At 34.7% G+C, this 53187-nt stretch overlaps 12 protein-coding genes and 1 pseudogene across 15 annotated transcripts; 9 read left to right on the top strand and 4 right to left on the bottom strand.

The window, feature by feature from the left end:
- Positions 1 to 2536: 2536 nt before the first annotated feature.
- Positions 2537 to 5857, bottom strand: LOC105783410 (uncharacterized). The gene is made up of 8 exons (XM_012608851.2): positions 5327 to 5857; positions 4362 to 4509; positions 4107 to 4257; positions 3849 to 3974; positions 3669 to 3749; positions 3373 to 3565; positions 3029 to 3299; positions 2537 to 2953 (listed from the first exon to the last, which is right to left on the bottom strand). The coding sequence occupies exons 1-8, from the start codon at positions 5522 to 5524 to the stop codon at positions 2697 to 2699; spliced, it is 1425 nt and encodes a 474-aa protein (XP_012464305.1). The 5' UTR covers positions 5525 to 5857; the 3' UTR covers positions 2537 to 2696.
- A 1229-nt stretch (positions 5858 to 7086) lies between these two features.
- LOC105782314 (uncharacterized) lies at positions 7087 to 10081 on the bottom strand. 2 transcript variants are annotated; one of them, XM_052626442.1, is made up of 7 exons: positions 9936 to 10081; positions 9348 to 9659; positions 8528 to 9005; positions 8138 to 8450; positions 7955 to 8053; positions 7720 to 7840; positions 7087 to 7609 (listed from the first exon to the last, which is right to left on the bottom strand). In XM_052626442.1, the coding sequence occupies exons 2-7, from the start codon at positions 9535 to 9537 to the stop codon at positions 7395 to 7397; spliced, it is 1416 nt and encodes a 471-aa protein (XP_052482402.1). In that variant the 5' UTR covers positions 9538 to 9659; positions 9936 to 10081; the 3' UTR covers positions 7087 to 7394. The 2 variants fall into 2 exon arrangements, with proteins under 2 accessions (XP_052482402.1, XP_012462440.1); XM_012606986.2 differs by lacking the exon at positions 9936 to 10081 and having other exon boundaries at positions 9348 to 9761.
- On the top strand, positions 9917 to 13003 carry LOC105781279 (uncharacterized; annotated as a pseudogene).
- Positions 13004 to 14787: 1784 nt separating this feature from the next.
- LOC105782315 (uncharacterized) lies at positions 14788 to 17340 on the top strand. Its single transcript, XM_012606987.2, has 6 exons — positions 14788 to 15122; positions 15198 to 15306; positions 15544 to 15635; positions 15909 to 16167; positions 16540 to 16683; positions 17165 to 17340. Exons 1-6 carry the CDS (start codon positions 14788 to 14790, stop codon positions 17258 to 17260), a joined length of 1035 nt encoding a protein of 344 aa, XP_012462441.1. The 3' UTR covers positions 17261 to 17340.
- A 1290-nt stretch (positions 17341 to 18630) lies between these two features.
- LOC105782316 (uncharacterized) lies at positions 18631 to 19459 on the top strand. Its single transcript, XM_012606988.2, has 2 exons — positions 18631 to 18816; positions 18903 to 19459. The coding sequence occupies exons 1-2, from the start codon at positions 18673 to 18675 to the stop codon at positions 19344 to 19346; spliced, it is 588 nt and encodes a 195-aa protein (XP_012462442.1). The 5' UTR covers positions 18631 to 18672; the 3' UTR covers positions 19347 to 19459.
- Positions 19362 to 22041, bottom strand: LOC105782313 (G-type lectin S-receptor-like serine/threonine-protein kinase SD2-5). Its single transcript, XM_012606985.2, has one exon. The coding sequence runs from the start codon at positions 21902 to 21904 to the stop codon at positions 19472 to 19474; it is 2433 nt and encodes an 810-aa protein (XP_012462439.1). The 5' UTR covers positions 21905 to 22041; the 3' UTR covers positions 19362 to 19471.
- A 1226-nt stretch (positions 22042 to 23267) lies between these two features.
- LOC105782317 (cytochrome b-c1 complex subunit 8) lies at positions 23268 to 25174 on the top strand. Its single transcript, XM_012606989.2, has 2 exons — positions 23268 to 23530; positions 24906 to 25174. Exons 1-2 carry the CDS (start codon positions 23361 to 23363, stop codon positions 24952 to 24954), a joined length of 219 nt encoding a protein of 72 aa, XP_012462443.1. The 5' UTR covers positions 23268 to 23360; the 3' UTR covers positions 24955 to 25174.
- An 8005-nt stretch (positions 25175 to 33179) lies between these two features.
- Positions 33180 to 36649, top strand: LOC105782504 (protein NETWORKED 4B). 2 transcript variants are annotated; one of them, XM_052626862.1, is made up of 3 exons: positions 33180 to 33348; positions 34557 to 34672; positions 35078 to 36649. In XM_052626862.1, the coding sequence occupies exons 2-3, from the start codon at positions 34564 to 34566 to the stop codon at positions 36439 to 36441; spliced, it is 1473 nt and encodes a 490-aa protein (XP_052482822.1). In that variant the 5' UTR covers positions 33180 to 33348; positions 34557 to 34563; the 3' UTR covers positions 36442 to 36649. The 2 variants fall into 2 exon arrangements, with proteins under 2 accessions (XP_052482822.1, XP_052482823.1); XM_052626863.1 differs by lacking the exon at positions 33180 to 33348 and adding an exon at positions 33421 to 33609.
- Positions 36650 to 37243: 594 nt separating this feature from the next.
- LOC105782505 (uncharacterized) lies at positions 37244 to 38677 on the top strand. 2 transcript variants are annotated; one of them, XM_052626864.1, is made up of 2 exons: positions 37244 to 38147; positions 38217 to 38677. In XM_052626864.1, exons 1-2 carry the CDS (start codon positions 37361 to 37363, stop codon positions 38540 to 38542), a joined length of 1113 nt encoding a protein of 370 aa, XP_052482824.1. In that variant the 5' UTR covers positions 37244 to 37360; the 3' UTR covers positions 38543 to 38677. The 2 variants fall into 2 exon arrangements, with proteins under 2 accessions (XP_052482824.1, XP_052482825.1); XM_052626865.1 differs by having other exon boundaries at positions 37245 to 38147; positions 38241 to 38677.
- A 1394-nt stretch (positions 38678 to 40071) lies between these two features.
- LOC128036013 (uncharacterized) lies at positions 40072 to 42000 on the top strand. Its single transcript, XM_052626493.1, has one exon. It carries the CDS (start codon positions 40072 to 40074, stop codon positions 41998 to 42000), a length of 1929 nt encoding a protein of 642 aa, XP_052482453.1.
- A 2729-nt stretch (positions 42001 to 44729) lies between these two features.
- Positions 44730 to 46335, bottom strand: LOC128036012 (uncharacterized). Its single transcript, XM_052626490.1, has 2 exons — positions 45763 to 46335; positions 44730 to 45551 (listed from the first exon to the last, which is right to left on the bottom strand). The coding sequence occupies exons 1-2, from the start codon at positions 46333 to 46335 to the stop codon at positions 44730 to 44732; spliced, it is 1395 nt and encodes a 464-aa protein (XP_052482450.1).
- A 580-nt stretch (positions 46336 to 46915) lies between these two features.
- Positions 46916 to 50659, top strand: LOC128036011 (protein NETWORKED 4B-like). The gene is made up of 3 exons (XM_052626489.1): positions 46916 to 47008; positions 47055 to 47147; positions 50066 to 50659. Exons 1-3 carry the CDS (start codon positions 46916 to 46918, stop codon positions 50657 to 50659), a joined length of 780 nt encoding a protein of 259 aa, XP_052482449.1.
- A 1007-nt stretch (positions 50660 to 51666) lies between these two features.
- Positions 51667 to 52866, top strand: LOC128036010 (uncharacterized). Its single transcript, XM_052626488.1, has one exon. It carries the CDS (start codon positions 51667 to 51669, stop codon positions 52864 to 52866), a length of 1200 nt encoding a protein of 399 aa, XP_052482448.1.
- The last annotated feature ends 321 nt before the right edge of the window (positions 52867 to 53187 follow it).

Raw genomic sequence — 53187 nt, 5'->3', positions numbered from 1 at the left:
AAAAGTAAGAAAATTAGTCCTTGTACATTATATCAATAAGCAAATTAGTTATTTCTATTAAAATTTCATTTATTTGTAGTGTTAAAAATAGTATGCCTCACAGAATAACCAAATAATAACACGTAGCGTGACATATGTACGTCATGCTTACGTACAAAGACCAATTTTTAACAATAAAAAATAGATGAAATATTAACAGAATCACCAATTTACTCTTTAATTAAACATATAATGATTAATTTACCTATTTTTGAGAAGAAGGGACAAAATGTAATCTGACTCCTACTACAAGAGTCTCTATGATATTTTTACCAGTTATAGTTGTATAACATCCATCTCTTTATAACGGCCAAAATCTTAACAAACAAATGAGATTATAAAAACGAGGGTTGACCATATATGCTATTCATTAAACTTTTAATATTAAAATGACTTGTATTCAAAGTTCAACAGAAATTCATTAACCATGTTATGAATTAAATGTTAAATTTTAAAAGTTCAAAGAATATAAGGACTGAAATCAAAATTTAACCCTTTTTTAAAAAAACTACCAAACTTATTGAATACATCTTTTAACAACTTCAAATTCTGTTATTATTACCACCACTTTTATGACAAAGAAAAAGGGTGACGAAGCACGTGATTTTATTACAGTAAATAAAAACAAAATATTATTATTATTATTATTATTATTATTATTATTATTAATTGATCAATTATAACATCATATCTCATCACCGACAACCATCTTTTTCCTTTGTTTAGAATTTCATAATAAGCTTTACCTTATACGATAATTAATACAATATATTATTATTTTAATATTTTAAATTAAAAATTTGATTGAGTTTTAATTGATATGAGTATTATTGTCAATATAGGAAGACGTGGATTCGAGTGCATCAAGCGCATTATCCTCTTATTTATAGTTTGATAATTCTAGATATTATGTAAAAAAAATAGATATGATCAGAATTTATAATAAGATTGTTAAAAAATATTTTTAACAAAAAATACATTTAATATATATTACTTTTATATTTTTAATATTTAATTGTTTATATTATATTTATATGATAAAGTAGTTATAAAACACAACAAACAAACAAACAAAAAAGAGGCTATGTTTCATAATCATTCATTGCATGGCCCATTGCATTCTTGTTCTTCCATCACACTCAAGTCGAGTTCAACTCACACCACAACTGAGTGCATTTACGTCATCCAATCAAGTTTTATTGAGTTGAATTTTGTTAAATTCATTCGAATGAAAGGAAATTTGATTCGTGAGTTGAATAAATTTATTTGAAATAAATCAATTCATATATAAACATGGAAAATAAGTTGTATAATATTTATTGGTAGATTGATTTATTTGGCCCTTTGACTTAAAAAAAATAAGTTATTTTAGTCATCTGTTTAAATTTTTTTTAGTTCTTAAATTTACGTTATTTGTCAAATTATTAAAAATAGACTTAGCAGTAACTGAATTTAGGCATTAAATGTCCAAAGTATCGATACTCCTTCAAATGTATCGATACATTTTGTTGTAAGAATCATAATACTCTAATTTTTACACCTCCAACGACTCAATTCATTTTCAAACATTCCCAAGGGCCGAAAATCAATGAGATGCTATAAATACCAGCTTTCAAAGCTTTTACAACAACAAGAGAGATTATAAGAGATCAAACATTAAAAAAAAAATCTATTTCCAACCATTTGTGCTTAAATTTTTCATCCTTTTCTTACAAATACTTGTGAGCATTTATTATATTTTCCAACGTTTGTGTCTTAAAAATTGAATAGAAATCTTAAAAGAGTTGTTAGGTTAAATCTTATTGTCAAAGATTTATCAAATTAGTAAATTTAAAAAAATCCTGATCGTGAAAAGCTACCTTAGTGGAATAGGCAACCGAGGCTAAACCACCCTCTTGACTATTTTGGTTAATCGATTGAGCTAACAATTTTGAAAAAAAAAATTAAATTAAATTAAAATAGAACAATTTTTTAACTCTCTCTCCTACCTCCGCACGTTCTCTCACAACGTGAAGAAAGAGGCGGAGAAAAAGGTGAATTCCCAAGATGACTATAACAAGTGAAGCTGCGGTCGTTTGTATTAAAAAACAAACACCAGCACCTGGTCTATGTCCCCATCTTGCATACCAGCCAATCTTTGAGAATGTACATATAAACAGTACAGTTTGCCATAGAAACTCGAAACCTACATTCAACTTAACACCACTCATCCTTGTAACATATTAGGCAGTATTACCTTTTCTACTGAAGAACTAATTTAATAGTAGAATTTGAATAAAGTACTGGCAAATTTGTGCTTCAAGGGCCGCAGTGATAAACAAAAGCTTTTGCCAGATATAGGGGTTGACAATAGAGTAAATTTCAAACATTAAATATATATATACCTGATATTTTGGACTAAAATATCTAATGGAATGATAGTTTAGATACCAAAATGGGACCAAAAAAAAAAGCTGAGGTACCAAATTGGGAAAATTGGTATAGTTAGAGGACCAAATTGTGAATAAAGCCTAATAATAATATCATTTAGAGCAGAAACTAAATGAATTTTCGATACAATAATAGTTAATAATGGTACAGTTCCATGACAATCACAATGCCCCAATTCACAAACCACTCAACTAATATTACATAACATCCTAACCAAAATCAAACCCTTAGTTAGACCACACATGAACTAGACCGTACCTATTACCCGTATATATCTCGTTGCGTTCTTCGTCATAGAAAAGTGCAGTTATATCTTCCAATGCTTCTGCGACCCTGCTTCTAATTCTCGACGCGTTGCTCTGCGTTTTTGAACTGCAACCACATTTGTCACTGCAGCTGCATTGTTCTTCAACTGGGAAACTGTTGCTTGCTCGTATTTTGGCGAGACATTTCCCGGTCAATATATTGCTGATATTAATGGAGCCTGTCACACGAGGAGTGTCAAACAAATTCATTGTATGCACGCATAATGGTGAAACAAATTTAAAAAAATACGAACCATTTCCTTCAGACAATGGATCATCAGAATCAGCCTTGCAGTAAGAGATAATAAGATCTTGATCACTTGTGATGTATATATTATTGGTGTTGCAGTCAGGATGCCATAAAAGGTGATCTTCAAATGAAGTTACAAGTTCTCCACGGAAGTTCCACACGGCCACTGTCCGATTTCTAAATGTAAGGAATAACTGGTTTTCATACAGAAATATAAATGCTGATGGGGTCATGAATTCATTTTTGCTAACTTCTGTTAGCTCAGCATTGCGTACCTGCATGATTGCAGTTTAGATTTTTTTGCTTTCGAGCTTTTCTATTTTTGGAATGGTTACAAAAGATACTTACATCGAGAATCTGGAGGTTTTCATTTTCCTGCTTCACAAGAAGCTTTTCATTGAACTGTTCGATGAAATCCACTTTCTTATTCCGGTGAAGAAGATGACTAAAAGATTTAAGAACAGTACCATCCTCTATTGAAAGAATCTTAAGAGGAACATGGCCGCCAACTTTAGTGAAAATCAATAACATAATCCCTGGGCTGTCAAAAATAAACAAAGGAAATAAAGTCAATTACATAAAGTGACACTATCAAAGCAAAACGGCACAATCAAAGCATATAACCATCATGAAAGGAGCATTACCTGATCTTAATCTCTTGAACATTTCTATCTGATATGGAGTATAACATTGTATAATTCTTTAGGTCAAACACCTTGTATATGCTGATAAAAATAAAAAACAGTATGTATCAAACTCAGGAATCTAGTTAAAGATCCAGTTATATTTTAGCCTAAAAGAACATTCAATAGGTGAGTACTTACCTATCCTGTGCAGAATATGTGAGTACCTTCCCATTTACATCATCAAACTCAACAAAACCTGGCCACTTCAATGACTCAGATTCAAAAAGAGCAAAGCCAGCATCAGGTTGACCTCTCCGTATGTATCTGTCGAGGAATCAGAAGTATTGTTTCAGAAAGAAAACATCCCCAAATGCAGGAATTTCCCCCTTTTTCTCTTTTTAGATAAAATCAGGATAAGACAAGGGTTTTGTAAGAGGTTATAAAAGATAGACATACTCGATCCTTGTGCTTCTACATTTCAAGGAGCTGAAATTGTCAGAAGCATAAACTGAGACTGTGATAAGTGAGTCATTGTTTTTATTATAAAACAAGCTCCGTATAACTTCATCAGCAGTGACATTTAGGAAGCATATTCTTTGATTAGTCTCTGCAACCAACAACAATAAATAAAAAGATCTCAAATTTAATTCTTGATGCAAAAGAAAAGAGACCATCCAAAACAAGTTTAGAAGTGTACAGCACAGTTCCCACCTCGGCTAAATGCTGCACAAACACCCGATTGAGCAAGAGCAAAGACAATGTCTCGTGCAGCCACAATCTCTATAATCTTTGACCTCTTCCTCAGAAATGGTAATACCATCGAACAATGTCCTTTCGGATCATGAGTATCATATTCCTCCTATATATACATATGCAACATATCAGCAACAGGAATTTATTAAGCAAGCTCAACAAGAACAGCACTGCAAAGATCTACCCCATGACTACACAAGTAACAGATCATCCATTGACTTTGAAATTAATCCTTTTGCTTGATAGACTTCGAGCAAAACAAAGGAAAGAAATGCCCTTTTATGCTTTCCTACTTAATATCGAAATAAATACAAAGATCACTGTTCAACCAAAGAAGAACCAGTTTAAATAGCATCAAATAGAAACGAAACATCTAAGTTAAGTATTCAAGCTTATATTACTTAAATTCCTCAATTCAGCTTTATCATTCAAGGTAATTTTAAAATCGACATCAGGAACCTTTGACACAAAAATTCCTAGGTTTGAAGCCTTTTTCTTTTGATTTTAATCATATTAAAAACTTAAACAGCCATAAATATAAAAAGCATCAAAATTTCAAAAACAACGAAATTGGTTCAGGCTTGTAGGAATAATAAGGTAAATCGAAAGGGTAGCGTTCCAATCTAGCCATCTAGTATAAACCAAATCTATGACTGTGATTAGAGCGTACACTATTAAACAGAGATTATGTTTATTAAAACAATTTGAACACTAATGATGCAAAGGATTTACTCCCTTTATTCCTACCACAATTAAAATGGTCATTTCTTTCGGAGCATGAAAACCTCAACTGAGATCTTATATTCGAAAACCTAATTTCAAATAAATAGAACACAGAGAATCAAACTTAAATTGCTAAAATTGTGCAATAGCAAAAGGACTTAAGTAACAAGGTTAGGTTAAATAAGTAAAAAAGAAAGAACCTGCAAGCGGATGTTACGGAAACGCTCCTGGGCGTCGGTGATGGAGAAAGCACGGTGTCGCTTTGAACAAATTTCTCTTCGTTGAAGCTTCTTGACGCTGTTAACAAACCCATCCGCTCTCCCTCTTTTCTTCGATGCGACTATTCTCCGTCCGCTACAAGGCCTTGGGCTAACCGCTAATCTCCGCCCACCATCCATATCTTTCCCTTTTTTTGTGGTTCTCTCCTTCGAATCTAAGTAAGGTCTACACAAAAAACCCTAATTCAGCAAACACCCAATAGTCGCTGGTGGTGGTGGTGCTGCCAGTTGAGCACCCATCAAAATTAACAGCCACCGCCGCCGCCTCCACCGCCTAAAACCTCCAAATCTAGGGCTTGCTTAGTACTATTATGTACAGCAAGCGATTATGTAGTGCGTACCGGAAGGTAAAGATGTAATTTTTCTTCTTATCTTCTCCTTTCTATCTCAGATTCCCGTTAGCATACCGTTTCGATCTCCTTTTCAATTTTCGAATTGGAAATGAATAAACTAAATAAATTAATCATATTTATATTCAAATATACTGCCGCTGTATAGAGTTTTATATTAGATTTAAGCCATTTTTACATGGGTTAATGTGTAAATTAAAATTTCAAATTTTGTTTGAAAAAAGTTTTACTTTTTTATATTTTATTTTGCTTCATCTTAAGATAAATTTATTATTATATTTTAACTTTGTATTAATTTTTCTCTTTTATTTTTCTAATTTTCTCTCTTTCATTTTTCTTCATATAATTATTTTAACATCTCTTTTATGCTTAATGATGTAGAAGAGAAGCCTTGCCAGACTAATCTACGTGAGGTGGCTGAGACAATTACATATAAACCGAACTGAATTAGTATTAATTAAAATTTTAATTATTTTACGGTTAAGCGAAATTTTTTATTTTTGTTAAAATAAGTATAAAACGTATAAAAAATAAATTGATAATGTTCATTTGACTGAATTATCTAAATTAACGAATTAAAACTACACATAATTTGTATTATTAATTATTAATTTTGGTTAATTCGATTAATTAATAACTAAACTTTTAAATAATCCTTAACGATCTCCGACTGACTTTGTAATTTTTATTTCATGTTGTTTTAAGTTTTTTAATTTTAATTAATAAACATATTGTTTTAAAAAATTATTTTAATTTTAGTCCAAAATTTTGTTATTAGCCTCAATACTTTGCAAAAGTTGTAGATTTAGTCTGTGTACTTTTATTTGATCTATTTTAACCCTATACTTATTGAATCGGTCACTTTTAATTTTTATACTTTTCAAATTCTAAAATTTTAAACTTGATCCAAACAATAGCAATTAAATCTATTTGGTTAAATTAAATTACTAATCTTGTACTATGAGTACAATTATAGATTTAGTCTATTTTCTCCAACTGGATCATTCTAAGTCCCTATACTTTTGAATTTTCAAATGTTAGTCTTGATGGAAATGACAGTGGTTAATCCGTTAACTAGATTTTTAGTGAATAATATGCGAAAAATAATAAGTAAACATAACATTACACATATGATATTTGAGACTTCAAATTTTAAAAATAATGAAGTTTACTTAATGAATTTAAAAGTTGGAATGAGGAATGAAATTTTAAAAATTGGAAAGTAAAAATATTAAAATGACCAAATAAAAGAATACGGGTTAAATCCATAATTTTTACAAAACACAAGGACTAATTACAAAATTTAACCAAAATAAAATAAGAAAGGCCAAATTGTAAATATAAACTATATTTGTAATTAAAATATCATTGTTTTACAAAGTAAATTATATCTGAGTGCGAATGTACCGGATGTTATTGCCGGTGTCTATCATTCATTTTTCGAGTTTATTTTAGGCATCCATGGGGAGGGGACAATACTTCCCTCCATTACTATGTTTTACAATCGTTAAGAGAATTCATTCAATGGCCATCCGCCATTGTTTACAAAATGTTCAGCATCTACATACACGATGTTATTCTATAACAAGAACAAAATAATGTCTAATTCTAAGAGACATGATGTTTTCCTAATACAGATTTCAGGTTACTGCTTGTAGAGATGGTTCCTCTAAACCACCAAAAGCTCGTTGCAGAAACTTCTCGACCACTCTAACGAACTCGTCAACCTTTTCCTCGTGAGGCAAGTGACCGCAATTCTTAATTACTTCGAGCTTTGAATGAGGAATGGCTCGTGAAAGTCTCTCGGCATTCCAAGAAGGAACTATTCGATCGGCGTTTCCCGTAACAATCAGAACTATGTTTCATTCAGATAGTAAAAGAGTGAAACCGGTAATATTCGGACATTTGTGTCGAACTACAGAAACAATTAGTAGTATATGAGTTTATGGTTTTGAGTAATATTACCAGGGCAGGAGATTTCGTGCAGTCGTTTTGACAACGGTGGCTTCGTTTCAGACTCGCCTTTCACAAGCATTGCTGCAGTGAATTCTACAAGAGCTTTATCCCAACCCTTAGTTCTCAATGGCTGTATAAACAAAAATCGAGATTTAACTGCTACGATTCGACGACCGTAACAGCAAATAATAATACCAATCATCTAAGCATTCATTCCATCTACCCGGGATAAAGAATAAATCACCTTCGTATAGCCATCTATGATGTGTTCATCGACTTGTTTAGAATCATACCATGCAGTCCTTACAGCAGCTACACCGAATTTTTTGATTATCATCCTTACCTAGAAAGAAAATATATATAGTAAGCTTCATTGCACTTCCATTAGGCAAAAGCCTGTAAGTGATTCGAGCATGGTGCATAATACCAGCATTACAGCGAAGGCAGATCGAAGAACAGACAAAAGTGCTTTCTTATAAAGAGAATTGAGCATATCCACCATCCGTTTCATCATTTGTATTATCGATTGTGTGACATATTTGATGAACTTGTGCAAAATTTTGAAAAGTTTGAACTGCGGCTTCCCTTGATCGTTCGAGTCCGATCCGTCTCCTTTAGTGTCAACAACCTTAGGAATAGCACGGGGAGCTAATATTGCCGGGGCAACGAGTATCAAAGCAGCAATACGTTCGGGAGCTTCAAAATATGCCTCAACTGCTACAAGAGAACCAGCAGAATGCCTGGTATGCCGAAGGCTATTAGTGTTCATGAAAGTCAAACTGAAAAACAGAAACAATCGAACAAGAACGATACATACCCCACCAGAATTGCCTTTTGAGCAGCCAAGAAATCGATGAAGTATAAGGTAGCCAACACCGAAAATGCCATGGAGTAAGGATTCAAAGGTATTGCATCACTAGATTGAGTCTCGAAAGTGTTGTGTCTCGAAGTTAAGCCGAACGCCGGTCTATCAAAGGCGAGAACTTTGGAGCCTGTGAGGCTTGCCAAACGCTTCATAACTTTGTTCCACGAGAAAACAGAAGCTCCAAAACCGTGTAGAAGAATCATAGGAAGACCGAGCTCCAACGATGGTGTTTGAGCCTCGTGTTGGCCATATAAGGAGTTATCCGAAGAACGTGACTCCGGTTCATATAGCTTGTGATGAATTTCGACCCCTTGAAACTCACAAAAGCAACTGTCTGGATCAGCTAACTGTTTTGGATCCAACAACTCATCTTGATCAACGCCTGCAATTCTCTTCTTTCTCTCGTTCCTTCCGGTATCCACTAATTCGCCTACGAATATGTAACGGTATGTTTCGAGACATTAGTATAGGAATTCAAACCAAGATAAACACTTTGTATGTGATACAAAAGAACTGCTTATCTCGTCAAATCAACCACTTTAATCAGAGAAGCTCATTTATTAAAAACAACTCGTTTGGTTTGTGTTACATGGTTATTGACAACTCAAAATTAGTAAAATAGCTTTAGAACCCTTTTAGAAATTGTAAGAATATAAATTAATACGGTGATAAAATCCTCTCAACTGTCTTAAACAATCCCAAACCACTCTCTGTGTATCATCACAACATGTTTTAAGGCAAAAAACAGGAAAACAAAGGATAGAAACCGTACCTGCTGAAGAGTATTGTGCACCGGCGCCGGAGCCGGAAAGAGAAAAAGCATGGGGGACGGTGGTCGCTAGAGTTAGATTCCGGTGACCGGAACTGGGATGGGAAAAAACTTTATATGGTTGACGACTTCGGGTGTTTCTGCTAATGGCGATTCCATTTGGCATCTGTTGAAACTGGTACCGAAACACCATTGCTGCTACACTAATAATTCTGAGTTCTTCAATTCAATTTAAAGCCAATTTTTTTATAAAGATTCAAGAGATGAAAGCCATGTCGACCATTGTTGTTGTCTGAACTTTAGGGTCTGAAAAAACTGGAACCAAATCCGAAACAACACCCGTCGATGTCTAATAATTGATAACACCAACCAGAATAGAACACAACTACCAGTCACTGTGTCCTTTTTATTTAATATCCATTATTTTTCTTTATACTATGCATAGAGTTGCTTATAGTCAATGGATAATAAGTTTCGCGGACTGACAATAATATCGATGATATTGAAGTAAAACTCAATAATTACTCTAATTTTTTACCGTGCAATAATTGAAATTAATAAGAAAAGTTGAGTCCATTTTCAAGTACATACATGGAAGCTCTGTTGTGCAAGAGATTGGGTGATCCAACATCCTCATCTGAGCCACCAAGTGAGTTAACCCAGAACCATCTGATCCCCAAGTTGGACTCATCCACAGCAGTAAGAATCAAAATTAAAGCCACCAGCTTGACCTTCGCTACTTACCTTAAGATACTAGGCAAATACCAGGAGAAGCATCCCTTGCCTTTCATCCCAGGCTCCGATTATACCGGCACTGTCGATGCCGTTGGCCCTTCCGCCACTAAATCTTCCTGTTGCCTTTGGGGCTCCGCATTTAGCCCTTGTTTATAGGGCTAACTTGACTTCTTCTCAGGCATGCCCCCCATTTTTTACTTCCTTTCATTGAATTCCGTAAGAAAGGTTTGAAGTGTGATACTTTAGGAGCCGATGAATCCCTCACCGGGTCAATATTGTTTTCAGATGAGGTTTTGTCTCACTGAGGGGCGAATACAGAAATATTTAGCATGTTCGGAATTTAATTATAATTTTTTATAAATCAAAATATAAGTTTATTATGTATTAATTTATAATTTAATCATTTTTAAATTTTCATTTTTAGGAGAGTTAAAAGTATAATTTTACTATATTTTAATTTATAATTTTTTTTATTTAGGAGAGGACTGAATTGATATTTTTTTTTTGTTTTTGAGGAGTTAAAATGTAATTTTACGATATATTAATTTATAGTTTCTCTATTTATAAGAGGACTGAATTGAAAGTTTTTCATCTTGGTCCACCTCATATACTCCTCTAGGTTCATAGAGTGAGAGCAACCTCATTAGCCTCTCAGGGCACTGGAGCTCTTCGTGGATTTGAGAAACAAAACCTCAACCGACAACAATACCAATACTTGAGTAATTTCATCAATTCACGATAAACGACTATTCGAAGATTTTTCCAAAAAGAGTCTACCTCCCCTTAACAAATTTAATTTTGCTTTCCCTATGAATGAGACTTTGCTTGTGCTGCAAGACTGAGGCCATAAGACGTTGAGCACCTAAATTCGAGAATTCATGTATGCATTTTCATTGCTTAGTTAGTTATTGAGTTGAGTTATTTCGTAGTTATAATGATAGATTTTGATTGGAGGATATTCTGAGTTTTACTGCTAAAGGAGATAGCAGGTATTGCTGGTTCTTGGTGCCGCTGGAGGCGTTGGCCTTGCTGCTGTTCAGATCGGCAAGATTTGCGGCGCAGTTGTCATTGCTGTTGCAAGGTGCCTCTTTTTTCTTTCTTTCTGTGTTAGATTATTAGTAGCATTGAACTTTTTCTTTCATGTCAAGACTCAAGTGTTGCTATCTGACAAGGGGTCACGCCTTTTACATATTAGATATTGTCTTCGGTTCAGATAGGTTCATAGAGGTAGGGATTCTGATAGTGTTTGAGTAGACAAAACCATGGCAAGCCAAACAGTTTGCATATGATCTGACTTGACCCTTGACCTATGAGCTAATGTGCTTTAGTTTTGCCTAAAACCCTACGAGTTTACATGAAGAGGGGTACATCAATCCTACAATTTTTTTTTCAGGGGAGATGAAAAGGTGCAGCTTTTAAAGTCCTTGGGTGTCGATCATGTGGTAGACTTGATGAATCAATATGTAACCGCGAGTATAAAGGAGTTCCTCAAGTCAAGGAACCTCAAAGGGGTTGATGTTCTCTATGATCCTGTTGGTGGCAACCTTGCTAAAGAAACTAGGAAGCTTTTGAATTGGGGTGCTCAGATTCTAGTCATTGGATTCGCCAGTGGTGAAATCCCTGTCATCCCAGCTAATATCATTCTTGTTAAGGTACTTCACCTTTTCTCTTTTTTTCTCAAATCGATCCATCACATGCCAAACTATGCTACCCTTACCAGTTTATGGTAAATATAGCTTTAATGCGGCAGATCTCGGTGGTAAACCTGTTAAATGAATTAGTTGTACGATACACGCACTTCTTGTTGTTGCTCGTCTTCAATAGCATTTTCAAGCATGTATCTCATTCTTCTCAGAATTGGATTGTCCATGGGTTCTATTGGGGTAGCTATAGAATACATCAACCGGCTGTGCTCGAGGATTCAGTCCGGGAGTTAATCTCATGGATGGAAAAGGGCTTGATTACCGTTCACATTTCTCATACTTACAGCCTATCCAAGGTAAGGGGCTCTCACCAGTCTTCCCCTTTTCCTCCTTTATGAATTATTCTTTTGTTTAAAGGAAAACTACAGATATGATAATAGAGGAAGTATGAAATTGATGTCTTAAATCCGAATGCTGATACAATCCGAGTAGCTCTGCTGAAAGCCGGTTTAACCAATGCTTAGAGTTGCATGTAGTGACTAGAGCCTTGGGACCAACTAAAGTACCATTCATCACATTAGATATACATCTTGATCCAAGTGAAGTAGCATCATTTGGGTTGTTCATTTTGGGGCAGATGGATCGGTTTTGTTTCAACCATCCAGATATATATTACTCGGACTCGAGTGTTAGTATCCTAAACAGATATGGTTAGATTTTTCTAAGTTTGTCCATATATTTGGAGGATCCTTGGAGGTTATATCTCCGTATCCATGAGTTTAGACATAAGTGTCCGATATGAGTTCTTAAAAAAGAATGAACAGTCCGAGCAACATAGGTCCTGATGATTTCCCGGAACTTTCATAATTTACTTGTGCTCCATGATGAAAGCTTGTAGTTTGTCATAGGCTCATAGCTTAATCTCATGATGGGTACTTACAAGGGATTAATTGATTTATTCGATTGATTTTATCCTTTTTCTTTCCAAGTTAGTAGATAATCTGAAAATTTCACTGTTGTAGGCATAGTTTCGAGTTTTCTACTTCTGGTTGATATATCTAAGCTTATTGATTCCTTGTCTATGACAGGCCAACCTTGCATTCTCTGCAATTAAAGATGGAAAAGCAATTGGGAAAGTTATGATTGTATTTGATGATTTGGGAACTGTAAGATCTAAGCTTTAATGTTTATAATCCTTTATAGATCTGTTTGGTACAAAAGAAAATGTAAGTTCATATGACATTAGAGGAAGAAAAAGAACTTGAAAAATTGCGTATATCATATGTTCTTGTTCAGTATATCTAACGTCTCCATAAATGCTGTTAAAAAATGCTTGAATGAAAATAGGAGGGAAAACAAGCCCCCCAAACAACCACACTCCTAGCTGCTGGGAAGGGTGAAGCCCCCACAAGATTCAAGTTTAACCCAAACTTAGACCACAAAAATTATTATTCCGAAGCTTAGTCTTCACCCAATAAAAAAATGGCTGGAGTTCGGCATCAAGAGAAGCTCATGGTTGCAAGGGGATGGCGTCAGTTGTTCCACAGCCAAGGAATTGACCACCACCAAATCAAGAACTAAGGCTTAAAACCCCGAGGACTCAACCACTCAAGATCTTTGCTTGGAGATCCGAGTGATGGTAGGGTGGGTCACTGGCTAACCTCCAGTGCAGCAATGGAGAAACCAACAACAGGTCCAATAGAGCAAGTGAAATAGAGGTGTTTGAGGTAACAAAAGTGCCAAGATATCAAAAATTTGAGCAACAGAGGAACAGAGCCCTTTCTGGAAGAATCGACTAATGCCGGCATTGATGCTCTCCACCTTGAGATTGTAAAACAAGAGAGCAGCATAGGGACTTCCTAGAGAGAAAGAAGAATACTTTTTTAAAGAAAGAAACTATATTCAATCCTTAAACAACCCTTATCTTCTTCATTAAAAAAAACCATATAATCATCTAGCAGGCTGGTTCCAAAATTTGAATCAAGCCAAGTCGGATAAAAACATGAAAGTTATTATTCAATTCCAGTCGAACGAGCTATCTAAACTCACGATCATTCCTCTAATAATACACATTTCATCACCCATTCTAGCAGTAAAATTATAACAATATTGAACAATTTCGACAAAAGTACATAGCAATCCCTACATTATATTACAAATCACATTTTAGTCCTTTTATTGAAAAATAGATAGATTAGTCTTTTACATATACGAAGAAGTAAAATGATTCTATTAGATAACATTATCAACAAGCGTTGAGTGCAATAGTGTGATTATTGTATTTTCAAGAGTTCAAATATTGAAGATGACATTATTGATAATAATTACCACATGTTTGAATATAAACCCTAGTATATATATAAATATTTTCATATAATTTTGGTATAAGAAAATATCTGGGTAAACAACCCAATTATTGCCTCTTTTCTTTTTTTATCACCCAATTATCATTTTTTTAATTTAGTCACCCAATTATTCGAGATTTAGCCATTAAACCTCTAAAGGAAGGGTGACGTGGCGGTTAAAAATCTGTATAATAAAAAATTTAGCCCTAAACTTTTACATATTATATCAATTTAGTAATAATTTTAAAATATTAACCCTCATAACTTACAAATAATTTTAATTTCATCCTTAAAATCTTTATCATGAAAAAATTCAGCTTACCATCCATGAACCACTGTCCATCTCATATTCATCAAGACAAGCATGCCACTCCAATTTTTTTTTTTTTGTTCGTAGATTATTAATAACCATTTTGCTTATTTATTTAAGTATATAGGGATTAATTTGCCATTATTTTTCAATAGAGAGAGTAAAATGTAGTCTAAGGTGTAGTACAAGGACTGTTATGGTACTATCAACAATTTTTTTTGCATTGGCACAATTCCTGATATACCGAGGTTGATGGCAATGAGATAGATACTAATTGGATTCAGTGGAGATACTTTTGGAGTATTTTATTTACTTCATTGTGTTCATAAAATATTTCCCCTTTTTTTCAACCCTGTTGTCAGAGTCTTTGTAGGAACCAAAATACCTGTAATAAACAGAAAAAAGAAAAAATGGAAGCTCTGTTGTGCAAGAGATTGGGTGATCCAACATCCTCATTTGAGTCGCCTATTGAGTTAAGCAGGAACCATCCAATCCCCGAGTTGGACTCACCCACAGCAGTGAGAATCAAAGTTAAGGCCACCAGCTTGAACTACGGTACTTACCTTCAGATACAAGGCAAGTACCAGGAGAAGCATCCCTTGCCTTTCATCCCAGGCTCTGATTATGCCGGCATTGTTAATGCTGTTGGCCCTTCCGTCAGCAAGTTCAAGGTTGGAGACTACGTCTGTGCCTTTTCCCCTGTAGGCTCCTATGCCACCTTCATCGTCCAAGACCAATCCCAACTGTCAGTCTCGGCCCTTCTCGGCTTCATTTCTAATTTGAAAAAGAAAATGGTTAATTAATGTTGATTGCTGATTAGGTTTGAAGTGCCGAAAGGGTGTGATCTGGTGGCTGCTGCTGGACTCCCTATTGCCTTTGTGACCTCGCATTTAACTCTTGTTCATAGGGCTAACTTGACATCTTCTCAGGCATGTCCCCCTTTTTCTTGCTTTTGGTTAGTTAGTTATTGAGTTAATTAGTTCAATGCTTGTAATGATTTTGATTGAAACTATAGATATGTTATAACTTAAAGAAGTCATGGGATTTATTGTTGAAAGAGATAGTTCAGTGCTTGTAATGATTGATTTTGATTGAGGCTATAATGTAACTGTAACTTGAAAAAGAATTCTGGGTTTTACTGCTAAAGGAGATAGCAACTATTGCAGGTATTGCTGGTTCTTGGTGCTGCAGGAGGCGTTGGCCTTGCTGCTGTTCAAATTGGCAAGATTTGCGGTGCAGTTGTCATTGCTGTTGCCAGGTGCCTTTTTTCTCTTTTTTTCTCCCTTAGATTATTAGCTTCATTGGTATCTGTTGAGAGATAGGACCCCCATAAATATTTTGTAGTGCTTGAGTAAGCAGAACCATGGCAAACTGAAGAGTTTGCACGTGGTTTGACTTGATCCCTAACCCAATGGCATAGAGGTTATTGACGGAGGAGCATGCTATCGCTCAAGTTAATGTGCTTCGGCTTGGCTGGGAGCCTTGCGGATTTATAGGCCAAGGGTATATCAAAACTGCATATTTTTTTCAGGGGAGCTGAGAAGGTGCAGTTGTTAAAGTCCTTGGGTGTTGATCATGTGGTAGACTTGATGAATCAAAATGTAACCGCAAGTGTAAAGGAGTTCCTCAAGTCAAGGAACCTCAAAGGGGTTGACGTTCTCTATGATCCTGTTGGTGGCAACCTTGCTAAAGAAACTATGAAGCTCTTGAATTGGGGTGCTCAGATTCTTGTCATTGGATTCGCCAGTGGTGAAATTCCTATCATCCCAACTAATATCATTCTTGTTAAGGTACTTCACCTTTTCTCTTCTTTCTCAAATTGATGCATCATATTCCAAATGCTTAATATTTGGTACCCAGGTTTGACACTTTTTTCTAATGTGTTACTTTTTGGTCCAATGTGGTACCTTTATTACGGAATGGTATAGTAACGAGGAAGATAGGTCTGCTAATGTTTAGGCAAGGCATGTCACCTGTTTTCTTAAATGTTTACCTGTGTCTGATACTTATTCAGACGCGAGTACCAGCAATGAGTCTATAGCTTTAATGCAGCAGATCTCGGTGGCAAATGTGTTAAACGAGATAGTTGTACAATCCAGGAACTCATCAATTGTTGCTTGTCTTGAATAGCCTGCTCAAGCGTCTATCTTATTCTTCTGCAGAATTGGACAGTCCATGGGTTCTATTGGGGTAGCTATATAATACATCAACCGGCTATGCTTGAGGATTCGGTCCGGGAGTTATTCTCCTGGATGGAAAAGGGCTTGATTACCGTTCACGTTTCTCATACTTACAGTCTATCAGAGGTGAGGGGCTCCCACCGGTCTTCTCCTTTTCCTCCTTTATGAATTATTCTTTCGTTCTTTGGTGAAAGAAGCTGACACTAGCTGAGTTGCACGTAGTGACTAACTTAGAGCCTTGGGACCAACCAAGTACTATTTATCACATTAGAGTTACATCCTGATCCAAGTGAAGTATCATTCATTTGTGTTCATTTTTGGGGCAGATGGAATTATGTTGTTTCCAGTGTCCTAATCTAAGTTACTCGGATTCAGGTGCGCGTATCATACACTAATTTGTGCCCAACACGGTATCATTATGGGACACAAATACTTCAACAAAAATGAAGAGTCTGAGTAACATAGATCGTGATGATTTCTCGAAATTATTTTGAACCAAACATCACCAAGAAAATATGCATTTACTAGTGTTCCAAGAGGCGTAGTTTCGAGTATTCTACTTTGGGGTCGAAATATCAAAAGCTTATGGATTACTTGTGTATGACAGGCCAACCTTGCATTCTCAGCAATCAAAGATAGAAAAGCAATGGGAAAAGTTATGATTGTATTTGATGATATGGGAAATGCAAGTTCTAAGCTTTAAGTGATTTACATACTCAACCATCAATGATTGTATTAAGCTTAGAAATCCCAGTAAGAAAGATTTATGCAAGCTTATTTTAATGATACTATTAATTGTTTTCTAGATATAATTATGCCGGAGTAAATATTAATACATTTTGTTGTCATCATATATTATAAGTTCATTATATATATAAGGTGTTCGATAATTATCATGGGGCTCGATTAGTTTTACAATTAAATTCATCCCGAAACTCAATATAAAAAAGTTGTCAATTTGAAAATGAACAACTAAAGACAATTAATCATAACATTTATGTTTATTTGTCAATTGTACATAATTTTGATTGGTATAAATAATAATTTTATGTATTTTGTGTAAATATTGTGGGTTAAATTTGTTAAATCAGGACTAAATTAATAGAATATATAAATTTTGACGGCTAAATTTGTTATTTATCAATAAAAATATGTACAATTAATAAAAAAATATTAATGTTGTTACTAATTGGCCTTAGTTGTTCATATTCAAATTAATAGTGATTAAATTGGTTTAATTTTTTGAAAGGGCCAATTTACTCGATAGCAAAATTGAGAGGATCGATAGGTTCTTTTACTAATTTTTTCCATCCCAAATCTAATGTACATATCAAAATTAGTCCCTTTACTTTTGAATTAGTCCCTAATCTAACTTATTTGTCAATTGTACATAATTTTGATTGGTATAACTAACAAATTTAGTGCTTGAAATTTATGTATTTTGTGTGATCGTTGAGAGAATGTGTAAATATTGTGGGTTAAATTTGTTGAATCAAGACTAAATTGATAGAATATATAAATTTTGAGGGCTAAATTTGTTATTTTATCAATAAAAATATGTACAATTAATTGTGATTAATTGTCCTTAGTTGCTCATTTTGAAATTGATAGTGATTAAATTGCTTTATTTTTTTTTGAAAGGGACCAATTTCTCAATATCAAAATTGGGAGGGCTCTTAAAGGTTTTTTACTAATTTTTCCATCCCTAATCTAATGTACTTATCAAAATTAGTCCTTCTACTTTTGAATTTTAAAATTCAAGTCCAACTATTAATACTGTTAAATTTATTTTGTTAAATTTATTTCATACCAACAAATTTAATGGTGTTGAAAATTTTACTTAAAATTTGAAATTTGAAAACTAAGGCTAAAGTTGTAGAAATAAAAATACAGGGACTAAATTTCAAATTTATGAAGAATATAGGGATCTAAGACATATTTAACCTAATTGACAAAATCTTTATTTCCCAGATAAAACAAAGACTATTCTGATTGGCCAAGAATCCGACATGACATAAGTGGAGATTACATATATCATCCAACGTGGCAATAACCATCACCAATAAATAATAATAAAGAAAAAGTTTCCCTAATCAGGTCACCTTTGATTCATCAATGGCGGTCTCTACACCATCCGCAGTCTCTTACCTTACAAGAATCGAGCACACCAATCTGTTTCCTTCCAAAAAACTCCAATTTAACCCCTTTTCTCCCGCCAAAAAGCCATTAACAGTCGTCTCCATGGCTCCCAAAAAGAAGGTACCCCCTGCTTGGTTCCCAAGAAAAAAAAGAAAGAAAATTTTCCATCAATTCTTTTTTATTTGCTTTTATTTATTCATTTTCAGGTAAACAAATACGACTCAGAATGGGAAAAACAATGGTTCGGAGCTGGGATTTTTTACGAAGGAAGTGAAGAAATTGAAGTGGATGTGTTCAAGAAACTTGAGAAGAGAAAAGTTCTAAGCAACGTTGAAAAAGCTGGGCTTTTATCGAAGGCTGAGGAGCTTGGTTTCACCCTTTCATCGATAGAGAAACTCGGTGTTTTCTCTAAAGCAGAGGAGCTTGGGTTGCTCAGCTTGTTGGAGAAGGTGGCCGGTGTATCGCCTTCGACGTTGGCTTCTGCTGCACTCCCGGCTTTAGTGGCGGCGTTGGCAGCGATTGTGATCATACCTGATGATTCGGTGGGGTTAGTGGCGCTGCAAGCGGTGGTTGCTGGAGCCCTTGTCGTCGGTGCTGCTGGTTTGTTTGTGGGGTCGGTTGTATTGGGTGGTTTACAAGAAGCTGATTAATGTTCATATTTGTCCTTTTTTTTTTTGTAATTTTATTTACTAAGCTGATTAAGAGTTTCCATACCTTAACTTACATCCTACCTTGATGAAATATATTTGAAGGTTTATGTCCATCTCCATGATCATCACCTTGGCCCAGATAACATTGAGGGTAGAACTGTTGAAGCAAAGGTCTCCATAGCTTCATGTGTTAATCCATTTAAAAAGTCTTCTTCATTCATGTTACCTACAACATCAACTGAGCCCTCAAAAAGCTTCACAACTATGGACATAGAAGGCCTCCTGACATATTCAGTTTGTAAACACCATGCGGCAACCTTCATCATCTCTACAACTTCTGCTGCATTCGACAGCATATCATCGCTGCACTTGTCGACTAAATCCATAAGTTGCCCCATTTCTTGCTTTCTCCTAAAAAGTCCGACTAAATGTCTATCTTCCTCTTGTTGAGAGCTGTCAAAGTTTTGACGCCCACACAGAATTTCCAAGACTACTATACCAAAGCTATAGACATCTACTTTCTCAGTTATGACCGAGCTTAACCATTCAGGAGCCATGTAACCAGGGGTTCCCCTCATAGTTGTTACAACTCGACTTTGGTCTCTTCCAATTAGCTTAGATAACCCGAAATCTGAAACTTTAGCATTAAAATTCTCATCTAAAAGAATATTCTGAGATTTGATGTCCAAGTGAAGTATCTTTTGGTTGCATTCTTCATGAAGATAGGCCAATCCCTTGGCTATATCTAGAATTATCTTCTTTCTAATTTGCCATCCAAGAGCAGGTTCTTGGTTTTTGTTGAAGATCCATTGATCTAGGGAGCCATTTGCCATGTACTCGTAAACTAAAAGCCTATTGGATTTTTCAGCACAAAATCCAACCAAAGTTACCAAATTGAAATGGTGGATGCTTCCAATTGTCTGAACTTCAGCTGTGAAGGACTTGTTAACTGGACCGAAACCAACAAGATGCTTCACCGCAACTTCAGAACCTGAAGGTAGGATTCCACGAAAAACAGACCCAAATCCACCTTCGCCAAGCTTGTTGCTGAAGTTGTTGGTGACGTTCTTCAACTCTTCGTAAGAGAATCTAGTTGGCATTCCCAGCATGTTGTCTAGATAATCTTCCTCATATTCTTGGAAACCATTTTTAAATCTTAGAAAAAGGAAAGAGAAGATTAGAAACACACCAAAGATGGTTCCAAGAAGTGAGCCCACAATAACTGTTGTATTTTGCCTTTTCCTTTGAGGGAAATTGGGTGATGAAGGATTCCTGCTAGGGCTCTGTGAAAATATTGGAGAACTTTGCACCTTTATAAAAGTTGTGGCAGAATCAAAACCTTCTTTCTTCTCAATGGAGAACACTTGAGATAGAAGAAGGCATTTGTTCCTTCCATTATACAAGATAGCTTTGCAAGAACAATTCTGTAAACAGGCTTCCTTACAATCTTCTAATTGTAATGTCTTGGAGGATAAGATATAATCCAAGTATCGAATTTTGATTCTTCGGAGCTCGAGAAAACTGTGATAAAGAGATAGCTCACAAGAGATTGGTGAAATTGCATGACATCCATCATCTGCTGTAAAATTATTTGGCTTAAAATAAGCTGTTTCGTTATCACTTGCATCATCAGGGCAACTGCATCCCGTTCCTGAACAAACGCCATATCTTCCACATGCCAATGGATAACTGCATCGGTCAATGTCGAGCATATCAGTCCCCACCCACTTCAATCCTTGTTCTTTGAACTCATATGCCTTCAAGTGGCCATCACTTCCCAACTGTATAAAATTAGCTGAGGCTGCCATTATCAAACTCCCGAAGCCTCCAGTCTGGAATTCAGCATAGGATTGATCTTCGGAGACAAACGATCTGTAATACATTTGAGAAGGATCTGAATCTATATAAGCAGTGAATACACCATCAATGATACCAAATGCAAACAAACCTTCACTAGAATCGAATGGCGATACACTTGACCTCAACTTCTGCCCTGATGCTAACTTTTGACCAAGAACTAAAACATCCGTAGGGTGGTCAAATGACTGCCAAACCGTGAGGTTGGTTTTGTCTAACAACTTGAGGTTTCCCTCAGAACCCAGGGTTAACCTTGAAATGGACTTGCTTGCAGTGCTTGGGGACCAAACCAAAGTATCATTAGCATCTTTCAAGATAAGTTGGCCTTGAGAAGTAAGCTCCAACAGTGCTTGAATCTCAACTGGATTGTTCCGATTAGCGGCCCATACCACTTGTGGAGAAAATCTAGAATTGCCATCAGAACTGGTCTTGAAGATGGAGACAACAATTAGGCAGTTGTCACCCTCAAAGCTGCATTGGAAACCAAAGACAAACTTCCCATTAACAAGGATCGGCCTCACACCGGCTGATTCCCAGAAACTAAAGTCGGATGAAGGAGTGTTTCTCCATGAATTCGGGCCATTAACAAATGATGGATAATCTATGATTTCAGCGTCAACAAGGTATGACGATGGAATGAGGAGGAGAATCAAAAGTGTGATCATTTGAAAGTAGCTGCTGACATTCGTCTTCATGGTCATTGCAAAGTAAGACAGGCAATGGCTTTGCAGGGAAGAACAAATTAGCTGCAACAATGACAAACTAAAGAATCCATGCTATCATATTGGTGGAAAAAGATTCATTATTGTTCTTTTAAGAAATCACCAAGAAAAGAGGTGCGGTGGTGGGGGTGAGGGAAAGAACACTTGAATACTTGATGCGCAAATGGGTTACTTTTACTCAACCACGTACTCAATCAACCCTTCAAATAGAGTATATAGATATAAATGTATGTATAATATATATATATATATATTAACCATGGCTAAAGTGTGTATAGGTCAGCAAAACACGCTTATGGAACTTTAACTTAATGAGACCTTGAAAAGTTCAAATTTCCCTATGCATGAGTAATAATTTCCCATAAGAAATCTAGATTATCAGTTCAATAATTGCGATCACGAATATACTGATGGATTATAATTGAAATTTCTCCTTTAATTTATAACTTTAATAAAAGAAAGAGATAAAAAATATTTAGTCCTATTTTTCATATTAGTCCCTAAATTTGATATCCTTTTTCAATTTAGTCCCTAAACTTGATAACATGGCATTTAACATTATGACACATCCTCACTTGGTAATTTAAAATATTATATAAAATCTACATATATATATTTTTTTAAAATTAGGTAATCATACTTTAATGGAATCCAAGTGCAAGGATTAAATTAGGAAATCTTGTCAAATTCTAAAACTAAACGTGGACAAAAAAATTCAAAGACCAAAATTAAAAATTATGGTAAAAGACCTCTTTTAATACCAATTTAACCCCTGTCATTTTTAAAGTGAGAAATTAAAGGACAACTAGTCTCGATCTTAATGATTTTTGTCAATTGTTCATAATTTTGATTGGTATAATAAGAAATTTAGCTATAAAAGTTTAGACATTTTGTTTATATAGCCCGATTTAACAAATTTAGCCTACAACATTTGTGTAAATGTGTAAATGTTGAGGCTAAATGTGTTGAACTTTTAGAACTAAGACCAAATTAACATGTAAATGTTAATAACTAAATTTGTTGTTATACCAATCAAAAGATATACAACTAACGGAAAACAATAACACTATGATCAATTATCCTTAATTGCTAAACTTTCAAAATTAACACAGAATAAATTGCTCCAATTTTTTTATAGGGACCAATTTGCTCAATTTCAAAATTAAAAGGACTGAAAAAATTTTTATAAAAAAATTACCAAAGTAACTAATTTTTTTTTATCCAAAAAATCAGCAACAACGTTATAAAACAGCGGCCTTAGTTTAGGTTTGGACCCAAAGACCAAAGCCCATGATTTGTTTGGTTAATTAACCAAGTCCAAGAACAAGCAGGCACCGCACGCCTTTACAAGTTTTCCCTAGAATTTATTGAGAACCATTGGACTTTTGCATTCGATCAAATCATAATCGAATAGTGAAATTACTTTGAGAGGAAAATGGGGAAACAGCCGGTGAAGATGAGGGCGGTGGTATACGCTTTGTCGCCGTTTCAACAGAAGATTATGAGTGGGCTGTGGAAGGATCTGCCGGGCAAGATCTCTCACAAGGTTTCCGAGAATTGGATCAGCGCTACTCTTCTCCTTACTCCTCTCGTTGGAACCTACGCGTAATTTCCCTTTTTCTATTGATATTGAGTGAATACTACCGTAATATAATCATTCTCCCTTTTTTCAATTAAAATTTAGGGTTTTTTACATATCTTTCGTTTTGTTTAATTTCACTTAGGGTTCATTTCATCAAATCGCTTTATGGATCTGTCATCTATCTATTAGTTTTATGGATTTCTTTGATGATTTCGCCTCTCATGATTTCTTATATTTGAAATTCGATCATACCCATTGCTATTATTCATGAAAAAAGGAAGTCGTAGTTAAATATGAACCTGTTGATGCATTCCTTGGCCTGTGAACCTGTATGGCCCTAGGCAGAGCCGAGGCACACCAGTGGTAGCATGCTCCCCTATATGCCGTTGGTCATCGGGTCTTACTCTGTGAATCCACTAGGGCTTTTGAATAAATCAACCCTGATAAGGGATAATACTAGATATGTTGAGGGTTCGTAATGCTCAACAAACCTATTTATAGAAGAATATAACTATCAACTTAATGTTCTTTCTATTTGGTTTAGTCCCAACGCTGTCTAGCTAGTTAGTTTATTTATATATGTAGAAGATTGTCTCTATTCTTGTTCGACTAACATCCGGAGTCAGTACAAAGTCTAATTTTGGACTTCTGATTTTAGGGTTTTATTTGATGGAGAAGATAACTAGACTTTGTTGCTTGGTTTGCTTCTCATTTGGTTTAGGGTTTAGACTTTGGACAGGAGAAGAGTTAGATGGGGTATACTGAGTTTCTACCCAAGCAGATGCCATTGCTCTTGTTTTTGGAACTTGGGAACATGCCTTTTGTACACAACTTTGGCAGTTTCCATTGAAATATGTTTTTCACGCCTAAGGTGTTAACTGCTTTTACATTCTTTGGCTGTTGGTCAGGATGATGTAACTGTAGATATATCTAATTTAACTGCAATAAAAAGTTATTTCTAACTTAGTCCTTGCTACTAATTATAGTAAATAATTGTTTATATTTGAGGCATTGATCTCTTCAAACTAAAGAAAGAAGAAAGAAATGGTTTTAGAGCTGTTGTTTCAGAGTGGAGCAATAACTTTCTAGTTTGTTGTTTCTAATTCCATCTGCATTAGTTGGAACATGTCTGCAAGCATGGGATGACATCTTGTTATAGTTTGTAGGGACCATTCTGTCTTCTCCAGTAGTATGGAATGGATTGCTCTTGCTTATGCATGGCAACAGTTTTGGCATCATTTTACATGTATTCTCTGCATGACCTGAGAATACTTAATGATGATTGTTGAGCTCTGTTGGAGTCGACTTACATGCATAGCGTTCACATTTTGTTAATCACAATAACTGCTTTCACGTATCTTCTCAGTCGATTTACATGTTTTATGCAACTGGGTGCAGATATGTCCAGAACTTCAAAGAAAAGGAGAAATTGGAACACAGGTATTAAAAACCTCAGGAAGCATCCCTTTTATCGGAGTAACTCTGAGCTTTTATGTTTTAGATGCAAATTTATTGTGGTTCGATCCAATGATGAATCATGTTTTTTGTTTGGGATCTGATTAGTATCTTACCGTTTGAGTTGGTGTTTTGTTATTCATATGGAATAAATGAATTTGGAACAGTGTCTCCATTTTCGGTAAAATAAATTTGTTGATTCGCCCTTTCAATTGTGTGCATATTGTATCCAGTCTGACCATCTTTCTGTTTGGTAGAAAGAAAAGTGAGAAGAAAGGAAGGAAACGTTTTTAATCTATCGATTGTGGTAAACCTTAAGATAGGTTATGGATATCAATGTTTTCTATATTCATGTCAGTTTTTTATTGATATTCGGATTCAGGTGAGGGTTTTGAATTTTTTAAAAGTTTTTCATAATGAAATACATGGGTAAAGAGACCTCTCATGTCCTTCTCAATTTTAAATTTGGGCAATCAAGAATGACATCAATTTTTTCAGTCAATTGTATATAATTTTGATTGGTATAATAACAAATTTAGCTGTTGATGTTTGCATAATTTGTCAATTTGATTTAGATTTTAAAAACCAACTAATTTAGTTTTACCATTTACACATTTTATGTAAATGTTTAGGCTACATTTGATAAATTATTATCAGTTTGTGTAATCTGGGTTAAATTTATTACTATATCAATTAAAATTATGTACAGTTGATTAAAAGTACTCATGTCGTGATTAACTATCTTTAATTGTTCACTTTTGAATTGAAATGTTTAAATTGGTCCATTTTTTAGTAGGGGATAATTTGTTTAATTAATTTGTTTAATTTTGAAATTAAGTTAAACATAACAATGTTATGAACTATGTTAAAAACTTTTGTGCGATTCTTTTAGTAGAATATATATTTAGTTTACAAACCAATGTATATATGGCTGAAAATGCAAGTGATAAAGATTAGGGTAGGGTGTTTATCAAAAAGGAAGGCAGGCCATGATCTTGTTAAATTAATAATGCAAATGAAAAGCCAACAATCAAAAGGCTAGAAGCTGAAAATTGGATTGGACATTGAAGCCTTCCATGCACTAAATGTTAAAGCTACTGATTTGGAAATTATTCAAGCCAATTGCTTTCATTTTTCAACCGGAAAGAGGATCTTAATTGGTAATCCTAAGAAAGCATTTGATGTGAGACTGGCAACTGGGTGAGGTTGCTTGTCAGTTTTGTAACACCAATATTTATTACATGTCACATCTATTTTATATATATAAAATAATTCTTACATTTTATTGTAAGGGTATTATAATGTATAAAAAAAAATTTATAAAGTGATTAAGTAATATTGTTATTGATATAAGAGGATATAAATTTAAGCACGTTGAAGTACGATTATCTTCTTATCTAAGAATTAAGAAGAGATTATACCTAATTTTAGATATTGTATGAAAAAATTATGATGTTGTTCGTATCAATTCGTGGGTTTCGACATCTTGCTGGTGGACCATGTTGCATGTTTCATTTGCTCAATTTGAGGTGTACGTATATAATACGTTGTGAAGTGTGCAGCAAAGAAAGGAGTGAAGCCATGTTTGGTTGTATCCATGAGTGCGAGACAGTGCTACTTTTGCAATTTGCAATTTCTTTTCTGATGGTGGCAACTTGATGAATTTTAAATGGATCCACTTTGACTGAAGAACAATTGTTTTTTTGAAAAATGTACCTGTTGATTGCATAACAACATTCAAGAGCGATTTCGAAGGGGAAGGTAGAAGCGTTGTGATTCAGTAGTCCCTAAAATGAAAAATTATACTTCACTCCTCTTAAAATTATTAAATAATAAATTTATATAAGACAAAATTACACTGTCCTCAAAATGAAAAAATATATATTTAATTCTTTTCAAAAATAATTTAATCATAAAGTAATATACGATAAATTATATATTGACCCCTCAAAAGTTTATGATTCAATCCCGATCTCTTTTAAAATTTTTTCTAGATTTGCTCTTGACAACATTGTATTCATCTTTCAAAGTTTTGACATGAACCGAATAATTTTGCTGCAAATAAGCAAGATTGGATAAATTTGTTGAATAAAATTAGTGTATGAAGTCTTGGACTTAATCTAAAATTCGTACTAGGTTTTTTAAAACTAAAACAAAGTAAGTAATTTCGACTCAAGAGAAGTCCACAATAAAAAAACATAATACTACATCAATTCTGGCCTAAGCATCTTTTCTTTTATCAATTTTACTAGTATTTTATTTCTAAATGATCCTTGTATCCTTGCCCTATAAACCACAAGTCAACAAAAGTGACCCAAGAAACATAACTATTGCTACCTTGTAATTTGGCGGTAGTAATAGCATGTGAACCAAAGAAATCATTGCATAAGACATCAGAGAAAATCTAAGAGAAGAAAGTGGGAAAAAAAGTGCTCACACGTTAGAACATTAGAGAGGCAAAAAGTTATGGGTAGTGTGTGTGAGTCACATGCACGACTTTCAACGAGGAGGTTTGGCCAAATAAGTCGATTGAGTTGGACTTTCTAACGGTATTAAGCGGTGAGAGTAAATAGGTTTTGATTCCATATTAATTGAGGAAAAAAAAAGGTTGAAAGAAAGAGATGAGAAGTTTGCTTGCTGCTGTGAGAGTGAAAAAAGAAGAAGAAGAAAAAGCGAAATAATCTTTACTATTCTCTCAAGCAATAATGAGATTTTATATAATTGTACAAATAAAAATGAAAGATTAAGATTACACCCTCAATTATACAAAATTTACAACCTATATAGATCCTAATTGCATGTTTGTCAATCGTTGAGTTCATGTACTATGAAACACTAAGATTATGTCTATTACAATAATCCTCGTGTTGCTAGTTGTCCTCTAGTTAGTAGGCTTGATAAGTCATAGTGTCCTTTAGGCATGTCTTCAATAGCTATGAGTGGTCATGTCTACTTGAGTAAATTCTGATAGTCTAAGTGAAGCTCACAAGTCATAAAGTTTGTGAAGCATGTTGCACAATGTGAGATATAACTCCTTAATAAGGTATAATCAATACAGTGAGATATCTATGGTGAGCAAAATGTGCTTTAGGTAAGATATGTTTCTAGCAAGGTATAACATGATACCATTTGCTTCTTGCCATCTCTTTGCTTTATATTATGCTTGCTTTGACTAGTTACTTTTATTATGTCACGTTTTCTAGCTCATTGAATTTAATTACACTCCAAAGAATATAATTTTACCGATGCCTAAAATTTAAGATTCGACTTTGGGGATTCTTTATTCTCTCTCACTCATATCTCGATTTTCAAGTCACGGTGTCATTTATTTCAATATATTGCTATTGGTAGCAAGAACGGAGCTAGAAAATTTTTTTTGGGAGGGGGTCAAAATTGAGTCACATATTTTAATGAGAGCTAAAATGTAATTTCACCATTTTATTAGCTTATAGCTTTATAATTTTTAAAGGATTAAATTAAAAATTCATCAATTGAAGAGCCTACTCTTTTTAACTATTATTTAGATTCTATTTTTTTAAAACCCTTTGAATTGAAAATCAATAATTTAGTCTATTTTTACGATATTACTTCTACTATTAAAATCATGGTTTTTATAAATTCGCTTTTAGATGATTTAATTTTATTATCCGCGATTTTAGGCTTAGTCGGAACAGTGGTTTCGGGACCACAAATCCGACGAAAAAAAATGTAATGGCTTGAATTTTCAGAGGTGTCGGAACGGTGATTCGAGATCACTAAATTCGACAAATGGGTAGAAAATATTATTAATTTAGTAAGTATAAGTTAAATATGAAGTTAGGAAAATTTTTGAAATAGTGAATAGTGCACTAGAAATAAATATTAAAATAATTAGAATCGAAATGAGGTATCAAGACCTCGGGGATTTTAAACTGAGCCATAAATATTTTTATAAATATTTATGGAGTGTTAAAAAGTTAGTATTAAAGTTTCGTTAAGAAATTTTAAAGTTCCGATAATTAATTGAACAAAAAGGACTAAATTGTAACAAATGCAAAATTTTGGGAAATGATTAAATAGCTTAAATGATAAAAGGAAGAGGGCTTAAAAGACAAATAGACCCAAGGTCTATTTGGGCTGGACAACAGAGGCATGAAATCAGCAAGAAAGTAAGGAGAATTAAGGGCAAAATTGGAAAATTGCAAAATTTGCTTAATAAAGTTAGGACCCAAGTGGAATTATCTAGATTTCTCTTCATTTTTCTGAATTCTCATCAGCTAAAACACCATGGAAGGGCTTCTTCAAGCTGGTTCTTCATATTTTTATTACAAGTAAGTTCAATTCTTGACTATTTCTTGAAATTTTTGTATTTTTATGACTTTTACAACTAGGCCCACTTGTTAAATTCATTAGTTTTTGATTTTATGAAAGAAGTTGAAAGTTGATATGAATATGTGCTGGAAGTATATGATGATTTAGCATGAAATTAGAGCTTTAAATTGTTCATATGCTGATTTTATTGAAAGAATTGAATAGAAAGTGAATGTTTGGGACCTAATAGTAAAAGAGTTTGAAGATAGAGTTATATGTGGAAATTCTGAATTTCAATAGTTGTGTAACAACTTATAATGTCTAGTAAAGTACTAATTGAGAAAATTAGATTAATTGAGGGGTTAATTGAGAAAGGACCGAATTGTATAAACTGTGAAATTTGGGGCAAAATGGAAATCAACATTTTGCACTAAAGCAGTTTTGGACAGCAGCAGTAGTGTAACTTTGAAAAATCACCAAAAATTGTAGAGATTGAATTAGAGGATGAATAAAATATGAAACTAAAGCTTATTGAGTCTAGTTTCTTATAAAAGAAATGATGTAAGCAATGGAATTGTAAATCATGAGATATAATAGATTTTGTGAGACAAGGTCAGAATGAATTCAGGTTCCCTGTTCTGACTTTGGAAAATCATTAAAATTGTAAAAAATGATTATGAGTTATAGTTTATATGGTTAGAATCCTTAATGAGTCTATTTTTATAAGAAACAAGCTAAAACATCATCCGAATTCTGTACAATGAGATAATTAATTTTTAGTGAAGAGTGGTCAGAACTGTCAGACAGCGAAACAGGGGAAACTTTAAAGAATAAACTGTACTATTTGGCTGAACCAAAAATTATGAAAATTTTATGGTATGAAAATATGTGAGTCTAATTTCAGGGAAAATTAACGGATCTTAATTTGGAGCTCTGTAGCTCCGGATAAAAATAATTTAGTGACTCTGACTCGGATAAACAGCTTTGAATATACATGTTAGTGAATATTGAAATTATGGTTAATGTTGTTTAAGTGTGTTATACACATTAAGGATGTGGAATGGAGAGGAGGAGGAGGAAAATTGGGAAATATATGAATGATTCGTGTATAAATGGTCATATGTTTGATTATAACTCATAAACGATGAAATATGAATGATGCTTATTTTTGTGCATTATTGGTCATGGTTTAAGCTCATGTGTGAAAATAAAGTTTCATAGTATGTGTGTATGGTATATTCAGTATATGATTTGGCATGAAATAATACCATGAATGGTTTATGAATTAACACATGTTGGTAAGCCTGATATATGAATAAATGATCAAATTGAGCGGAACGCCGGATTTGAGTACTTCTGATCAAGTGACAAGTGGAAAGTGAAAAGTGATAAGTGGCTACACTTATCTGATCAAGAGACAAAGTGATAAGTGGCTACACTTATCTGATCAAGAAACAAAGTGATAGGTGGCTACACTTATCTGATCAAGAGACAAAGTGATAAGTAATAGCTTTAGCTACACTTATCTGATCAAGAGACAAAGTGATAAGTGGCTACACTTATCTGATCAAGAAACAAAGTGATAAGTGGCTACACTTATCTGATCAAGAAACAAAGTGATAAGTGGCTACACTTATCTGATCAGAAACAAAGTGATAGGTGGCTACACTTATCTGATCAGGGACAAGTGATAAGTGATCATACGTAAGACCATAGTTATACTATGGCAAAGTGAAAGTGAAGTACTCAATTTTCCGTGACCGTTCCCTAATTTGATTAAGGATGGTAAGTGACAAATGGGCCCGAAAGAATTAAAGTAAATGGATAAGTGGTAGTCTATTTATATCAGGACGATGTTGTTATTCAAACTAAAGTGATATTTTCATTGCTAAATTGAGAATTTCATAAATGTGTTATTGAATGGTATAATCAATAAACATTGAGTTAAATGGTAAATACGTGTTAGTTTTGAATTTGATGTCATTGAATTGTACGTGAATTAAATGGAAATTGCTAGTGATATGATTTAAATTATGAGCATGAGAAATTGCGAATTGAATGAAATGGAAATGAAGCATTAAATTGCATGAGTATGTATCGGGTCTCGCAGGCCCTAATTATTATGATTATAATATTTTGAGGATATATTGTGAAAAGTTATAGAAACATGTTAATTATTTTGAAAGTTTTAATTTTGATGAAATTTTATAACTCGGTTAAATACGTTTACAAGTGTATGTGTTTTGGTAATGCCTCGTACCCTATTCCGGTGTTGGATACGGTTAAGGGGTGTTACATTTAGTATTTAAAAAAATACATTTTTAAGGTAAACTATTTAAGGTGGGTTTGGATGGGCGATTGAGTGCGGTGCGTTTAACTTACTTTTTGTCTCACGCTTCATGAGATCTAATCTCATCATCATTGTTTTTATACTACTAGCAGTAAACACACCGCCTATCCAAACCCACTCGAGGTGAGTTCGGATGGGCGTCGTTTACTGCGGTTAGTGTAAAAACAATGATGGTATGAGATTAAAATCTTATAGCGATCTTATAGCGTGAGACAAAAAGTAAGCCAAACATACCGCCCCGCACCCAATCGCTCATCCAAACCTACCCTTAATCTATCATTCAACTTTTAAAACATTTTCTTTTTAATCATCCAAACAAAATTTTTACAATTTTATTTTTATTAATTTTTTTTATTTTAATCATTCAAATATTAAAAATCTAACGACGGCGACGTTGTACTATTTGTTTGTAATAAAGTGAAGTTGAAAATTTGAAAGCAAAGCCTAGGATTCTAGTTGGATGGCGAGTGATGGGGATATTTGTCCATTTGCCCATTTACAGTTGTGATTATTATATTTCCAAATGCTAAATATCAAACACATGGGCCCTACATTTTCCCGCCTCTTTTCTAATCAACTTATTGGCTGGTGGGTTTGTTGGTTGAATATATTTTTCCAATTATTTTAGTCGCTATTACTTAATTCAATTTTATTTTTAAATATATAATTTTTAAAAAAAATTAATTGATTATATTTAATTTGCGATACTAAATTCAATTAAAAATTTTATAATCGTGTTAGATTGTAAAAGAATAAAACATCGTTAGCGTATTTATCTCGTTTAAAATTTAATTGAACTTTAAATTTATTTTAAATTCATTATGGCTATTCGATATTGTAAGTTCTCGAATCCCAAAAAGTAATTGGTCTTATTGTAAAGTTATATTATAATCCTTAAATAATACTTGTTCGACAAATTAATAATTAGGAATCAGATTAAATCGAAATAAATTTAGAGAACATTTACGCGTGGTAAGAGCTAAACCCAAAATAATATGAGTGGGTACTCACATATGAGATTTATGTATGAAACTCGAACTTACTTAAAATCTTAACTTTTGTTAGTAATGACAAAACTTCATTAACTACTTTCTTTTAATATTAGGTGGAGAGATATTGGTAACACAGTTTAAACCAATATCAAACGAAGCGTTACTAAAAACTTTAATAATTGTTGTTTGTAAATCAAGATAGTTTCGTTTAACTATTTACAGCATTAGAGTTAACCCAATAATTTATTATAATATCTATAAGTTTTTATCATATATGTTCTTTTTTATATAATGCAAATAAAAAATAATGCTTATCAACTATTTAAAATTTACTTTCTTCGTGCTGACAATAATGTCGATATTAATCGAAACAAGATTCAATCCGCTATTATAATAATTGTTAGACAAAAGCAAAGCAAATAATAGTCTGTATATTATCAAAATTAATTATAGTCAAAGTTTTGAAATTTGGGGATGAAAGAGAGAGTGAAAGGAAAGGAAAAGAAGAGGGAAATTTGAAAAGTGAAGAAAAGGAAAATAAGAAAAGTCCAAACTCGCTTGCCTTTCAATTTTCAATTTCAATAGCCTTTGTTCCCTCTCACACCCTTCATCTCCTTGTCCTCTTTCTCCATTTTATCTTATTTATTTGTTTCTTTATAATTATAATTCTCTCAAAATTTATTCAAAAGCTATGTTCTAAGCCTATCTTTCACTTTTGCTCTGCTCTGCTCTTACTTTCATTCTTTTCACTAAGGTATCTATTCCCTATATGATACACTTATTAGTTTTCGTTTTTCTTTCTAATTGTAGTTTAGATTTCATGGTATTTGAGTTACTTCGATCGATTTTTATGGAAGTTAATATAGAGAATGCTGAAACAAAAACTGGGTTTCTCTTAGATTTCTTTTCTGTTTATGAACAAAATGATAAAGGCCATACTTGTTTGTTGGGGTTTATAATCGTTTCCTTTAAGCTAAAGTATAATCATCAATCGTCAGTACAAATCTTCTACGAGGTTCTAAGTTTTCACCTTATCTTAAATTGAAGTAGCTATATACAAATCCTTTATAGCCTTTTTTTTTTCTACGAAAATTTAAGTTTGTAATTTAGATTGCTTGTTGGGTTTCTAATTTACTATTGTGGGGGTGTTTTCTTCTAAACCCTTGAGCTTTTTGTTCATGTTTATATACCGTGGGCTATGGTCAGCTCAAGCATCTGTACTGTATTGTCTGCATTCTGCAATTTCCTTTTAGTGTTGCGAAAAAGAATACAGGATCTGATGTTTTGTGATGCTAACGAGTGTGCTCGATTTTTAATTTTCGTCGTTCTTTTGTTTTTATGGAGTATTCTTGCTACAATTTTTTGGAGTTTTTAGGTTGTCTATGTTAAGGTATGATCTTACATTTAAGGTGTGATGCTAAGGAGTGTGCTTGATTTCTAATTTTTGTTCTTCTTTTGTTTTCATGGAGTATTTTTGCTACAATGTTTCGGAGTTTCTAGGTTGTCTATGTTAAGGGATGATCTTACATTTAAGGTGTGATGCTAAGGAGTGCTCGTTGTTATTTTGTTTTTACTCTATTATTGAGCTTGGTTGTTTTTACGGAGTATTCTTGCTATAATGTTTCGGAGTTTCTATGTTGTCTACGTTAAGGTATGATCTTGCATTTAAGGTGCGATGCTAAGGAGTGTGCTCGATTTTTTATTTTCGTTGTTATTTTGATTTTACTCTCTTATTGAGCATGGTTGTTTTTATGGAGTGTTATTGCTATAATGTTTCGAAGTTTCTAAGGTGCCAACTTGCGTTTTTCTTCCTTATCGAGGCATTTTATGGTTTATCAGATGTGTTTGTTGTTTCAATAATGTGACACCAAGAACATAATTAATCTATCATCTTTTGGAATTGTTCTTCCCTGAGTTTATTTTTGGGAAATCTTATACAAAGATGTTTATATTGTTTTGAAGACAAAAAATGGAAGTAGATATGATGAACAAAGTTGATTCAAAGAACTTGAAATCATGTTGGTGGGATAGTCATCTCAATCCTGAAAATTCTGAATGGCTAGCTGAAAATTCAAAAGGTAAAACAATTAACTTTTGAAGTTCTTGCATTTATGTTTTACAGGTAAAAGTATAATGGAGGCTTTTGTACCACGAGTTAGATTGCATTTTGTCCTTTCTATTGGAAAAATGGATAAATTAATTTTTGCATATTAGATAAAAAAAGTAAACTGATCCTTTTGTTAAAAATATCATCTATTTTTACTATTAAAATATGATCCTCCATGAGGAAGACGTGGCACGAAAAGGATCAATTTGTTTTTTAATCTAATGTATATGGACTAATTTACCTATTTTTTGAGTAAAAAGGGCAAATTGCAAATTGACTCCTAGGGGTCTTGGTACTTTTACCATGTTTCACCATTCTTGTTGTTATGGATTCTTGTTGGCATCTTGTAAATGATAAAATGATTCTTGACTTGCAGAAATGGACCTGAATGTTAAACAAATAGTGAAATTGGTGGAAGACAACAGTGAAGATGTGACTAAATCCAAGGTGATTGTCCAAGTTCAAGAACTCTACCGTATTTATCGAAATTTGGCCGAGCGGTATGATCATTTGACTGGGGAACTGCGTAAAACTCAAGGCCCTGATAGTGGTTTGGATCAAATCTCTCCAATGGTTACACCTGATAAGCCTGTTCAACAAGCTTCATCTTTCAGTTCTGTTGGTGGTAGTTCTGAGAAAGAAGGGACCGAATCGTCTTCGTTTTCATCAGATTCTGACTCTGAATCTTTCATCTCATCTGTCAACGTTTACTTGAGTTCGGCGATGGATACTGATAAATCGAAGATGAGGGAAAACCGAAGGTATGAAGAATTGAATGAAAAGCTCACTAGGTATGAAGAAGAGTTAAGGGATTCGAACCTAAAACTCTTACTTGCAGAAGAAGAAATTGTGAAGTTGAATACAAAGCTCAAGAAGAGTGAGTCACTCGAATTGGAATTGCAAAAACAGATAATTGAGCTCGAAGCTTGTTTTTCAAACTCGAACTCTGAAGTTATGAGGTTGATGGAGGAGCTTTCTACAAGTAAAGAAAATATCAAAGCATCAGAAGAAGAGATTGTAATGTTAAATGCACAAAATTTGAGGTACGAAAACGATCTATTGAACCGAGGTCACGAAGTTGAAGAACTAAAGGGTGCATTATGTGATGCTAGAGATAATTTCTCTATACAGAAAGCAAGCTTTCAATCAGAAATTTTTGGTTTGTTAGAAAAAGAGACTCTCTTAGAAGCAAGACTCAAGGAATGGGAATTACATGGAAGTGTATTGGAGGAAAAAATAAGGCAACGTGAGACCAAAAATTCGGAAATCGAAAGCTTGCTTGTTGTACAAGAAACCAATTTACAAGGTCAGATCAATCAATTGAAGACAGAACTTAATGAGAAAGGTATACACATAGAAGCTTTGAATAAGAACCTTGACAAAATGAAATTGAAATATGATATGCTTATGACAGACAAAGATTGTGTTACTGCAACAGTAAACAATCTCGTGGCCGAGGTTCGTTCTCGTGATTTACAGATCAGACAAATGGAGGACCATTTACAACAATTAAGCAAGGAACATATGCAGCTAACAAAGAATCTAGAAGATGAGTTGAAATTGAAGATAAAGGACCTTGAGAAGGAAGTGGATAAGCAAAGGAACATGATCTTAGATGTGTCAGAAGAGAAAAGAGAGGTAATAAGACAGCTTACATTCAGTCTGGACCATTACAGGAGTGGTTATAAAGAGCTTCAGACATTCCTCAAGCACAAACGACAAGCGGTTATCGCTTTATGAGTTCGATTAAATATGAGTATCGGTATAGTTACTTGTCTGGATTGTCTTTTTCCCTTGATGTAATCTTTCGTTTAACTTGTTTTATGAACTTATTAGTACTTAAATTTGAGTTTCTGTGGGAAGTTTTGGGTGATATATGTGTATTTGCTTAGATAAACTTGAAGCTGTCATTAGACTATATATATATATATATATCTTTTTCATGTTATTGAACATCTGAACATTGCAATGGACAAATATGAACCATGTTTTCAATTTTAATCAAACAATGTACTATATATTTTGGTTTATGTTTCTATCGTTAGCTTGTAGATTCAGTTTGTACTGCAGGACAGTGAATGTGGATCATTCCTATAATAAAGATGTCTCATTCTCATTCCTAAGAGAGCCGATTGGTGGGTCGGTAATTGTATAATTAATCTATCTAGCTTTGTTCAAATTTTTCTATTCTAATCACCAGAATAAATTAAATAGGTTTTTAATTTTCGATTAGATAAATGATTTAATTCAATTTTTTTAGAATAATTTGATTGTTTGATATCATTCTCAATTGAAAAATTCGTAACCTGTCAAAATACCTTCATCATATTATCTTATTTTTTTACACAAACAATATCAGAACACTTTCGCCATCAATATTCATTATCTAATCCACAAAGCAAAGAATAAAGGAAAAAAAATTGATAATGTACTTAGCATACACTCAAACCCATTGCATCCCATTCACAGTAATTATAAAGAAGAAACATATATAGGTAAAGGCAACCCACCGTTGAAGCAAAGTACCATAGCAAGTTCAAAGAGACTCCTACCAATTAACATTTGGAATCTCCCCCTTCTAATTTTCTGCTTTCTTTGAGTTATTCAATTTCAATTTTTCTTTCTCTACCACATCGAAAGAGACAGAGAGGAAGGAGAAATGGAAGAGCTAAAGAACTATGGGCATCAACATCCACTGTTGATGTTAAATGAAGAGCAGTTGCTTGGCAATGGCAATGGAGTTGTTGATTGCTCAAGGTGTGGGGAGAAGGTGTCAGCTCCATGTTTTGGCTGTGTGGAGTGCTGTGGGTTTTACCTCCACAAGAAATGTGCCGAGGCACCTTTGGAGCTTAATCATCCTTTTCATCGCCACCATCCTCTCCTGCTTCTGCAGAATCCACCTTACACTCCTTACACAAGGTGCGTTTGCGATTTCTGTAACGAAGCATGTGAGAAATTCATTTACCATTGCTCTTGTGGCTTGGACTTTCATATTAAATGTGCTTTGTTTACATTTAATATTGCTGAAAGAAATTTGAAAGAGCTTGAGCATGTGGCCCTTGAGGATCCATCGTTTTCCTCTAAAAACGATGGTGGAAACCTGGGTAAGTGTTTTGTGTGCTGGGAACCATTAGCAATGTATACATACTTCTTTCTTGATTGTGGGTTTAAATTGCATAAGAGGTGTGCTGAGCTTCCTCTCAAAATGGATCATTCGTGTCATCGCAAACATCCTCTTGTTTTGCAATTTAATAGTGAACGGCGTGCTTGCAAAATATGCCAAGTAACTCAAGGAAGAGGATATTTGTATGGTTGTTCACCTTGTGAGTTGGCTATTCACATTGATTGTCTGTCGCCATTACCAGTTATCGAAAGCTTGCTTGCTGTACAAGAAACCAACTTACAAGGTCAGATCAATCAATTGAAGACAGAACTTAATGAGAAAGGTATACAGATAGAAGCTTTGAATAAGAACCTTGACAAAATGAAATTGAAATATGATATGCTTATGAAAGACAAAGATTGTGTTACTGCAACAGTAAACAATCTCGTGGCCGAGGTTCGTTCTCGTGATTTACAGATCAGACAAATGGAGGACCATTTACAACAATTAAGCAAGGAACATATGCAGCTAACAAAGAATCTAGAAGATGAGTTGAAATTGAAGATAAAGGACCTTGAGAAGGAAGTGGATAAGCAAAGGAACATGATCTTAGATGTGTCAGAAGAGAAAAGAGAGGTAATAAGACAGCTTACATTCAGTCTGGACCATTACAGGAGTGGTTATAAAGAGCTTCAGACATTCCTCAAGCACAAACGACAAGCGTTTATCGCTTTATGAGTTCGATTAAATATGAGTATCGGTATAGTTACTTGTCTGGATTGTCTTTTTCCCTTGATGTAATCTTTCGTTTAACTTGTTTTATGAACTTATTAGTACTTAAATTTGAGTTTCTGTGGGAAGTTTTGGGTGATATATTCGTATTTGCTTAGATAAACTTGAAGCTGTCATTAGACTATATATATATATATATCTTTTGCATGTTATTGAACACCTGAACATTACAGTGGACAAATATGAACCATGTTTTCAATTTTAATCAAACAATGTACTATATATTTTGGTTTATGTTTCTATCATTAGCTTGTAGATTCAGTTTGTGTTAAAAATGGCCAACCATGCTGCTATTATGTTTTTGTTAAAATGCATGGTACTATGATGATTCTGTAATTTAGTTTGGTTGAGAATGAACTTTGATGTTGATGTTTTGATGGGTTGGTTGAGCTGATAAGTCAGCTTATCCATGTGTACAAGCAATGTTTTTAAAGTTACTAGGCTACTTAGTGGTATTAGGTAGTAATAACTGATGTGGTTGGCTATAAATGTATTGTTTTTCTTATTGAAAAATTAAGCATATCAGTTGTGAAACTTAGATTGCTTCCTTGCTGCACGTTTGTGAGCAAGTAAATTATTTTTGTTTCTTCCTCCTTTGTTCTCTGTTTTGTTCTTTTTCTAAGAGCTGCTGCCATTGTTCTTTCTTTTTCTTTTTTCTGCCTGTTAACCGAGAGCTTATGCTCTTGATGCTTTGTGTTTCTGCTTGCTGTTTGAAGAGCTTATGCTCTTAGTGTTTCATTGTTTGGTTGTTGCTGCCAGTGTTCCAACAGTTTGTACTGCAGGACAGCGAATGTGGATCATTCCTATAATAAAGATGTCTCATTCACATCTAATTATATGGTTAGTTTAATGAACGATGACCCCATTGGGATTGAAGTGGTTGAGCAAATACCAAGGGAGTTAAGAGTAATTTCTGTAGCAGATTATCCTAAGAGAGCCGATTGGTGGCTCGGTAATTGTATAATTAATCTATCTAGCTTTGTTCAAATTTTTTTTATTCTAATCACCAGAATAAATTAAATAGGCTTTTAATTTTCGATTAGATAAATGATTTAATTCAAATTTTTTTAGAATAATTTGATTGTTTGATATCATTCTCAATTGAAAAACTCGTAACCTATAAAAATACCTTTCATCTTATTATCTTATATTTTTACACACAAACAATATCAGAATATTCATTATCTAATCCACAAAATTAGTTAATCCACAAAGCAAAGAATAAAGGAAAAAAATTGATAATTTACTTAAGAGTACACTCAAACCCATTGCATCCCATTCATAGTAATTATAAAGAAGAAACATATATGGGTATAGGCAACACACCGTCGAAGCAAAGTACCATAGCAAGTTCAAAGAGACTCCTACAAATAAACATTTGGAATCTCTCCCTTCTAATTTTCTGCTTTCTTTGAGTTATTCAATTTCAATTTTTCTTTCTCTACCACATCGAAAGATACAGAGAGGAAGGAGAAATGGAAGAGCTAAAGAACTACGGGCATCAACATCCACTGTTGATGTTAAATGAAGAGCAGTTGCTTGGCAATGGCAATGGAGTTGTTGATTGCTCAAGGTGTGGGGAGAAGGTGTCAGCTCCATGTTTTAGCTGTGTGGAGTGCAGTGGGTTTTACCTCCACAAGACGTGTGCCCAGGCACCTTTGGAGCTTAATCATCCTTTTCATCGCCACCATCCTCTCCTGCTTTTGCAGAATCCACCATCTTCTTACACAAGGTGCGTTTGCGATTTCTGTGATGAAACATGTGAGAAATTCATTTACCATTGCTCTTGTGGCTTGAACTTTCATATTAAATGTGCTTTGTTTACATTTAATATTGCTGAAAGAAATTTGAAAGAGCTTGAGCATGTGGCCCTTGAGGATCCATCGTTTTCCTCTAAGAACGATGGTGGAAACCTGGGTAAGTGCTTTGCGTGTTGGGAACCATTAGCAATTTATACATACTTCTCTCTTGATTGTGGGTTTAATTTGCATAAGAAATGTGCTGAGCTTCCTGCCAAAATGGGTCATGTGTGCCATCGCAAACATCCTCTTCTTCTGCAATTTAATAGTGAACAGCTTTCTTGCAAGATATGCCAAGTAACCCAACAAAGAGGCTTTCTGTATGGTTGCTCAACTTGTAATTTGGCTATTCATATTGATTGTTTATCGCCATTACCAGTTATTGAAGATAAAAGTCATCAACACCCATTCACCTTGTTTTGGAGACAAATTCCATTCATTTGTGATGCTTGTGGCACCGAAGGACATCATGTTGCCTATGCATGTTGTACATGCAGTATTATGGTCCATAAAAAATGCATTTCATTGCCAAGCATTATCCAACACGTGTTCCATGTCCATCGTGTTTTTCACACGTATTTCATTCACAAGGAATATTCTGAAAGTTTGAATTGCATACGGTGCCATGAAGTTGTCGATACAGAGCACGGTAGTTACTTCTGTGCAGATTGTAATGTTATATTCCATGTGAATTGTGCATTAAAAGAAAAGGAGTGGTATTGCATAGTATCACAGGAAAATGAAGATGACAAGTCTCTTGATATACCTGTTAACTCCATCACTAAGTTTCTTGAGACGAATGATGCTGGAGAAGCCACACTCATAGAACATTGCAAGCATAAGCACTACTTGATGTTAAGTGACAAAATCAGCGAGCATGGTGATAAATGTTGTGATGGGTGCCTGTTATTGATCTCCGCTAAGTTCTACCATTGCTTGCGGTGTGATTTCTTTCTTCATAAATCTTGTGCTGAATTACCTAAGATGGACCTTATTTGGGATCATCGTTGTGTTGGAAAGCCTTTTTCTGGATCAAAACCCTTCATCCTTACTTCAGACTGCATGTTCGAATGTGAGCAATGCACGTACCTTTCTAATGGGTTTTCTTATAAATGTAATGAATGTGGAATTCACAGTTGCGTTCGATGTGCAACTCTCCCTTATGCTGTAAAAATTCCAGGGCATAAACACCTTCTTCTTTTCTATTATGATTATTATAATTTTGAAAAGCAGTGTAGTGGTTGTGGGACGGATCTCAGTAACACATATCGTTGTAAGGATTGTAACTTTGGTTTATGCCTTAATTGTGTTATGCGACCAACTAGAGTCGGACACAATTGCGATGATCATCCTCTTAACCTCACTTATCACAAGATTAATGATTATACAAAATATCATTATTGTGACATTTGTGAGGAGGAAAGGGATTCAAAGAACTGGTTTTATCATTGTGAAACTTGTGACACTTCTGCTCACGTGGATTGCGTTCTTGGAAAATATCGATTCATCAAACTCGGGAGCACCTACAATGAGGGAAACCATCCTGTTGGAACAATGGCAGCAGCAAAAGAAAACAAGGTTGCAAAACAAAATTTGCAAAACTGAAGCAAGAAGTATCGAAGCAAAAGAAAAACAAAGCAAAGCAAAAACAGTGAACAAAAATTGAATACTCAGCAAATTGTAACTGAACATTACCTATTTTCATTCAAAATTTGAATATATAAAAGAGTTACAAATTTGATTCATTTGACAGTTACCTAATGACATAACTGCTCCCACTTAAACTAAACTAATACAAGCTTAAGTCAAATACAAAATAAGCTGACATATCAGCTTTTACATCATCAATCCAATCACAAACTTAATCCAACTAACTTTGGAAACTAGTTAAAGTTGAACTAAACTAAATTACAAAAGAACAAAACATCCAAAGTTGATTGCTTCATCTGGTTCAGCTTCAGTCTTGCACGCCAAGCAATATCACCAAGCTCAATAGCCAACCATGCTGCTGGCCACATGTTGCTTTGCAGTCCAGCTTTCAACACTCCTCCTTGGACTGTAAGCAACACATACCAATTCCATTTCTCAATACATCAAACCTAGCAGCTCCTAAGGGCTTAGTCAGCATATCAGCTAATTGTGCCCCTGAGCTACAATGAACAAGGCTGATCTCTTTAGTTTGTTCAGCCTCTCGAACAAAGTGTAACTTTATCTTAAAATGTTTAGTTTTCCCATGAAACACAGGGTTCTTAGCTATAGCAACTGCTGATTGATTGTCCACCCAAATTTCAGTTGCTTCAGCTTGTGTTTCATTAAGGTCCTGAAGCAATTTCCTGAGCCAAATGGCCTGATTGACTGCTGCTGCAGCTGCAATGTACTCTGCTTCAGCTGTGGACTGAGCAACAGTTTGTTGCTTCTTTGAACTCCAGCAAAACATGCCCGATCCAAGTGTGAAGAAGTATCCAGAGGTACTCTTCATGTCATCGAGGGATCCTGCCCAATCACTATCAGAGTAACCTTCTAATTTCAGTTCCTTCCCTCTTCCAAACATTACACCAAAGTTAGCTGTGCCTTTGATGTATCTAAGAACCCTTTTGGCAGCCTTCAAATGCGCCTCATTACAGCAATGCATGAACCTTGATAGCAGACTAACACCAAACATAATGTCTGGCCTAGTTGCTGTTAGATACAACAAGCAACCTACTAGGCTTCGATAATGCCTCTCATCAACCCTTTGCTGATCACCATTCTTTGGTCAATTTTCACCTTGAGCCACAGGTGTCTTGGCGCTTCTGATTATGCATGCAAAATTTGTCTAGGATCTTCAAAGCAAATGAGTGTTGGCTGATGAAAATACCTCGATCAGACTGGTGAACTTCCATGCCAAGGAAGTAAGTCATAATCCCCAAGTCTGTCATCTCAAACACTTGCTGCATTTGGACCTTGAACTCATCAATGAGCTCAACTTTGCTCCCTGTCACTAACAAGTCATCCACATACAAGGAGACAATCAGCAAGGTTTCAAATTCTGACCTCTTAACATACAGAGTAGGTTCACTAAGGCTCTTCACAAATCCAAGCTTGGTCAGATAAGCATCAACTCTGTCATACCAGGCCCTTGGTGCCTGTTTCAGGCCATAGAGGGCCTTTCTTAACTTGTACACTTTGTCTTCATGCCCAGCAACTTCAAAACCTACATGTTGCTCAATGAAGATCTCCTCCTTGAGAAAACCATTTAGGAATGCTGATTTGACATCCAATTGGTGAACTTTCCACTATTTCTGAGCTGCTAAAGCAAACAACAGCTTAATTGTATCCAGTCTTGCCACTGGAGCAAAAGTCTCCAAGTAGTCCACACCATACTGCTGACTGTAGCCCTTCACCACAAGCCTGGCCTTGTGCTTGTTCAGTGAGCCATCAGCATTGTACTTGGCCCGGTACACCCATTTAACTCCAATGACCTTCTTGTGTTCTGGTCTGCTCACCAACTCCCAAGTCTGATTTTTGTTGATCATTTCTAACTCATCTTCCATAGCTTTCATCCGACTTACATCTTGGCGACCTCTTCAAAGTCTGAGGGCTCAATCACAGCAACATTGCACCTCTGATAGATATCAGCCAAAGTCCTGGTGCCCCTCACTGGTATGTCATCTACAGCATCTTCACTTGGTCCCTCTTCTATAGGTTCATCAACCAAGTCCATCTGGTCCATTTCAGACATGTCAGCTTCAACACCATTCCAATTCCACACTTTTTCTTCATCAAACTTTACATCCCTGCTGACTAAGACCTTCTTTGCTGTAGGATCATACACTCTATAACCCTTCTTGTTGCTGCTGTAGCCAACAAAGATTCCTGGAGTAGCCCTGCTCTCGAGCTTGGTCCTCTTCTCTACTGGAATAAGAGCATAACATATCTGACCAAACACTTTTAAATGTGTTACCATAGGTTTGACTCCATGCCAAGCCTCAAAAGGTGTTTCATCCCCATCGCTCGAGTTGGCGGTCTATTGAGCAGATACTCTGAGGTGTTGACCGCCTTGCCTCAAACCGGCTTGGAAGCTTGCCTTGAAATAATAGACACCTAGCCATATTTAGCACGATCCTATTTTTCCTCTCACAGACTCCATTCATTGAGGAGTATAGATCATTGTGAGTGATGGTGAATTCAAGCACTATCACAAAGCTTCAAATCTCTCGACACATATTGAGCCATTATCATCCTCAAGGCTCTAATTTTGCGACTGACCGATTTTCAAGATATGCCTTGAATTTGCGAAGGCCTCAAACACTTGACTTTTGCTTCAAGAAGTAGACCCAGACAACCTTGTTAAATCATCTATAAGCAGGCAAAGTACTGTTCTCACCGATTGAAAGTGTTCTCATAGGGCCACAAACATCGAGTGCACCAATTCGAGCTTGTTTCGAGCTCTCCAAGCCTTGTCGTGAGAAAAAGCGATCTAGCACCTTACCAAGCTGACAAACTTCACAAACATTCCCACTAACTTCAATTTTTGAAATGTCATCAACCAAATTCAGCCTATGTAGTAGATCGATGGATCTGAAATTTGCATGGCCTAGTCTCCTATGCCACAAGTCAGTTCTTTCAACAAGGCTGGTGTATGCCTTTCTTTCTATTTTGCTAACATCCAGCATGAAGCACCTATCAGTCATAGAGACAGTGACTATCTCCAGACCATTCATGTCTTGAACAATACAGCAACCATCCTTAAAAACCAATGTATAGCCCTTTTCAACTAATTGGCCAACACTAAGCAGATTCTGGTCTAAGTCAGGTACAAAAAACACATCTGAGATCAGCTTATTACCTGAACCAGTGCTAATCAACACATTGCCCTTGCCTTTAGCCTCAATCAGCCTGCCATCTCCAATTCTAATCCTCGAGTGGAAGCTTCTATCTAGGCCCTTGAGCGACTTCTCATATGCGACCATATGGTGTGAGCAACCACCGTCTAGTAGCCAATCATTCTTGGCCTTGGTTGTGCCAACAAAACAAGTTCTTTGTGAACACATGCTCCTCCCGAGCTTGAATGTCCTCAGTGAGTCTAGCTTGTTGCAGAGCGGCCTCCCTTGGTTTGCCCTTGCACACCTTCTCCACATGGCCAAACCGCTTACACTTTCTACATGAATATCCGCCTGAACCAAGCAATACTTTTCAGAATGTGTTGTCTTCTTGCAATGAACACATGGTGGGAACACCCTTTTGCTTCATCTCTTCCGACTTGACCCTTTTGTTGTGCCAAGGCTTCTTGCCTTTTGCACTCACACTCGAGCCTTCACGGCTTTAGCACGGAAGGCGCTTCAGATTCTCCTCCGCCTATTTGCCCTCCTTTGTTCAAGTGCATACAGGGAGTTTATCACTCGAGACAATGAAATGGTGATAAATCCTCGAGTCCTCAAGTGAAGAGATTTTTGACTCAAATTTCTCAGGGAGAGTTGTAATGACTTTTTCAACAACTCTGCTCTCTGTGAAGTCCACTCCCAGGAGCCTAATGCTGTTGACAATGGCCATTATCCTGTCTGAGTACTGCTTGATGGTCTCAGACTCCCTCATCTTCAAATTTTCAAAGTCTCTCCTGAGGTTGATCACCTGCTGTTGCCTTGTCTTGTCAGTCCCCATGAACTCCTCCTTCAGCTTGTCCCAGGCCTGCTTAGGTGTGTCACATGCCATGATGCGTGTGAATATCACATCAGACACTCCACTCTGCAGACAGGCCATAGCCTTGTGCTTCTTAGCTCGTTCCTCAGCATGTTGCCTCATCTGTGCAATAGTGGGATTGGCTCTCAATGGAGATGGTTCAGTATCATTCTCGATCACACTCCAGAGATCATGTGCCTGAAGGTAAGTCTTCATTTTAACTATCCAAATGTGATAGTTTTCTCCAGTGAACACAGATAGAGGTGGTGGAGTGAAACTCATCCTGCAAGACTGAATCCAGATGCTTCGATCTTACCAAATTTTGAACTTGCTGTTGGTTTTGATTTGAACACAACAGATTGCATACAAAGGCCCCTCAAAGACTCGGGCTCATGATACCATTTGTTGGAACAATGGCAGCAGCAAAAGAAAACAAGGTTGCAAAACAAAATTTGCAAAACTGAAGCAAGAAGTATCGAAGCAAAAGAAAAACAAAGCAAAGCAAAAACAGTGAACAAAAATTGAATACTCAAAGAAATTGTAACGAACATTACCTATTTTCATTCAAAATTTGAACATATAAAAGAGTTACAAATTTGATTCATTTGACAGATTACCTAATGACATAACTGCTCCCACTTAAACTAAACTAATACAAGCTTAAGTCAAATACAAAATAAGTCGACATATCGACTTTTACATCATCAATCCAATCACAAACTTAATCCAACTAACTTTGGAAACTAGTTAAAGTTGAACTAAACTAAATTACAAAAGAACAAAACATCCAAAGTTGATTGCTTCATCTGGTTCAGCTTCAGTCTTGCACGCCAAGCAATATCACCAAGCTCAATAGCCAACCATGCTGCTGGCCACATGTTGCTTTGCAGTCCAGCTTTCAACACATCCACACTCTCTCACTTTTGTCAAGAAATTTCCTTACTACCCTGAATGTGTTAAATGTGGTAAACCTTGTGAAGATCTTTTTCTTGAATGTGCAGAACCAGAATGCAAGTATATTGCTCATTGGGAATGCAGAAAATCAACAATCCGTGGTAGGTGCTGAAAATTGCGGCTTCAGTTTCACAAAAAAAGTATGTGGTTGTTCTTAAAGCTTGATACTTTTTAGTTGTCTGTTTAATCAATGTAATGTTTTAAGGTTGAAAATTGTGAGGTTTGAACTGTAAATATATGATAATAAAATTAATATGATTTGCTTATTTCTTCTTTTTCTTACATGCTAGTATGTTAATTATTTTTTGTCCTTAGATTCCATGAAAAGTTATTATCCTTATATGCTAGCTCCCATATTTATACAAGTTGAATATAGTTGGAAATGAAAATTTTGCTTAGTCTAAAACCTAAATTAGTCTATCAATTTCTTTTGTGAAAATATGTTGTTAGTCCCTTTGACTTAGCTAAAATTTCAATTTAGTTATCTTACTTTTCTAATTTAAAATTTCATTCCAGTCTTTAACATTGTTAATAATTTCCATCAAAATATTCCAATTTGGCATGTTGATTAGACTGCTATCATATAACATTTCATATGATGTTAAGTTAAATTTTTGACAAAAATTACAAATTATAATAATTGAATTGAATTTTTAAATCGTAGAAGTAGAATAATTGAAATTTTAACTTTTAAAGTACATGGATTTAATCTTAAATTCGATTTGTCATTTTCGTATTAGAAAATGATACGAGATAATGTGGAATCACAATTTCATACAATTCTTTCTCCGATTTAGAAAAATTTGCCCGTAATTACCAAAATAACCATTTATATATAATATTAGATTATAATATATGATAATTATAAAAATATTTTCCCTACCATAACTATAACTACCAAAAAAAGTAATTTTATCATTAAAAACTTTAAAACTATTATTCTATTTTAATAAAAAATATAAGAACAATTAAAAGTATTGGTATATCGATCGAAATAGGGTATAACTTTGATTTTTCGAGTCAGGTTCAAGATAAGTAAATTAATATTTAATTTTGAGTTGGATCAAAATCGGATTATGTTAGAGGTATATCAGTTCGGGTGGACAAAAAACCATTCCGCCCCACTCCATTACCATCTCTACTTATATTTCAAATCTTAACCGTTGTTTTCATTTTCGGATTCAACATTGATATTTTGATCTTCTCATAAACAATAACATTTATATTATTATTCAAGTGTATGATTGAATTGGAGTCATGAATTTAGACTGTATCATTGGTTAACTCGACACTAACTCGATCAAGAAAAGTATTAAAAAACTAAGTTTTAATGATTAATAAATATTATTATAGAGTGTTTCTTTTTGTATTTTTCATGCATTTATATAAAATTTATAAAAGACAATTTAAACTTAACGCCCCTAAAGAGTGCCTGTCGTCGAATTGAAGTCACAGAGTATTACGATAACATTTCAAACATTTAACACTACTTAAAAGCAATTATTCAATATAATTAAAATTAATCAAATCACAATCAATTCACAATAAACATACACTTACAGGCCTTAAACTGAGTTTACGGGACCCTAAAAATAAATTAGAAATATTCTGAGGTCAATTTGAAACAAAATGGAAAAGTTAGAAAAAAGATGAAAATTTTGAAAAATAAGGGACACACGGTTGTATGTAACAACCCAGACCGTGTGGACATTCAAAGTCAGACACACGACTGTGTGTTCGCCCGTGTGTATATTCAAATTAAGGTCACATGGCCGTGTGACTGCCCGTATGTGCATTTGTTGGTCGCTGGTTGTGTCTTAGACTATGTATGCCCTGCACCTAAAATCATTAAGACACACGGCCTTGTGAGGAGGCTTTGTACAGCCTATACCCCAGGCCACGTGGACCAATTTTTGCTTCCAAAACAGGGCAAATTTCACACCTATCTGGCTACCAAACCAAACCTATAACCACTCTATATATGTCATCAAATACACCTCAAAACAAGTCAAAACATGTCAATTTCATACATTCTAAGAACCTAACCAACATAGCCCTCATTAGCACCACATTTCAAACATCACATACAAAGGCATTCAACCTTAACCAAATCATACATTCATCTTGCTCCACAAATAGGAATCATAAATTTCAAATGCCATATCCTACATATTTCAACTCAACAAATTGACCTCAATCATTTACTTCAAAAAGAGCCAAATTCCATAGATCTTAAAATATCAACCATATACAATATCTACCATCCAACACACACATACATCAACAAAATAACACCAAGAATTTAAATTTCTCAACAATGATAATTTTCACAAATATCATTAACTCTCAAATTTTCAACATAGATAAACTACTACATGATTTTAAAGTTCCAAAAATATAAAATTTAATAAAAAAGAACCAAAACCTGAGCTTCCAAACTTAAACAACAATGGCCGAAAATCCCTTTTCTTCCCTCACCATTTCGGCATGCAAGACCATAAGGAAGAAATAATGTTTTGTTTTTATTCTTCTTTCTTTTATTAACTTCTCCGCTATCTATTTTTATTATAGAAATATAATTGACTTAATTTATATTTTATTATAATAAAATCCAATGTGCACATAACAACTTAAAAAAGAGATCATTTGATTAAATTAGGTTTACTTAAGCCACCGAGATTGGTCCTATTTTTGAAACATTCTGAAAGCTCATCCTACTTGAAACATTGTGCACTTGTAGAAGTTTTGGTAACTTGTATTTTACTAGTGTAATTTTATAATCTTAAGGATAAGATAATAGAAGATTTAAATTCTTTAGGGATCAATGTTATAAATAAGATTAAATCCGAACTGATAATGTAATAATATTGTTATATTGTTGAATTTACGGAACTCAACTATAAATAAAAGTATTTCCTGCCTCATCTGTAGCCCTTGCCACTCAACTGCGAAACCCCCACTGCCAAGTGACTTGCCTTTACAAATGGATCAAAATGGCAAACTTTGTTTTCCCACCATTGCCAATTGGATAAGGTGCCATTGACATGAAACAAAAAAGGTTCAACAAAAACCAGAACACCCTCAAGTTCCGCCCTCGATAGCGCTTTCCCTGCTTGGAAGTGTATTGGAGGAAAAAATAAGGCAGCGTGAGACCAAAAATTCGGAAATCGAAAGCTTGCTTGTTGTACAAGAAACCAACTTACAAGGTCAGATCAATCAATTGAAGACAGAACTTAATGAGAAAGGTATACACATAGAAGCTTTGAATAAGAACCTTGACAAAATGAAATTGAAATATGATATGCTTATGACAGACAAAGATTGTGTTACTGCAACAGTAAACAATCTCGTAGCCGAGGTTCGTTCTCGTGATTTACGGATCAGACAAATGGAGGACCATTTACAACAATTAAGCAAGGAACATATGCAGCTAACAAAGAATCTAGAAGATGAGTTGAAATTGAAGAAAAAGGACCTTGAGAAGGAAGTGGATAAGCAAAGGAACATGATCTTAGATGTGTCTGAAGAGAAAAGAGAGGTAATAAGACAGCGTACATTCAGTCTGGACCATTACAGGAGTGGTTATAAAGAGTTTCAGACATTCCTCAAGCACGAACGACACGCGGTTATCGCTTTGAGTTCGATTAAATAGGAGTATCAGTATATTTACTTGTCTTGATTGTCTTTTTCCCTTGATGTAATCTTTCGTTTAACTTGTTTTATGAACTTGTTAGTACTTAAATTTGAGTTTCTGTGGGAAGTTTTGGGTGATATATGTGTATTTGCTTAGATAAACTTCAAGCTGTCATTAGACTATATATATATATATATATCTTTTGCATGTCATTGAACATCTGAATATTGCAATGGACAAATATGAACCATGTTTTCAATTTTAATCAAACAATGTACTATATATTTTGGTTTATGTTTCTATCATTAGCTTGTAGATTCAGTTTGTACTGCAGGACAGTGAATATGGATCATTCCTACAATAAAGATGTCTCATTCACATCTACTTATATGGTTACTTTAATGAACGATGACCCCATTGGGATTGAAGTGGTTGAGCAAATACCAAGGGAGTTAGAGTAATTTCTGTAACAGATTATCCTAAGAGAGCCGATTGGTGGCTCGGTAATTGTATAATTAATCTATCTAGCTTTGTTCAAATTTTTTTATTCTCACCAGAATAAATTAAATAGGTTTTTAATTTTCGATTAGATAAATGATTTAATTCAATTTTTTTAGAATAATTTGATTGTTTGATATCATTCTCAATTGAAAAATTCGTAACTTGTAAAAATACCTTTCATCATGTTATCTTATTTTTTTTTACACACAAACAATATCAGAATATTCATTATCTAATCCACAAAATTAGCTAATCCACAAAGCAAAGAATAAAGGAAAAAAAATGATAATTTACTTAGAGTACACTCAAACCCATTGCATCCCATTCATGGAAATTATAAAGAAGATCAAACATATATAGGTATAGGCAACCCACTGTTGAAGCAAAGTAGCATAGCAAGTTCAAACAGACTCCTACAAATAAACATTTGGAATCTCTCCCTTCTAATTTTCTGCTTTCTTTGAGTTATTCAATTTCAATTTTTCTTTCTCTACCACATCGAAAGAGACAGAGAGAAAGGAGAAATGGAAGAGCTAAAGAACTATGGGCATCAACATCCACTGTTGATGTTAAATGAAGAGCAGTTGCTTGGCAATGGCAATGGAGTTGTTGATTGCTCAAGGTGTGGGGAGAAGGTGTCAGCTCCATGTTTTAGCTGTGTGGACTGCTGTGGGTTTTACCTCCACAAGACATGTGCCGAGGCACCTTTAGAGCTTAATCATCCTTTTCATCGCCACCATCCTCTCGTGCTTTTGCAGAATCCACCATCTTCTTACACAAGGTGCGTTTGTGATTTATGTGATGAAACATGTGAGAAATTCATTTACCATTGCTCTTGTGGCTTGTACTTTCATATTAAATGTGCTTTGTTAACATTTAACATTGCTGAAAGTAATTTGAAAGAGCTTGAGCATGTTGCCCTTGAGGATCCATCGTTTTCCTCTAAAAACGATGGTGGAAACCTGGGTGAGTGCTTTGGGTGTTGGGAACCATTAGCAATGTATACATACTTCTCTCTTGATTGTGGGTTTAATTTGCATAAGAGGTGTGCTGAGCTTCCTCTCAAAATGGATCTTTTGTGCCATCGCAAACATCCTCTTGTTTTGCAATTTAATAGTGAACGGCTTGCTTGCAAAGTGTGCCAAGTAACTCAACAAAGAGGATTTGTGTATGGTTGTTCACCTTGTGAGTTGGCTATTCACATTGAATGTGCGTCGCCATTACCAGTTATCGAAGATAAAAGTCATCAACACCCATTCACCTTGTTTTGGAGACAAATTCCATTCATTTGTGATGCTTGTGGCACTGAAGGACATCATGTTGCCTATACATGTGGTACATGCAGTATTATGGTACATAAAAAATGCATTTCATTGCCACGCATTATCGAACACGCGTTCCATGTTCATCGTGTTTTTCACACGTATTTCATTCGCAAGGAATATTTTGAAAGTTTGAATTGCATATGGTGCCATGAAGTTGTCGATACAGAGCACGGTAGTTACTTCTGTGCAGATTGCAGTGTTATATTACATGTGGATTGTGCATTGAAAGAAGAGCAGTTGTATTGCATAGTATCACAGGAAAATGAAGCTGACAAGTCTCTTGATATACCTGTTAACTCCATCACTGAGGTTCTTGAGACGAATGATGCTGGAGAAGCCACACTCATAGAACATTGCGAGCATAAGCACTACTTGATGTTAAGTGACAACATCAGATAGCATGGTGATAAATGTTGTGATGGGTGCTTGTTATTGATCTCCGCTAAGTTCTACCATTGCTCGCGATGTGATTTCTTTCTTCATAAATCTTGTGCTGAATTGCCTAAGATGAAGCTTTTTTCGAAACATGCTTGTGGAGAAACGGAATTTTATTCTGGATTAAAACCCTTAATCCTTACTTCAGCCTGCATGTTCAAATGTGGTCTATGCATGTACCTTTCTAATGGATTTTCTTATAAATGTAATGAATGTGGAAGTCCGATATGCCTTCGATGTTTTGCTCTAAGTCTCCAAGATGTTGTAAAAATTCCAGGGCATAAA

Source organism: Gossypium raimondii, chromosome 13 (genome assembly GCF_025698545.1).
Source record: "Gossypium raimondii isolate GPD5lz chromosome 13, ASM2569854v1, whole genome shotgun sequence".
In the NCBI taxonomy this organism is placed as follows: domain Eukaryota; kingdom Viridiplantae; phylum Streptophyta; class Magnoliopsida; order Malvales; family Malvaceae; genus Gossypium; species Gossypium raimondii.
This window is presented reverse-complemented; position numbering and strand designations above follow the sequence as displayed.

What these genes read in the sequence shown, in the direction of transcription:
- LOC105783410 (XM_012608851.2), bottom strand. Translation starts at nt 5,524, where the DNA reads ATGGATGGTGGGCGGAGATTAGCGGTTAGCCCAAGGCCTTGTAGCGGA. An exon ending in TGTAGAAGCACAAGGATCGA is followed by an intron (nt 3,975 to 4,106) that starts GTATGTCTATCT and finishes ATTCCTCGACAG; the next exon opens with ATACATACGGAGAGGTCAAC. An exon ending in AAAACCTCCAGATTCTCGAT is followed by an intron (nt 3,300 to 3,372) that starts GTAAGTATCTTT and finishes GCAATCATGCAG; the next exon opens with GTACGCAATGCTGAGCTAAC.
- LOC105782314 (XM_052626442.1), bottom strand. Translation starts at nt 9,537, where the DNA reads ATGGTGTTTCGGTACCAGTTTCAACAGATGCCAAATGGAATCGCCATT. An exon ending in TGCACAATACTCTTCAGCAG is followed by an intron (nt 9,006 to 9,347) that starts GTACGGTTTCTA and finishes ACATATTCGTAG; the next exon opens with GCGAATTAGTGGATACCGGA. An exon ending in TCATAGATGGCTATACGAAG is followed by an intron (nt 7,841 to 7,954) that starts GTGATTTATTCT and finishes TTGTTTATACAG; the next exon opens with CCATTGAGAACTAAGGGTTG.
- LOC105782315 (XM_012606987.2), top strand. Translation starts at nt 14,788, where the DNA reads ATGGAAGCTCTGTTGTGCAAGAGATTGGGTGATCCAACATCCTCATTT. An exon ending in GTCCAAGACCAATCCCAACT is followed by an intron (nt 15,123 to 15,197) that starts GTCAGTCTCGGC and finishes ATTGCTGATTAG; the next exon opens with GTTTGAAGTGCCGAAAGGGT. An exon ending in CTAATATCATTCTTGTTAAG is followed by an intron (nt 16,168 to 16,539) that starts GTACTTCACCTT and finishes ATTCTTCTGCAG; the next exon opens with AATTGGACAGTCCATGGGTT.
- LOC105782316 (XM_012606988.2), top strand. Translation starts at nt 18,673, where the DNA reads ATGGCGGTCTCTACACCATCCGCAGTCTCTTACCTTACAAGAATCGAG. An exon ending in CCATGGCTCCCAAAAAGAAG is followed by an intron (nt 18,817 to 18,902) that starts GTACCCCCTGCT and finishes ATTCATTTTCAG; the next exon opens with GTAAACAAATACGACTCAGA.
- LOC105782313 (XM_012606985.2), bottom strand. Translation starts at nt 21,904, where the DNA reads ATGACCATGAAGACGAATGTCAGCAGCTACTTTCAAATGATCACACTT.
- LOC105782317 (XM_012606989.2), top strand. Translation starts at nt 23,361, where the DNA reads ATGGGGAAACAGCCGGTGAAGATGAGGGCGGTGGTATACGCTTTGTCG. An exon ending in CCTCTCGTTGGAACCTACGC is followed by an intron (nt 23,531 to 24,905) that starts GTAATTTCCCTT and finishes AACTGGGTGCAG; the next exon opens with ATATGTCCAGAACTTCAAAG.
- LOC105782504 (XM_052626862.1), top strand. Translation starts at nt 34,564, where the DNA reads ATGGAAGTAGATATGATGAACAAAGTTGATTCAAAGAACTTGAAATCA. An exon ending in GCTAGCTGAAAATTCAAAAG is followed by an intron (nt 34,673 to 35,077) that starts GTAAAACAATTA and finishes CTTGACTTGCAG; the next exon opens with AAATGGACCTGAATGTTAAA.
- LOC105782505 (XM_052626864.1), top strand. Translation starts at nt 37,361, where the DNA reads ATGGAAGAGCTAAAGAACTATGGGCATCAACATCCACTGTTGATGTTA. An exon ending in GACAGAACTTAATGAGAAAG is followed by an intron (nt 38,148 to 38,216) that starts GTATACAGATAG and finishes TGCTTATGAAAG; the next exon opens with ACAAAGATTGTGTTACTGCA.
- LOC128036013 (XM_052626493.1), top strand. Translation starts at nt 40,072, where the DNA reads ATGGAAGAGCTAAAGAACTACGGGCATCAACATCCACTGTTGATGTTA.
- LOC128036012 (XM_052626490.1), bottom strand. Translation starts at nt 46,335, where the DNA reads ATGAGTTTCACTCCACCACCTCTATCTGTGTTCACTGGAGAAAACTAT. An exon ending in TCTCGAGTGATAAACTCCCT is followed by an intron (nt 45,552 to 45,762) that starts GTATGCACTTGA and finishes TGCTTGGTTCAG; the next exon opens with GCGGATATTCATGTAGAAAG.
- LOC128036011 (XM_052626489.1), top strand. Translation starts at nt 46,916, where the DNA reads ATGCTGCTGGCCACATGTTGCTTTGCAGTCCAGCTTTCAACACATCCA. An exon ending in TTCCTTACTACCCTGAATGT is followed by an intron (nt 47,009 to 47,054) that starts GTTAAATGTGGT and finishes TTGAATGTGCAG; the next exon opens with AACCAGAATGCAAGTATATT. An exon ending in GCTTCAGTTTCACAAAAAAA is followed by an intron (nt 47,148 to 50,065) that starts GTATGTGGTTGT and finishes GAAACAAAAAAG; the next exon opens with GTTCAACAAAAACCAGAACA.
- LOC128036010 (XM_052626488.1), top strand. Translation starts at nt 51,667, where the DNA reads ATGGAAGAGCTAAAGAACTATGGGCATCAACATCCACTGTTGATGTTA.